The following is a 72,089-nucleotide window of genomic DNA, read 5'->3' as shown; positions in this document are numbered from 1 at the left end:
GAATAAAAGAAAACTGCATGTTCTACACTCCATGATGATCAAATCTGGGGGAAATGTGGACCTGTGGAATTTAACCTCACATTATGGATGTTTAAAAAGAACAGACCAGATGACATGGAAAAGTGAACTTCTCTAAACAGCCACATATCTCACCTCTGAGAACATTTAGATGGATCTGTGAAATTCCTGGTTGAAAATACATGCTTTTTGTAGTTGATCGCCGTCCTACTGTGAGCGCCTTGCATATGCCTTTCATTCAGTGTAAAAAATTTACATGCATCGCTTTCAGTTGGTTCTAACACTGACGACACTCCAAAATATTTCCTTATAGCAATGAAAAATGACCAGGCTACTTAGCATGTTGAATGGTTTGAAGTCAATGTTTGAAATCATTTGTGTTGTGATCTGAGTTATGTGTATGTGAAAAGAGCAATATGTGATTGATTGTTTCGAACACCTCATTGATATTGTAACAAGGTGAAAAGTGCTGGTATTTATCATTCAGTGAATGAGCCAAGGCACATTCAAGTTTGACCAGTATATCAGGACTTACTGTATATGGTAATTAGTTGTGCTACCTTTGAACTGCTGCATTCAGTAAATATTTGCATAATGCGGTGCGTACATATTATAATTAGGTGCCTCATGCAACTGTTATTAGTGTCCAAACAGCGAGGGCGTGAAGGACCTTCTTGTTTTGGCCGCCTTTTTATTTTTCAACACTTTGGTAATTTTAAGGTGCTTGGCATTCTTGAAAATTCACAAAGCCTGGCACAAACCTCAGGAATGGTCATTAGGTGTCGGCAAATGTTTGGGTCTAAGCATTGTACCTCTTTGACTTGTTTTTTAATTTGTGGGAATCCAGTTTCACCAGTCTCCTTAAGACAGAAATCACAATGATATCACTACCAATTACAATTATATCGATTAACTCCACCCTAATAGGAGTCCTTCACTTGTAGATTTGACACTTACATAGACATGGTGTCGGCTTTCAGGGTAAAATCTTACAATTAAAACAAACTGCTGTCAGTCAGAGAGACAAGATGAAGATAGTATTGTTACTACACTTACATAATGCATATTTTATACATCCACTTTCTGCACATTCCTGTACATATTTCATGTTGATTAACTTATTATTTCTTATTCATGTCATTTTTATTTTTAATATAGTATTTAATGCATAGTCTAAAGAGACCAGCTTTTAATTTCAGTGAAAGTTATATACATGACAAACGAAGGTCACATATACATTTCAGTACAGTACATATACATTATATTCTTCACATCCCAGGACATTGGGGTCATAATGCAGCCATGATACAGAACCTCTGGACCAGATAGGTTTAAGTGTCTTGCTCGAGGCCTCACAACAAGTATTATATTGTACAACTGTCACTGACATTTTGTGCACATGGCAAATAAACCTGGACCCAATGTTGGCAGCTTGTTGGTCCTGGGATGTGACCCCTGATCTTCAGCTCAGTAACCCAGAGCCTTAACCACTGAGCAGTTTTAATACAGTGATTTAACCTAAACTGTCAAATTACTGAGACGGAAATCTGCTCAGAAGCAGGTAGAGGTTACAGATTCCACTTCAACATGTATGGAACAGTGAACTGAAATTCACAGTTATGTTATATATGTTTACGAACACTTTAGCTGTTAACTTCAGCTTAGTTTAACTTGGTTACAGCTTTACCTCTGAATGTTCCAAAGCAACGACACCGGAGAATCCTTCCTTTAATTAATTTAATACATTTTATGAATTTCTTTTAAAACATTATCACTGGGGTACTGAATGAATATATATATTATAATATAAAAGGATGCTAACATTTCGTACCCTGACTTACAGCTAAACTAACTGCTGTTCACATTTAGAGGAGGAACAGTAAGAGGAAAAATCAGTATGAGATTCTTTGCAAACTTACTCTAATGTAAAAAAAAAAAAAAAAAAATTGCAGTATTCTTCTGTAAAACACTTTTATAAACAATATTATGAGTTGTCTTATATTTAATTCATAGAAGATCCTAAAATTAATTTATTACATGGTTGGTGAAAAATACAGTATCAGTAATCGTGTATATTGCAGTTGTCACGATTTAGAGGCGGAGACGGATGCAAGTGCAGATTAGATTTTAATTGAAAATACAAACAAACGCAAAACAGTAACTGTAGAACTTGTGGCAAAAATGAAGGCAAAGAATAAACCTTTAAACAAAGACCATAATTGTGACGGCAGAGAAAGACAAACAAAAGACAAAGAGTGCAGTGCAGACTGTGGCTAATATACACACAAGTGCTCATTAACATGACCGGTGATTCAGATGCAGGTGGTCATGTGACCGTGATGCACATGATCATCTGCCGTATTAGGAAGGTGCCACACTTTAACATTCTGTTAAACCCTTTTTTATTTGTGTTTGCTGTTGGTTTGGAGATGCTCTAACCCGTCGTCTATCACAATTTATCACCATCACAATTTATCCCTCGTCAAGGTCGCTCAGATCCTTACACTTGCCCATTTTTCCTGCTTCCAACACATCAACTTTGAGAACTGACTGTTCAGCTTGACCTATTCCCGTCACCTGTCAGTGGTTTTAATGTTATGGCTGATTGGTGTATTTACACTGTGTGTGTGTGTGTGTGTGTGTGTGTGTGTGTGTATACTCAGCAAAAAAAAAGAAACATCCTCTCACATTCAACTGCTTTTATTTCTTATTTATTGCTTTAATTTCTTTCATTTCTTAACATGTGAAAATATTTGTATTAACATAAAAAGCTTCAACAACTGAGACATAATCTGAAGAAGTTTCAGACGTTTGAGGAACAGAAATGGAAAAATGAATCCCTGCTCAAAGTGGAGGTTGATATCAGAAGGAACAGTCAGTATCTGGTGTTCTCCAGCTGCTTTAAATACTACAGTGCATCTCATCCTCATGGACTGTGTTGGGAAATTATATTAGATTAAAATATAAAATAGAGACATTAAGAAAAGGAAAAAGACTCTCCTTTTAGAGCTAAAAAAACTAAGGGATGAAGGGGGCTTCAGCAAGGTGAGCCTGCAGGGAGACATAAAAGTTGTGCATATGTACAATAGACACGCCCACACACACTCGCGCACACACACAGAAGAGTTTAGAAAACTTTATGTAGTTTAATTAAGTAAAACACATAAAATAATTCTTTTTTAACAATCATGGGTTTTACATAAGATCTGGGGAGTTTGCGTGCCATATGACATTCTGTAATATGTTTGGACAGTCGCATCTGAATATCTATTCTTTATGTAGGGCACCGAAATAGAAGTTTGAGTGGATGTGTTAATTCCTCTCTTTGGGGGGGAACGGTGATGTGTGTCTGTGTAGAGGCCTTCGTTCTCTCTTTCCAGAAAGGCAGCACGGTTAAACGTGTTTGAGTGCCAGAATCCACTTTACGCCGTTTGAGAAGGGCCCAGTGAAGTGGGTCTGGGAAGGGAACTGTCAGTCTTCCTCTTAAAGGATGATCCAGGGTTCTGTTTAGAAGAACCAGGGTTGATGGGTTTAGATCCTACATCTAGAAATTAGGGATATAAAATACTTAAATACGCATAAAATATACATAGGGCTGGACAGAGAGCAACAAGGAGGATAGATAAGGAACAGTTTGTACTTACCCATGGTTCAGCGAGAGAGAGAGAGAGGTGCAGGGGGAAAAGAGGGGCGGGGGTCTTTAGGCTGGTAGGAGATAAGGAGAGGCCTCCCAAAAAGTAGTAAATAATAAAGAAGAACAGATATTGGTTAACGACGTCCGAGAGCAGATGCAGGCAAAAGGTATACTAGGAAAAACTTGAGGGCCAACACAGAGAAAAGGTGCGAGCTGAGACAAGGGACACTCCCTAAAGGTACATGGATGCTTTAATTGTATATAAGACAACTGTAAATGATTGTACTTTGATACTTGCCAGCCAAGGGTCAAGCACGTATCCTTGGTCTAGTATTTCTGGTTTGTTTGGTAACTTGCTGAATAAACCTGCCGCATCTGTATCCAGCCTCTGAGAGTTTTGTTAGTTATTTCTCTAAAGTATAAGTCAGATTGGGTAATAAAGTATATAAGTATTAAAAGTAATTGAGCTAGTAGGGCCAGTGCAGGCCGAAGAAGACGAAAATTTCCTGCAACTGCTCCAGATTGGTCAGTTCTTGCTGTGAGATGTTCCTCTACTCTTCCACCAAGGCATCTGCAAGTTCTCCATCACGTCTGGGGGACACATGCTTACATTAATTACATTAATTTTCCACTGCGAGGACGATCAGCTGTCCTTCCTGTCTCCCTGTAGCACCGTCTCAGGCGTCTTACATTAGTTTATTGCTCTGGACACGTCTGCAGTCCTCATGTCTCCCTGCAGCAGGTCTATGGCATGTTCACGCAGATGAGCAGGAACACTAGACATCTTTCTTCTGGTGTTTTTCACAGTCAGTAGAAACGTCTCTTTAGTGTCCTAACTTATTGTAGCTGTGACCGTAATCACCTCCCGCCTGTAAACTGTTCGTGTCTTAAGGACTGTTCCACAGGTGCATGAGCAAGAATTGTTTATGGTTCATTGAACAAGCATGAAAAACATTTGTTTAAACCCTTTATTGGAAAGATCTGTAAAGATTATTTGGCTTTTAGAACATTATCTTTAAAATACAGTCTCCTGAAAAAAAATAACAATTCTACATTGTTCTAAATTTATTCTTAGAATAAAATTGGCATTTCTTAAACGTGAGTAGGCAGGTCATGAGGAATGTTTGTAGCTGCTGGTGTGTAATCTAGTCTGTAATCTTGCTAAATAAAGAACCTTGATTTTTTTTTTTTTTTTTGGCAAGTGCTCAAGAGAACTGTATAAACTTTATCTAAAGCAGTCCCTGTAGGGTTTTCTGGGAGAGAGAGATAGTTTGTATATATTGTAACCTTAGTTTTGACAGGTATAGGTCAAAGGTCAAAAAGATACACATTCTAACTCTCTATATCTAGATCAAAGGTCATGATCATAAAAATATATATAGTTATGTTAAATCTGGATCACATCCATTCGTGACAGAAACGTTACCATACATGGTGCGGCCATGTGTTTTCCACCCCACACACGTTGCACACATGTTCTTTCTAACACTCTGAGGTAGGTCATAAAAATATATATAGTTATGTTAAATCTGGATCACATCCATTCGTTACCATACCTGGTACGGCCATGTGTTTTCCACAAACACACACGTTGCACACATGTTCTTTCTAACACTCTGTGGTAGGTCATAAAAATATATATAGTTATGTTAAATCTGGTTCACATCCATTCGTGACAGAAACGTTACCATACATGGTACGGCCGTGTGTTTTCCACCCCACACACGTTGCACACATGTTCTTTCTAACTCTCTGTGGTAGGTCATAAAAATATATATAGTTATGTTAAATCTGGATCACATCCATTCGTGACAGAAACGTTACCATACATGGTACGGCCGTGTGTTTTCCACCCACACACGATGCACACACATGTTCTTTCTAACACTCTGTGGTAGGTCATAAAAATATATATATAGTTATGTTAAATCTGGATCACATCCATTCGTGACACAAACGTTACCATACCTGGTACGGCCATATGTATTCCAGACACCCCACACAAGTTGCACACACGTTCTTTCTTTTCACATAGAATATGAAACTCTCTGAGGTAGGTCATAAAAATATTTATAGTTATGTTAAATCGGGTTCCCATCTATTCCTGACACAAACGTTACTAGTTATTTTAAATCGGGTTCCCATCTATTCCTGACACAAACGTTACTAGTTATTTTAAATCGGGTTCCCATCCATTCCTGACACAAATGTTACTATACATGGTACGGCCATGTGTATTACACATCCAAACAAAAATATGACACACACAAACGCACTTTATTTTCACATTATTTAAAAGGAATTTAAGTGTTATGTACTAAATTACCATAATTATGAACACAAGTTGTTAAGTTGACAATCATTTTTAAAATTACGTTTCTCCATTTAGATTGTCTGCAGTAGAATGCAGTCTTTTAAACCAGGAAAAATGACTGCCTTTAAGTTTTATAACAATAGTAAGTAAAATCCAGCGTGATTTACATTACAAATCTCATACGTAACATCTCTGCAGGCTTTATAGACGTTAAAGCACTGAATGAAATGAGCAATATAGACAAAAAATAAACACTCTGTGTCTACTACTTTTATCTCTCTCATAGAACTAGCCACAGTCCAAAGGCTGTGGAGCTAGAAGGCTACGTGTGCGAATGACAAAAGATTTTAAAAAATAAAATAAAAAATGTATCAATACATGAAATTGGATTACACAATGTAGTTGAGGTTTACATGAATAAGCAGAAATGTAATCATGCTTATCTTTCCTATAGCACAAATGAAAAGCCCTCTCTAGATGAACAGATTTGTCAAATGAAACTTTTTCCTTCTTATCCACTGCTACGGTAAACTAAAGTGTAGATATTCAAATTACACTGCTAAATATGACTAGCATTAGCTACGTGTACTAGTGCAAAATAGTCCATCAAATGTATTAGCAGGTGTTGCCTATACACGAGTCCACTATTGGTCATATCACAATTGAGAACATGCCCCCAAATTCATTGCTTTAGTAGAATTTAATTGTAAGTGAAATGATACTCACATTGTAATGTCCTTAGTATTTGTTCAGTCTACAGGTCCTCTAACACTCTGTTAAATGAATACATGTAAATGTACTACGACGTAAATTTTGTTTTAAATCAATTAACGCAGAAATTACACACAATATTAAGTTGATGTAATTATCAACATTATTATGTCAACACAACTCATCAAAATAATGTGTACAACTTTAAATATTTATTTATTTCAATAAATTAGAATTTTTATCTTGCAACCACACATTAAATTTAGATTGTGGGGGTTTGTTTTGTATAGCTCCGCTGTTAGAAAATACATGATGGTTGAATGTGAACATAAATGAGCAGAATGTAAGCTTGTGAAATAAATTAAACTTTATTGATTGCACTTTTGAGAAAATGGCATGACTTTGAATAAAAATTTACTGAAATAAATACTCTAAAACATTGATATACCCGAAGAAATGTAAAAAAGAAAAAAAAAAACTTTTTACATACCTTCTAAATAGGTCCCTTTAGGAGGTAAACGTTTTAAAGACGGTGTTTTATAAGAAACGCGCGTATTACATGCCTTCTAAACCTAACCCTTTAGGATGTAAAATGTTTAAAGTGCTGCTTAAAAGAATCGAGAGTTTTGTTTAAACTAGAAGACACATTTTCCGGGCAATGTCTTGTAGGCCTATACACGGTGTCCTACACATCTGAAGTGTGTGTGTATGTGGGTGTGGGGGTGTGCGTGCGTGTGTGTGGGTGTGTTAGAGAGAGAGAGAGAGAGAGAGAGTCGAGTGTTTCCTGGGGGTTTGCTGACCAGAATGCTTACAGTGTGTTTATGTTAATGAATTAAGGGACGAGTCGTGTGTTTCAGGGTTTAACGATCCCTACCAATGTGTACATTTGTGGTTTAAGTGAATCTTTGTTTCTGAAATTACTTCTGTGGTAATGATCAGTTTGTGTAACTAATCTATCAGAAAATACTAGACCTGGTGACTGAATGTGGTAGATGTATTAGAATTTTGGACATGTTATGCATGTGTAGCTCCCTATGTGTATGATCTATGTGTAATCCTTCTGTCAAGAAATGAGCAGACTGAGGTCTGTGAAATAATTGAACTATTTATTGGCTACGTTGTTGAGAAAAACATTGTGATGTGTGAAACATTTCTACAGTCCTTCGAGGCTGTATGATGTCGTTGTTCTCTTTTACTGAAAGAAAGGTCAAAACCATCGGTGTTATTCGTTGTGGAGCCTGAAGTGACAATATGTCTGAAGAAAATGAAAATATGTATTACATATCCTACCTTCTAACCAGGTTAATTTAAGGGTGAAAAAACCTTTTTAAAGACGGTGTTTTAAAAGAGTCGTGCATTTTGTTTAAACTATAAACAAGATTTCAGAAAATGGTTCGCCAACGAGGATACTTACACAGAACTATCGCTAAATACATAAGCTTTTGTCTATGCTTTGACATCCCATGTCCCAGCAGTACATTTATGACCTCTGATGACCATGTGGGTGTGCGGGGGTGGGTGTGTGAGAGAGAGAGAGAGACACAGGTGTTCTTTTGGGGGTTTTGCTGACCAGAATTCTTACAAATGTGTTTGTTAACGAATTAAAGGGAGTCGTGTGTCTCAGTGTTAAAATAATGGTTAAGACGTCGTAGTTAAAAAACAGAAGAAACTCTGCAACTATCTGTTACAATGTCTGCTCCGAGAAATCCTAATATCCTTAGAAGATTGCTGTGTATTCAATAACAAGAGGACCTGTTGAAATGAGAGAGGACCTGACTTTTGCTCCAAAATTTTTTAAAAAAAAAAACCAAGAGGTTAGTTTGACAATTTATTAATGAAGGTAATAGTAAAGACGTTGTTGTTTAACCCTGAGCAGGGCGTCAACAGCTCCAAAGGTAGTGTCTTAAGTCCGAGGGTTTAGTTAGGAGGTAGAAAAACATTTAAAGATGATGTTTTAAAAGAAACAAGTGTTTCATCCTTAATGGTAAAAAAGAAAAATGGTTGTACTCCAATATAAAATAAAACGGTGGAGACACACCGAGTACATTTCTGTTCCACAGTCTATAAGGATCCCCAAACTTCATGTAGTGTGGAAAAATATATACACCCTCCGTGACTACGTTACTGAAGGTTTAAACATTTTTATTTTGTGATGGCAGCGAGACAAAACGGTTGTGCATTTGGTATCTGGTGATTTTAGAATTAGGCCCCAAATGTCAAATATGTTTTGTGTATGGCTTCGTCAGGCAAAGATCACGATGGTATGGAAAGAGTATACAAGAGTAATTGGGGTGATCTAATGCTTAGGACTTGAACAGTACTTCAGCTCGGGAACGTCCCACCATGGCGTTCAGAGAGGCATTATCTAAGGTACACGTATATATAATTTAGATCAGATCACCAGTCTGTCTTTACCCAGTCCTGATCTGGGGGTTCGGGGGGGGGGGGGATTACAGTTCAGGCATATTTCCAACAGAACAGAATATTAGACATTTAGTGTAAACTAGTGAACAAATAAAATAAAATCTCTGAAATATTTCAGTGAAAATAGTGGTCCATATTTAATGCATTATATTAGAAATGACAGTACAGTCTTTGTTGATCAGTTACCAACTCATACTTTATAATAATTTGTTTAGGAGCATCTGAATCTGGCAAATAACTTTTATTGCATTTAGGCATGCAATAAAAGTTAATAAAAAATGAGGAAGAAATGACTTGTGCACTACTGCTGCGGATATTAAGTCAAACCATTTTGTTCAAACTCAGCATGACCCATAGAGAAGCAGAAACTTATGGCACCTTATGAATACCATGTGAAGGATTAAGTTGACTCGTCCCTTACAGTTACAAAGACATGTCCTTGTGCAGGATCACCTTCACACCAGCATCGATCCCCTCTTCTCCCATTTCAACGTATAAGAAAAGGCAAAAAGTAATATAAGATATATAAGAATATATTTATAAAATATAACACATTATGAGGAAGAAACATAAAATATTATTTAACAAGGTCTGCCGTTCAGCCCTCTTAACTGTAAGAGCATTATCAGTATTGTACAGCAGTTGGGGAACAGTAGTTAGCTTTCAGATGTCAGATATAAAACAACTTTTTGAGTCACAGTGCCAAACTACTGGTATTATATTCGGATCCTTCTTTTTCAGCATGAAGGACTGGCATTTATTTAATAGACAGATGGTACAGCCAAATACTTGGTCAGAGGATTTAGGAATTTCTTTGAGAAAGGTTCATTGTTTTTGTTCTTTTATCATGGCTTCAGTTTGTATACTTACTTTGGTTAGTGACTTAAACTGTTTTATTAGGTACTGACAGATTTCATTAACAGGGAACGATGATAGGTGAAGATTAAGTTGGTATGCGTGTACAAAATAAAACTGTCTATATGTATATTTGTCTGCTATGTATCTGTTTAAACACTGCTGTAATGGCGATATAAAGAGAGAGAGATACCCATTAACTAATTCATAGAACCCCTTTCCACCTTTTCAAGTTCGTTATACATTTTTCTTTTCAAGCATCGTGTTCAGACATTGCAAATCATCAGTCTGAAGGTTAAGGGTTACTTAGATTTTTGCTTCTTCAGCATCAAAAAAAAGTCTAAACATTAATCTTATTATTAAACTCAGAGACAATATAACTGTCTGGCTGTGATCATAATAAAAGGCAACGTGAAAGGTGACTTAATTCCCAATGAGATTTCTCTATGTTCTCTTTGACCTTTCTACAGTATATGCCATTAAGTCCTAGTTTCCAGCCATCATTACAGCACGGGAGAGGAAATCTCGTTCATCAGATGTGTGATGTACGTCTAGACAATCTGATAACAAACTACACACACAACATTTATGTTGAGAAAATTCAGCTTGATCTTTGTTCCCAAATAACATTGGATCAGATCCATAGTTTACAGCATCTGTCCCACACGTATTTAATCTGTATTACGAGTACTGAACAAGTTAGAGGAGGAGAAAATGTAGATTTACTGTTCATTGGAACTTTATTGTTTATTTAGATCTGTCTTGATTCATTTTCATATTCAAATTTAAAAAAAATACATTTTATTATTACATCATAAAAAGTCTAATATCTATTAAATATCATATCTATTTAACATATCTATTTAAATACTTATTAAGATTACTGTGCTAGTAAGTGTTCCTTACCAGCTCCTGACTATGGCTATCACAGATAGTTGTGTGTTCATGTAATTTTGTGTAGATCTATGTTGTAGAATTGCGTTTGTTGTCTATGAATGTGATTAATCTCTTATAGGATGCAATAGGGTGTGTTAATTAACCACTAATAAAGTGTTTTAGTTTACTGATTTTCATTCACTCAGCTCAAACAGGTCATTCCTTCTGATATCTGTATTACTACTTTCCACAACGTGTCTTTATTTCCACCACCTTTGAAACAAAGTGATGCACATGTATTGCCTAACCCTATCCTTACTGAGTGTACCTATTCCTTGTGGACAGACTGAACTGCAGGAAAGAATTGTTAACGAGATGAGGTTATGGTCTGAATTACCAAGTTGGGGTAGTGTAGTAACTCTGAGAGCTACAGTACATTAATGAGTTTATCTATATTTACTCAAACCCTATACAGGAATAGTAAATTGGTGTATGATTTTATGAAAAGAAAAGTAGGTTCTGTGTGCATAAGAAACAGAGAAAGACCATTTTCTGAAAAGAGTCGCATGGTGAAAATCCATGTTCCTACATTCATACGTTATGTTATGTTACGTTATGTATTTTTTTAAAATTTGAATATGAAAATGAATCAAGACAGATCTAAATAAACAATAAAGTTCCAATGAACAGTAAATCTACATTTTCTCCTCCTCTAACTTGTTCAGTACTCGTAATACAGATTAAATACGTGTGGGACAGATGCTGTAAACTATGGATCTGATCCAATGTTATTTGGGAACAAAGATCAAGCTGAATTTTCTCAACATAAATGTTGTGTGTGTAGTTTGTTATCAGATTGTCTAGACGTACATCACACGTCTGATGAACGAGATTTCCTCTCCCGTGCTGTAATGATGGCTGGAAACTAGGACTAAATGGCATATACTGTAGAAAGGTCATATAGAACATAGAGAAATCTCATTGGGAATTAAGTCACCTTTCACGTTGCCTTTTATTATGATCACAGCCAGACAGTTATATTGTCTCTGAGTTTAATAATAAGATTAATGTTTAGACTTTTTTTTGATGCTGAAGAAGCAAAAATCTAAGTAACCCTTAACCTTCAGACTGATGATTTGCAATGTCTGAACACGATGCTTGAAAAGAAAAATGTATAACGAACTTGAAAAGGTGGAAAGGGGTTCTATGAATTAGTTAATGGGTATCTCTCTCTCTTTATATCGCCATTACAGCAGTGTTTAAACAGATACATAGCAGACAAATATACATATAGACAGTTTTATCTTGTACACGCATACCAACTTAATCTTCACCTATCATCGTTCCCTGTTAATGAAATGTCATCACCTAATAAAACAGTTTAAGTCACTAACCAAAGTAAGTATACAAACTGAAGCTATGATAAAAGAACAAAAACAATGAACCTTTCTCAAAGAAATTCCTAAATCCTCTGACCAAGTATATGGCTGTACCATCTGTCTATTAAATAAATGCCAGTCCTTCATGCTGAAAAAGAAGGATCCGAATATAATACCAGTAGTTTGGCACTGTGACTCAAAAAGATGTTTTATATCTGACATCTGAAAGCTAAGTACTGTTCCCCAACTGCTGTACAATACTGATGATGCTCTTACAGTTAAGAGGGCTGAACGGCAGACCTTGTTAAATAATATTTTATATTTCTTCCTCATAATGTGTTATATTTTATAAATATATTCTTATACATCTTATATTACTTTTTGCCTTTTCTTATACGTTGAAATGGGATAAGAGGGGATCGATGCTGGTGTGAAGGTGATCCTGCACAAGGTCATGTCTTTGTAACTGTAAGGGACGAGTCAACTTAATCCTTCACATGGTATTCATAAGGTGCCATAAGTTTCTGCTTCTCTATGGGTCATGCTGAAGTTTGAACAAAATGGTTTGACTTAATATCCGCAGCAGTAGTGCACAAGTCATTTCTTCCTAATTTTTTATTAACTTTTATTGTATGCCTAAATGCAATAAAAGTTATTTGCCAGATTCAGATGCTCCTAAACAAATTATTATAAAGTATGAGTTGGTAACTGATCAACAAAGACTGTACTATCGTTTCTAATATAATGCATTAAATATGGACCACTATTTTCACTGAAATATTTCAGAGATTTTATTATTTTTTTTCACTAGTTTACACTAAATGTGTAATATTCTGTTCTGTTGGAAATATGCCTGAACTGTAATCCCCCCCCCCCCCCCGAACCCCCAGATCAGGACTGGGTAAAGACAGACTGGTGATCTGATCTATATTATATATACGTGTACCATAGATAACGTCTCTCTGAACGCCATGGTGGGACGTTCCCGAGTTGAAGTACTGTACAAGTCCTAAGCATTAGATCACCCCAATTACTCTTGTATACTCTTTCCATACCATCGTGATCTTTGCCTGATGAAGCCATACACACAACATATTTGACATTTGGGGCCTAATTCTAAAATCACCAGACACCAAATGCAAAACCGTTTTGTCTTGCTGACATCACAAAATAAAAATGTTTAAACCTTAAGTAACATAGTCACGGAGGGTGTATATATTTTTCCACACTACATGAAGTTTGGGGATCCTTATAGACTGTGGAACAGAAATGTACTCAGTGTGTCTCCACCGTTTTATTTCATATTGGAGTACAAACACTTTTCTTTTTTACCATTAAGGATGAAACACTTGTTTCTTTTAAAACACCATCTTTAAATGTTTTTCTACCTCCTAACTAAACCCTCGGACTTAAGACACTATCTTTGGAGTTGTTGACGCCCTGCTCAGGGTTAAACAACAACGTCTTTACATTACCTTCATTAATAATTTGTCAATCTAACCTCTTGGTTTTTTTGTTTGTTTTTTTTTGAGCAAAAGTCAGGTCCTCTCTCATTTCAACAGGTCCTCTTGTTGGTGAATACACAGCAATCTTCTAAGGGTATTAGGATTTCTCGGAGCAGACATTGTAACAGATAGTTGCAGAGTTTCTTCTGTTTTTAACTACGACGTCTTAACCATTATTTTAACACTGAGACACACGATTCCCTTTAATTCGTTAACAAACACATTTGTAAGAATTCTGGTCAGCAAAACCCCCAAAAGAACAGCTGTGTGTCTCTCTCTCTCTCTCACACACCCACCCCCGCACACCCACATGGTCATCAGAGGTCATAAATGTACTGCTGGGACATGGGATGTCAAAGCATAGACAAAAGCTTATGTATTTAGCGATAGTTCTGTGTAAGTATCCTCGTTGGCGTACCATTTTCTGAAATCTTGTTTATAGTTTAAACAAAATGCACGACTCTTTTAAAACACCGTCTTTAAAAAAGGTTTTTTTCACCCTTAAATTAACCTGGTTAGAAGGTAGGATATGTAATACATATTTTCATTTTCTTCAGACATATTGTCACTTCAGTCTCCACAACGAATAACACAGATGGTTTTGACCTTTCTTTCAGTAAAAGAGAACAACGACATTGTACAGCCTTGAAGGACTGTAGAAATGTTTTACACATCACAATGTTTTTCTCAACAACGTAGCCAATAAATAGTTCAATTATTTCACAAACCTCAGTCTGCTCATTTCTTGACAGAAGGATTACACATAGATCATACACATAGGGAGCTACACATGCATAACATGTCCAAAATTCTAATACATCTACCACATTCAGTCACCAGGTCTAGTATTTTCTGATAGATTAGTTACACAAACTGATAATTACCACAGAAGTAATTTCAGAAACAAATATTCACTTAAACCACAAATGTACACATTGGTAGGGATCGTTAAACCCTGAAACACACGACTCGTCCCTTAATTCATTAACATAAACACACTGTAAGCATTCTGGTCAGCAAACCCCCAGGAAACACATGACTCTCTCTCTCTCTCTCTCTCTCTCTCTCTCTCTCTCTAACACACCCACACACACGCACGCACACCCACACACCCACATACACACACACTTCAGACACTGTCACCAGAGCTCATAAATGTAAAACAAAACTTTCAATTCTTTTAAGCAGCACTTTAAACATTTTACATCCTAAAGGGTTAGGTTTAGAAGGCATGTAATACGCGCGTTTCTTATAAAACACCGTCTTTAAAACGTTTACCTCCTAAAGGGACCTATTTAGAAGGTATGTAAAAACTTTTTTTTTTCTTTTTTTTTTACATTTCTTCGGGTATATCAATGTTTTAGAGTATTTATTTCAGTACATTTTTATTCAAAGTCATGCCATTTTCTCAAAAGTGCAGTCAATAAAGTTTAATTTATTTAACAAGCTTACATTCTGCTCATTTATTTTCACATTCAACCATCATGTATTTTCTAACAGCGGAGCTATACAAAACAAACCCCCACAATCTAAATTTAATGTGTGGTTGCAAGATAAAAATTCTAATTTATTGAATTAAATAAATATTTAAAGTTGTACACATTATTTTGATGAGTTGTGTTGACATAATAATGTTGATAATTACATCAACTTAATATTGTGTGTAATTTCTGCGTTAATTGATTTAAAACAAAATTTACGTCGTAGTACATTTACATGTATTCATTTAACAGAGTGTTAGAGGACCTGTAGACTGAACAAATACTAAGGACATTACAATTTGAATATCATTTCACTTACAATTAAATTCTACAAAAGCAATGAATTTGGGAATATTCTCAATTGTGATATGACCAATAGTGGACTCGTGTATAGGCAACACCTGCTAATACATTTGATGGACTATTTTGCACTAGTACACGTAGCTAATGCTAGTCATATTTAGCAGTGTAATTTGAATATCTACACTTTAGTTTACCGTAGCAGTGGATAAGAAGGAAAAAGTTTCATTTGACAAATCTGTTCATCTAGAGAGGGCTTTTCATTTGTGCTATAGGAAAGATAAGCATGATTACATTTCTGCTTATTCATGTAAACCTCAACTACATTGTGTAATCCAATTTCATGTATTGATACATTTATTTTATTTTTTAAAATCTTTTGTCATTCGCACACGTAGCCTTCTAGCTCCACAGCCTTTGGACTGTGGATAGTTCTATGAGAGAGATAAAAGTAGTAGACACAGAGTGTTTATTTTTTGTCTATATTGCTCATTTCATTCAGTGCTTTAACGTCTATAAAGCCTGCAGAGATGTTACGTATGAGATTTGTAATGTAAATCACGCTGGATTTTACTTACTATTGTTATAAAACTTAAAGGCAGTCATTTTTCCTGGTTTAAAAGACTGCATTCTACTGCAGACAATCTAAATGGAGAAACGTAATTTTAAAAATGATTGTCAACTTAACAACTTGTGTTCATAATTATGGTAATTTAGTACATAACACTTAAATTCCTTTTAAATAATGTGAAAATAAAGTGCGTTTGTGTGTGTCATATTTTTGTTTGGATGTGTAATACACATGGCCGTACCATGTATAGTAACATTTGTGTCAGGAATGGATGGGAACCCGATTTAAAATAACTAGTAACGTTTGTGTCAGGAATAGATGGGAACCCGATTTAACATAACTATAAATATTTTTATGACCTACCTCAGAGAGTTTCATATTCTATGTGAAAAGAAAGAACGTGTGTGCAACTTGTGTGGGGTGTCTGGAATACATATGGCCGTACCAGGTATGGTAACGTTTGTGTCACGAATGGATGTGATCCAGATTTAACATAACTATATATATTTTTATGACCTACCACAGAGTGTTAGAAAGAACATGTGTGCAACGTGTGTGGGGTGGAAAACACATGGCCGTACCAGGTATGGTAACGAATGGATGCGATCCAGATTTAACATAACTATATATATTTTTATGACCTACCACAGAGAGTTAGAAAGAACATGTGTGCAACGTGTGTGGGGTGGAAAACACACGGCCGCACCATGTATGGTAACGTTTCTGTCACGAATGGATGTGATCCAGATTTAACATAACTATAAATATTTTTATGATCATGACCTTTGATCTAGATATAGAGAGTTAGAATGTGTATCTTTTTGACCTTTGACCTATACCTGTCAAAACTAAGGTTACAATATATACAAACTATCTCTCTCTTCTGGGTTCTCTAACTTTGTTTATTATTCTGTTTGTTGTATTTTTGGACCTAAAATAACCCCAAGGTTTTTGGATGTCCACGGCAGGACAACAAAGTTCAGCATGTAATTTTCCACTGTCTCAAATTTTTCAAACTTTTTTTAAAAATGTAGATTAATTGACTTACTGACTTCATTTATTTATTGACTTTATACAGTCACACTGCCAAGAACAAACTGTAAAGAACACCACATACAGTATGTATCTGAATTAGTCACTTTTATTTTATTGTTAAACCTAGTGTTACATCCTTAGATGTTGGCTCGGGGTAAACAGGAGTCTAACATTTAAAAGGTGCGTGTGTGCAGCGATCACCATGCAGGGAGGCAGTAACCAAAAAAGGAAAACAAACCAAAATCCACTCAAACTTTTATTTCCTAATGTGACACTGCAAAAAAAAAAAAGTGAAAATGGTGAAAAGAAACCAATATTTACATTAAACAATGTCTGAAGTGCAAGTTATCATGCTGTGTGCAGAAGATTATTTGAATCTGAATCGACTCACCTGCAGGAAATTAATCCAATATGCCACGTGTGATTAAGACATTGGACTGCTGATCAGAAGGTCGTGAGTTCAAATCCCATGAGCAAGACCCTTAGTCGCTCTGGGTAAGGGCGTCTGCCAAGTGCGGTAAATGTGAATAGTAGATGTGGGATGATTTTTGGTCCGTTCTCAATAAAGGTACCGAGCTCCTGTACTCAAATCTTGCTGCATGCCACATTACACAAACAGAAATAGAACATGTTTATACAGAAGAGATTTATGACTGTAACAACTTTTTCTAATTGCAGTGTCATTTATTATAATGTTTGTTAAATAGAAATGAAAACAAATTCATCCTCAACAGTGAAATGAAGGGTCAAAAGCTTAGGTAAATGGTCTGCACTTATATAGCGCTTTACACTGTGTCTCATTCACCCATTCACACACCAATAGTAGCAGAGCTGCCATGCAAGGCGTTTGGGGTTCAGTGTCTTGCCCAATGGCACTTCAGCATGTGGAGTCACGTGGGCCGGGAATCGAACCGCCAACCCTACGATTAGTGGACAAGCCGCTCTACCACCTGATCCACTGCCGCCGGTGCAAGGTCCAGGCATTGGAAGTACACTCAACATGGTCACAGAGTACACAGTACACACAATACAGTATAAAATACAGGAATACGGCAGACTATATAATTAGAATGCACGTAAATAACACACAGAATAAGGCTGCAGTCACACTAGGCTTTAGCGCTCCATTGACTTCCATTCAAACGCATCCGAAAACAGCAGACCGGAAACGCAAGCTCATGCGTAGAATTTTTGTACTACGTTGTGTGATGAAAGTTCAAATTTGGTGAACTCTGACCTGCGGGGTATTGGACGTGTCAACATTTTTTTTTCAGTAAATATATTTCCAATGAGGTTATTCACATGAAATTTTCACCAGACATCAGTATTAACTCAAGAAATCCGCAAGTATAAAGAATTCACAACATTAAAGTCCATAAATGAAATTATGTGTAATAAAGTGGAATGACCATTTTGGTGAGAGTGCAACATAACTTACTAGAGGTTCTGACAAAATGTTAATTTCTGCAGTCTATTTAAAATTTTTAGATAATTTTAAAAATGTTTGAACGAATGATTCAATGACTCACTCAGAAAGACACTTGTTTCATTACTGGGTGAATCAGCGTTTTTGAACGAAACTCTTGAATGAATGATTCAATGACAAAACCAGTTTTAAGTCACTTGTTGCCACCTAGTGGTGTAACAATGTAATCGATACAATGTTTATTTGAAGCGTCAAGTTACTTTCAAATGGGGATTTACTCTATTTTCACCGGAGACATCAGTGTTTATGAACTATAATCTGAACTATAAACTTTTATCCCAGTACTTCAGTGATAATCTGAATTATTGTAGGACAGAAATAATGATACTGTGTGGTTGAAATTCGCCCATGTCTATTAAACCTTTGACAAAATCATAATGGAACATTCATATTTGCGTTGGTGCTGCTGCTGAAATAACCTCTCTCTCTCTCTCTCTCTCTCTCTCTCTCTCTCTCTCTCTGTCAACACAGATTTGAATGTTCCAGTGTGATTTTTGTCAAAAGTTTAATACACACAGGCAAATCGTCAGTTAGGAATAAGATCGTGATCTATTAACGATTAATCGTGCAGCTCTATATGAGACTCAACATGCATAACACGTTATAAAACTGGCCTCTTACTGTAAATTTACATAATTATAAAAAATAACAAATCATTTGTTAGTCAAATGCTAATTTCTTTTTGTGAAAACTTAAATATGTGTAAATTTTATTTTAACTGATTAATTAACTGATGGATTTTTGGGCATTTATTTTGGTATGTCCAATGCAAAGGATCACTTAATTGATATTCAGAGATTTTATTGAGGTAGTGTAGCTTTTTATTATTGTGATATTTACAAAGCCACTGAATTATTTTTTAGAGTGTATGGGGGCTTTCCACTGTGGATAGTACCTGGTACTTTTTTTAGTACCACCTCGGTTGAGGTTCCAAGCCACTAAATGTGAGCCCCGCACTGAGGGAGTGGGGAATTCTCCTTAACGAGTGGTTCTGTATTGTGCCTGAATAAATGTGTCATTTAATACATACTTTGCATATGGTAATATTCTATTAATTGAAAATGATGTATCCTTTATCATTTAAACCTTCCAACAAAGGTTTCTGAAAGGAAATTCTCTCATCATGTACTTTCTTCTTTTATGAACTGCTATCAGATACCTATGATGAATGTATTCATTTGATTACCTTGTATTCATTTGATCAACTGCTATGCTTGATTATATTATGTATTTCCGTGTCATGACACAGGACTTATTTTGTATTATGACTATATGCTGTGTGTTTTGTTTAAATCTGTCTGACACCTGGACCAGTAGAAACCGTCCACGCACTGCTTCTTATCAATGTGTATAAATACTCTTGTTTTGCATGAAATAAACGGGAAGTCTCTGTGAACATTCATATGTGTCAGAGTGTGTGTGTGTGTGTGTGTGTGTGTGTGTGTTAACTCTGCGGTAAACCACACTTTCTAAGCACAGAACTAAAAGTCAATAGAAGTTAATGGTAAAACAGGCTGGAAGGCATGACTGATGATCTGACAGGCGTAATCTGAAATTCCTGAGATACATGGAAATCTAACAGTTTCGGTCTTAGATTTTTACATCTCGCTTGTTACCGATTTCCAAACAGGTGTTTATCGAAGTCGCTCCTGACGCTGCTGAATCTAACTGAGTCATATTGAGCACTACGTAGGTTCTAGAATGCCGTTATTTTACATCCTTAATAGAGTCCATGTTCCGTGAACAGGAAAGGCATTTGGAATTCAGCCTGACCGTGTATTTGTACAGGGCTTCGATAATACAACATTATTCCTGCATAGAGGGGGGGATGAGTTGAGGCCGCACTAAACCGCAGCGGAAAAGCAAGCTCTGAAAAGTAAAGCAAGCCGAGTTGAGTCGAGCTGTACTGTGCATTCGAAAAGTGGCTATACAGACCAGTTCTGAAACGTGCTAAACAGGTTCTAAAACAGGTGAGAACCTGGTCTGAGGGAGCCATCTCAACACTTCAGGACTGTTTTGAGCACACAGACTAGAATATGTTCAGAGAGGCTGCTACATACCACAACAACACAGACTTGGAAGAATACACAGCATCAGTAACTGGCTACATCAGCAAGTGCACAGATGATGTAACATCCTTCAAGATCCTTCAGGTCTGATGGCAAGGTCCATTACACACTACAAAGCTACACCACCTGTCTGTGATGATGCCTTGCACCCAGATGCCCTGAATGATTTCTACACATGGTTCGAAGCACAGAAGAACATGCTAGCTGGGAAGACCACCCCAACTCCCACTGATCAAGCACCATGGTCCAATGTATATTCCAATGTATACAAACTATATTGAAGAATGACAATTAAAACCCACACCCCCAGTCTGCCAGTGAAACGTCTCGTAGCCCCCGCACCTCAGTGACAGGGTCTAACAGACGCTATCTGCACCACGAAGTGAAGTGACACGTATTTAGAACGTATACTTCCCCCGTGGGTGAATTTGAATCCTGTGTAGAATCCACAGCACAGGCGTAGTTTGTGGGTGTCTTTGTGACACGTTCCTACTTTGTCACCTGACTGACGCAGGCCAATCAGATTGGTGTGATTTCACACGTTTTCAGACACCGTTTCTGCCAAGTGGTGTTCCCAAATGATCAAACATGATGCAATGTAGAGTTCCCTTGAAAAGGGAACATCTTTACAGATTTTGATCTCCAACGAGCAAGGCGGAGTGGACAGCGGTGAGGAAAAACTCCTCTGAGCCACATTGCACAATTGCAGTATACATGTTTAGAAGAGTACAAAGTAAACAGTAATGAGTGTTACAGATTGTGAATAAGAGCTCTGGGATGAGCACAGGACAGTCTTTAGGATTGCAGCGATCATTTCTGCACCGAGTCTATTTTTGCTGTGCTGCACATGATGAATTAAAGTGATGGTGCATAGTTTGTGGTCAAAATGAACATGGATTGACGGTTTTTCACAGTCATCTTATTACTTTAAGCCCAGGGTAAAGCAAAGAATACCAAAACACTTAGCAGGAGTCATAAAAAATAACAAATGTTGTCAAAACTTTATCTAAAGTATATATTTTTAATGTGAAGTACACTACACCGCATGTTATATTGTGTGTGGGTGAGGGGAGGGGGGGGGGGGGACACTCGCATCTCAGCAGAAAGCGGCAGTCACATGACAGGCTGGTTGTCGGAGAAAGTTGTGTATGACCCGCAGGATTTCTTGTATAAAGATTTAAATGAAAATGAAAAGACATGGGAGGCAGTTTCCTCGCGAAGTTTTCATTTAAAATGTTTGTGATACTACCTTCTCACGTAAGAGAAGTAGCATGTTTAAAAGTTTTGCCACTTGCTTGAGCAACGTAATATATAAATCTATATAGAAGTAATGAATGGAATATTACATTGTTTATATTTATTGTTTTTAAACATCTATGACAGATTGTATTACTGTACTGTGTTGCTCTAAACTTCATTCAAAGTCCTGTCACCCTCCACCTTCATGTCCTTTTCTGAATGTGTTCTGCCGTGAATTAACACTGCAAACGCGTCTTATGTGAAAATGGTGCATGCTGCTTCCGCACCGCATACGTACTGCAAATGGAGTATGTGTGACCAGGGCGTTACAGGCTCTGTAGTATCTTTATTCCATTGCACGGTGCGGCAGAAGCCATAAATTGTCGTCATGTTTCAATGTATTGTTTGCTCTAACTGCCATCACCATGGTCTTTAGACATGCTAGGTATACACATTAATCATTTTATAGTTTGGTTGGAGAATTTATATCACTCCATATAACACTTAGTTCCTGTTCTTATCTTAGCTGGGAGTGGATCCAGATCTGAACTATATGAATATTGTTCTCTACAGGCCTGGGTGGCTGTGGCTCAGGTTGTAGAGCGGGTTGTCCACTAATCATAGGGTTGGCGGTTCAATTCCTGAACTAAGCTATTGTGCATGCAGCTCTCTGTTCACTCCCAGAAGGGTGCACCCTCTTGCAGTATGTGAAGACATCCTATTGTCTGCTGTTAATACTGACACATGTCAAAATGGCTCAGTGAAGCTCCTGACATACCTGGCGCAATGTGGGTTCAAGGCTTCGCTCTCAAAGCTCCAGTTCTGCGTCATCACAGCGCGTTATCAGGGTTTTCTTATCAGCAAAGATGAACGTCAACTCTCTGCGGATCATCTGAGAATCATTCCTGATGTTTCACCTCCATCAGTGAAACGAGGAATGCTCAGTTTCCTTGGACTAATAAACTATTGTCAGTACGTCCCTGACTGTTCACATCATGACAAGGTGCTTAGGCAATGTTGTCTCACAGATAAACCTGACATCATCACATGGACTATGGAGATGATGCATTCATTTTGTTATCTCAAGCAGTCTCCGAGTTCAGCTCCAGCTGTAGGTCTGCTGGACTATCAGTCTCCCTTTTCACCTGTATGTGTTGGAGGACAGGTGAACAGCCACGGGGGTCCTGGCCCAGGAGCATGGCAGGTTTTTTTCCAGTAGCTTATCTTTCCAAGACCTTTGACCCTGTGGTTCAGGGATGCCTGCATGCTTGCACTCAGTAGCGGCCTCTGCTCTGCTCATCTCTGATGATAAAAAGTTGGTTCTCTCACATCTGCTTACCCTACATGTGCAACACCAGGTAATCTCTATTCTTAATAACATCCAAACACAACACATGACCACACAGTGTTGTTCTGGATATGAGACTATGCCCCTCACTACCTAACTATTTAACCAATTACGTATGACGTGACTAAATGGGCCTCCAAACAGGGCTCATCGTTGCCATACGTTGATCATAACACTGTTTTTTTCCTTGTTCACGCATGCGTGATCACCTCATGATGTTGAAATTACGTATTTGCCTCAGACGGTATTATTCGTTGCCTCAATGGACACGACATGTCCAGTTCAGTATTACCATTTCTTGTGCACAATTTTCATGGTTCTTCACAAGTCACAAAAAGAGGGGTGTTTAATATTATTCTTACTGTATTACTGTTAAATTGGTTATATCTGCACCAAGCAGTTCTCTGTGAAATCAGAATGACACCACATCCAAAATCACAACTGTCTTCTTTTGAGATCTTAATGGGCAGTCCATTTCCAACCCCTTAGACTAAAGGTAACCCTGGCATTTGTTTGACAGGAGATCTGGACATGATTGTCGGTGATTATACTCAAGCTCTGATTGAAAAACTTAGGTGTGCATGGTAATGTTTCTGCCTTTCTCCCTTTATCTGCAGAAAAGCCTACTCTCCCTTTCCTCACAGGTGACCCGTTACTGGTAAAAAGTCTGAACCCTCAACGAAGGTGACAGCAGTCACACTAACCACTAACTAACTAACTTGCAAATTCACAGCCAGTGGTTTCAGTGGATCCAAACCAGTCAACTGAAGCAATCCTGATTTCAAATCCTCAACAGATGAGAAAGGGGAACATTCACAATCAAGCTGCCCATAGGGGACCTCTGCTCATCTCACCTTAACATATACACATATAGGTTTCTGTGTAGTAGCATATTCACATTCTTTTCTGTATGAATATCTCACTTGTTACAATACTGCTAGAAATACCTTTTTGTTAGCTTTCAGACACTGTGTCATACTAACAGTGTGGTCATATAATGAAACCATCCCTTTTGCTATTGCTAATAAGTGCTCTTGAATTCATAGGCGATTCAAGAATAAACACAGAGCCCTCTGCAACTCTATAATGGTAACCTTGCTTGCTCTCTTTCATTATAAATAGTTAACAACTTTTCAGATGTACACAACGGACCTGGTTGGATCTGTCCCTCTGTCATCAACATGGGCCTCATTTCCATTAAATAACTCCATTATTATTTTCACTCAGTGTATATTCTTGTGTGTATCCCTCTTAATGCGTGGGGCCCTTGCCTCTTTTACTAATTATGCATATATTTCTATTCCTTTGCGATGGAAGGACTAATTCTGTGGAGTCTTTAAGCTGCCTTTCACCGGAGAGCGTGCACAGGTCCCGTTGGTACCCAAGAGGGCATAGATAAAAACTAATATATAAATATTACTTCAGCTCATGAGTTTGAGTTCTCTCTCTCGAGTACACTGTAACCTTTTTCTTGTCTCCTTGACAACCCATATTACAGGAATGAGTCATTCTGTCCTAGTTTCTCTTATCTTGAAAAACATGCTACCGATGTACCAATGGCCCACCCTTTTACCTTGAACAGTAATCGCACTGTTGCTGAGGCACCTGATTGTCTGTCTATGTAACAGACAAGCTTGTGTAACATCATGTCTATTTATAGGCCTGGACATAAGTACAGAGAACACTTACTGGACACAGTAGGTGCAATTTCTCATCTTCCGATATGAGGAATGGAGGGCAGAAAGCCTGCAACACTACAGGCTGGCCAGCAGATGTTGGCCCTTTAGAAATATAATCCGGCCTAGTATACAGGAAGGCCTTGGCTAATCCAGGGGTAAAGTCAAGGCAGGAAGGGGTAACAGAGAGAGCTTGTAGATCTCCTACTCGTTTGAGAGATGTCAGGGCCAGCAGAAGAGCTATCTTTAGAGTCAGAAGTTTCTCAGATGCTGACTCTAAGGGCTCAAATGGGGCACCTGACAGACCTTCCAGGATGACAGAAAGGTCCCAGGAAGGTATGCGTGGTCTGCAGATGGGCCTCAGCCGCCTGACACCATGCATAAACCTTGAAGTTAGAGGATGTTGCCCCACAGAGGCTCCATCAATAGGGGCATGGCTGGCCGAAATGGCAGCCACGTAGACCCTGATTGTAGAAGGAGCCCACCCCGCTGAGAAATGTCCTTGTAAGAACTCCAGGACTGTAGCTATTGTGCATTTCATTGGGTCTAGCTGACGTTCCTCACACCATAAGACAAAAGGTTGCCACTTGAGTGCATACAATTTCCCCGTGTATGGTGCTCTAGTGTTCAACATGGTCTCTACAACCTCACTTGACCCATGTCAGCCAGAAAACAGAGCCAAGAGATGGTGCAGACGTCGATTTTCCTCTCCGACAACTCGAATATCAATATGCTGAAAGGTTATTATAGAATGTTTGCCCAGTGGCACCAAAAAACTACTGCCTACCCCAGCATTAACTACTAATGTACACAACACTGTCTTTAGATGAAAAAAATCTAAACAGTGATCATCTGCAAATGTAAATTAGACTTGCATTAAATATTGGAAGTGTCTTTTTAATGACATTCTCTCAGCCGTCAGTTTTATTTACATTTTCCAAGCTGAAAGTATCTCTCTGGGACCCAAAACAAGGTCAAAGCCAGTTGGAAAAAGAATTAACGAGGCAACATAGTGTTAATAGAAGGGACTGGCGTTTTACATAGATTGACCTTTAAACAATAGACTTTTATATGTCTGATATGAATAATACCTACCACCAGTGTTGGGCAATTGCTTGGCACTGCCACTCCTTCTCTCCAAGGGACTTAAAGTAAGTGATGCTCCTTTTGCCTACACTGCAATGCTAAAACAAAAACAATTTATAATAATTATATTACAATACCATACAATCTGCCTTCTGGACAAACATGCTCCAAGTCCTGTTTTGCACTTTTGTTTCATTAGTTGGGGTTTTATGTAGCAAAAAATGTGCAAATGCAGATTTTAGTGGGCTGAATTGGTACACTTGTTCTGGTGTCAGAAATCAAGTTTTTTGCTTATTCACACCAGCTTTTTTGACATGTGGTTTCCAATGTATTCCTTTTTCATGAAGTTTTACCTCTACAGAACAAATATTGACTATATATATATATATATATATATATATATGTCAACGATCTGCAAAGCTGTCATTGCTGTACATGGAATTCTTTATGAGAACACTTGGAAGTAGTTTAAGAAGTTCTGAGCATTAATTTTTTTTTTTTTTAATAGTGATCTTTCACATTATTAATGTCCAGACGATACATTGTGATCGGTTCAATGCCATTTAACACCCAGGTCAGAAACAACCATATATAAAAGTACTTATATAAATATATAAAAGTACTATTTCAATATAAAAGTGAAAATTTATTTTCATAAGCCCCTAGCTGTTTGATGCTATATCTCGCGATATTTACAAACAAAATGAATTGTTTTTATGAGAGCGGTAACTGTAATGGGGATATAATGTGTAACTGTATATAAATGTAACATGTTACTGTGTTTAAATGAGTGAATGTGTGTTACTGCAGAACATTCAGCCTCTTACCAGTTAACACTTCGTCTGTGCTTCTGTTTTCCTTTCTTAGCATTTTTAATATGGTGATTTAACTTCTGACTTAATGTTTGTGGACAATCAGTTGTTTTGTTGTTTTCAAAATATAAATGTTTAAAAAAAAAATGTAATTCTTTGCACAATGTATCACATAGCCCACACAGATACCTTTAATACCTTTTCATAGCCTTCAATTTGCACAGTGTTTGAAGGACAACAACGGGCAGAATGTGAAATATTTTTTATTATTTATTTATTTATTTATTTTACAAAATACAGAAAATAAAAACTGGCCTTTTAATCCAACTAATCAAATAATTGAAGAAATAATCGACAGATTAATCAAAAATAATCGTTAGTTGCAGCCCTACAACATTGAAATGATGGTCTGAGGACAACAACATGTGCTTGTTGCCTGCACTGCAGCATTGCCCATAAACTTACAGAATTCATCACCACCCTACGCTCCACTAACATCAATAACGGAGGAAAGTTTATGCTTTTTAGGTTTGTGCAGCTAGACATGCTATAAAAGATATCAGCATGTATATATTACTTTCAGATTGTTTCAGTTTGAGGCAGAAAGTTAGCAATGCTTATCAGTTTTGGCTGGCAGCAACTTGGCTATTAACTCGGATACGCAAACAAATGTTACTTCCATCGTGGAAAAAAATGCTCATCTAAAAAGCAATTATGCAATTTGTGTGTGTGTTTTGTAGATTCTTTTTCAATGATGATCCATCTTTCACAGCAATGCAAACAGACAGCTTTTTGATGCCTTTCAACCAGCACAATAGATTGGATGTGCTCTTCGGTCATCCAGCTTTCAGGTTTACCTGCCTCCCCTGCACTACCCCCCCCCCCCCACTAACCCCCCCCCCCCCGCTCCCGTCTCCTCTCATCTCCTTCCCTCTTCTCCTCCTGTCCTATGGCATCATTGCGAAGGGTGCAAAGGGTCTGGGGCGTGCTCCATAAGCAGTAAAGTAGCAGAACACCTGAAAAGCCCTGACACTGGAAGGAAGGTTATTTCAGGGGCGCAGGTGGAGATTGCATAACAAACATGAATAAAGTTAATGAAAAATCAGGCTGCAGCGTGAAACACATCAACGCACTATTCCTCCCTGGCACAATCTGCAAAAGTCTCGTTTATTTTGGGTAAATATTTAATTTTATTTAATCTAATTTAATTCAAATCTATTTTATTTTATTTATTCTACTCTTTTATTTTGTTTTATTTATTAATTATTCCCAGCATCCGGACGACGAAATTCCAGGTTCGTGTCATTTACCTGGCCGTGTGGATGGTCTTCCTGCTTGTGTTCGTCCGAGTCGATTTCAGATTTAGTTTGGACGATTTCATCGATGTCACTGAGCGGGTGTGCGGGTGCACGAGCTGCATAATGGACCCACAGGAAGATCCGTGGTTCATGGAGCGCTACGACAGCCGGGTGCCAAAACTTATGAACAGGACCAACAGTAATATCAGCGCACTCACATATAACTGGTGGATGGTAAGTACGATAAAACATGTTATTTCCTAAAGTCTTTATTGGTACATTGTATTTCAACTCCACATCTTTATTTGATTATATTTAATATTAATACAAACACCACAAACAAATAACAACGAAATTAAATATAATTATTATATTAATAATGATCCAATCTATTCTGTTTTACTTTCACATTTTATCTTATTTGATATTTTTTTAAATGATCTTTATTGTTTTCATGATTGATTTACTTTCAACTATAAGCCTTCTATATGATCAACAGTCATTATAACACTGCAGTGTTTACTCTTTTTGCTTTTAAATTTTTTAGTGTTTACTCTTGTCGTTTATTTCTCTAAATTACTATGGCCTGAAGTTTATGTATGAAAAGTGGTATATAAGTAAAGAGTATTCCTCTTATTCTTATTATTTATTACTTTATGTAGTTATAATACAGCACCATTCATGCATTTGGAATGCGGCTTAATGTGATTTACATGGTGAAGTAAACAGTGGAAACAAAAAATACATAAAGTGAAAAATATCTTTAAAAATAAAGTACTATAGTAATACTGAACTAAATAAAAGCAGTGTTATTAAGGAAAAAATATCAGTAACAATAACAAACATTCAAATAATCTAAAATATATATAAAAAAAATTCAAAATGTGTGAAAATAGAATACAATAACATTAAGTACATAAAATAGTAATGTAGCACGCTAGTAAAAGTAAGGTAAAAAATAAAAACAGCTGAACAGATTATACATTAACCAAAAAAGATAAGTGATCCATCTGTGATCCATACAAACAAAATAAATCAATGCGATGTGTTTTTTTACTTTTCTTTCTTTCTTTCGATCAGGAAGAAGGAACTTTGTAAGAATTTGAGCAGGGAGATGTGGTTGAATATTTGTGAATGTGTGATAAGTTGTGAACTCTAATCAGATTTCAGTGTTTTTACACTGTAAAGACATTTATATGTCACATAAACCTGATAACTTGCTAGAATTATAAAAGGTCCAGCATGAGCATACACGCTGATTTAAACGTTAGACGAAGGGCAGAGATTTTAACAGTTGCATGAATAATTAACCATGGAGAGCTCCTTCAGTCCTTCCAAGGAATTCCTACACCCTGTGTTCTGTGAGAATATCTCACTGGTAATAACTTCATGAAACACCTTTAAATGTAGTGAAATAAAAAAAGGTAGTTTGTTGTTAATAGTAGCTAGCTAATTAGCCAACAACATATTTGGATTCTTTTAGTGTGCAGGAACGTATCAAATGTATTTACCTTTCCGAATAAACATTGTAAAATGTTACACACCCCAGAAACTTCATAGAAACAGTAGTAATTTTAATTAAGGAGACCTGACTCACTCGCCTCAGCATGGACTCTATATAATTATACATCGTTTGAAATGATTACTGAACAAAAATTCTTGACTAAAGGATTAAAACAGAAAAAAAATAACCTAATATACTCATGAAAAGGTAGGAGTCTGGATAAAACAAGCAAGCATTCACATAAACTATAGCAGGAAGTGGGGAAAAAAAGCCTTTCTACAGTGAATGAAAGAACAAGTGCTGGAAAGACAAGTGCTATTACCTGAAGTCATTTGGGTTCGAGATCAAAAGTAGTAGTCGTGTCATAGCTTGGGCTTGCATTGCTGCTTCTGGAACATTCTCACTAATCTTTACTGATGATGAATTCATGATGGTAGCAGCAGAATGAATTCAGAAGTTTGCAGGAACATTCTGTCTGACAATTTACAAAGAAATGCATCCAATCCAATGGGAAGAACTTCATCATGCAGGAAGATAATGATCCAAAACAAACTGCCACTTCAACAAAGGACTTCATCAGGGGGGGAAAGTGGAAGGTTTTAGACTGGCCAAGTCAATCAGCAGACCTTCACCCAACTGATCAGCATTTCACCTCCTGAAGAGGAGACTGAATGGAGAAATGGGTTGGTGTGATGAAGTGGAGTTACTTTTACTACCACAAAGATATTTTCATTAAACATCACATCCAAAAAGTGGGCAAAACCAGCAATTTTCAAATAATTACATTTATTTATTTATTTGTTTATTTATTTTTTGTTTAGTTATTTATTTATTGTTAAAATCTTTATCCATTTGTAGTTTTCACTAAACCAGCTTCACTACTTAAAGTGAAAAGAAGCTTTTCAATGCAGCTGGTAATGTGACACCCAAAGTTGCAAAGCAGGATAATGTAAAATGTGGCACAAATTCACAAAGACACTATAGTATACTATCCTTTTTCTTTAGATCCTCAAAGAGAAAAAGAAAATGTAATATGAACTATTTCTAGCTATTTCTGCTACCACTGTTCAACTCAACATTGCGTGAGTGTACCCCTATTGATGGAGCCTCTGTGACAGGCCATACCCTCAGTATGACTGAGTGAATACACTGTACTCATTCCCACAGCGTGATGCTCACGCACAATCCCTTCTCAGGGAACAGGATTACAGCAGGGAAAATAAGTATTGAACGCATCAACATTTTTTTCAGTAAATGTATTTCCACTGAGGTTATTGACATGAAATTGTCAGCAGACATCAGTATTAACTCGAGAAATCCAGAAATATAAATAATTCACAACATTAAAATTTCTAAATAAAGTTATGTGTAATAAAGTGGACTGACACATGGGGGGGAAAAATGGTTCTTCAAGGAAAGGAACGAGCTGAAATCCGTAAGTAATTATACCTCCTATCTGTGTAAATTAATATCAGCTGGGTTAGTAAATTGATGTTCTTTAAAAAGGCTTTTTGTACCAAGGTGTCACGCAAGAAACATCTCATGATGTGTAAAAGCAAAGAGCTCAAAAACATATTGATGGAATCGGATACAGACTTATTTCAGACAAATCCTCCAGTAAGCACCACTGGGTCCGTTATCCGCAAGCGGAAGCAACATCACTCCGTCATCAACCGGCCACGCACAGGAGCTCCTCACAAGATTTCTGACCAGGGAGTCAGAAGAATAGTCAGAAGAGTAGCCCAAGAGCCAAGGACCACTCAGAAAGAGCTCCAGAAACACTTGGAGGCAGCAGGTACCATCGTCACAGAGAAAACAATAGGCAATGCACTCCACTGCTCACACACAAGACTCCATTACTAAAGAAAAGGGATGTTGAAGCTCGTTTAAGGTTTGCTACAACTCATTTGGACAAGCCTATGAAATACTGGGAGAGTGTAATCTGGTCAGACGAGAACAAAACTGAACTTTTTGGCTGAGATACTACACACCATGTTTGGAGAAGAACTGGCACTGCACTTCTCCCTTTAAACACTACACCAACAGTGAAGTTTGGAGGTGAAGCATCATGGTGTGGGGCTGTTTTTCATTACATGGTACTGGCAGACTTCATATAACTGAAGGAACGATGAATGGAGCCCTTTACCGGGAGATTCTTGAGAAGAATCTGCTGGCATCCACCAGGATCCACCAAGCCCCTAGTAGAATGAGCCCTTATGCCCAGAGTCGTAGCGAGACCACGAGCCTCATAAGTGATATTGTTTCCGCTATCCAAGTAGAGATGCACTGCTTCAAGACAGCATCACCAGTAGTATTAACATGCACTTTCTGTCAAACTGTCAGAATGATTGATTTATGACCCTCTGTTTTCCCCTGACTGACAGTCCTGTAGGCGCACCTAATTTATGACTACTGGTAACCCTATAGATTTCAATGTGTGTGGGTGGGTGTGTGTGCTACTGGCCATTGTCTGTGTGTGTGACATGCGTTTTCTGGGTTTTGTTGATCAGAATGAGTTTGGTGTGAACTGTGCTTTTTACAGTTTTAATCCACACACAATGTATGCATTTTGTGGTATAAGTGAATGTGTTTCTGAAATTACTTTAGTGGTAAGTATTGTTCCATTTTAAGCATAAGCATGGTTTAGGCGATTATGGATAATGTAAATAAGGAAGTGTGTCAAATGGTTAGTTATGATACGTGTATGTATTAATGCGGTCGATCCATTTTGTGTGACTATGCTGTTAGAAAATACTAGACATGATGATTGAATGAGGTAGATGTATTAGAATTGTGGACATAAATGAACAGAATGTTGTTTATGAAATAATTGAAACATTTGTTGATCACATTGTTGAGAAAACACTGTGTGTAAAATTTCTACAGTCCCTTCATGCTGTATGATACTGTTGTTCTCTTTTACTGAAATAAAACCCAAAACACCGTCTGCGTTTATCTTTGTGGAGACTGAGGTGACAATATGTCCGAAGAAATGAAAAAAAATATTTATTACAAACCGTCTAAACAGGGTTCTTTAGGAGGTAAAAACATTTTAAAATACGATCATCTAAAAGAATCATGCGTTTTGTTTAAACTATAAACAAAATTTTCGGAAAATGGTTCGCCGGCGAGGATACTTACACACTACACAGAACTACCGCTAAATACATAAGATTTTGTCTGTGGTTTACCATCCCATATCCCCCTGGCTGACAGCTGAGTCATGCACATTTATGACCTCTGATAACACTGTTTGATTTGAATGTGTGATCTTTCTTGACAGTTGTCTGTCTGTTTGAGAAAGAGACGTTTTCTGGGGGTTTTGCTGACCAGAATGCTTACAAATGAGTTTATGTTAATGAATTAAGAGGAGAACCGTGTGTGCCAGTGCTTAAATAATAGTTAAGAAGTTGTGGATACAGAAGAAACTCTGCAACTATCTGTTACAATGTCTGCTCAGAGAACTCCTAATACTCCTAGAATACTGCACAATAATGTACATTTGGTATCTGGTGATTTTAGAATTAGGCCCCAACTGTCAAATATGTTTTGTGAGTGTCTTTGTCAGGCAAAGGGCACAATGGCATGGAAAGAGTATACAGGAGTAAGTGGGGTGATTTAATGCTTAGGAGTTCTACAATACTTCGACTTGGGAATATTCCAACATGACCCTCAGACAGGTATTATCTATGGTGTGTATATTATCTATATATCTATAATATATTTTATATATATATATATATATATATATATATATATATATATATATATATATATATATATATATATATATATATATATATATATATATAAATATAAAATGAGAGAGAGAGAGAGCGAGAGAGAGGGATCAGATCACCAGTCTGTCTTTACCCACTCCTGATCTGGAGTGAAAATTATTACTTTTAATTTCCTCCTATGGGTTTATGACAGTGAGCAGTCATATACATTCTATACCTTTTGGCTTATAAGCAGTCGAGTTATTTTTAAAGGTTCCAAAATAATTGAACAGTTAAGGCATATTTCCAACAGAACAGAATATTAGACATTTAATGTAAACTAGTGTAAAAAAAATTCTCTGAAATATTTCAGTGAAGTTATTTTTCCATATTAAATGCATTACATAGGAAAAGATAGTACAGTCTTTGTTGATAAGTTACAAACTCATACTTTATAATAATTTGTATAGAAGCATCTGAATGTTAGAATCTGGTAAATACAGTATATTTAGACGTAATAAAAGTTAATAAACAAATGAGGAAGAAATGACTTGTACACTACTGCTGCGGATATTAAGTCAAACCCTTTTGTTCAAACCTTGTCATGGAAAATCAATCTTTCCAGCCTAACAAAAATAACTTCAGAGATAGAGGGTTAGTAGATGTCAAAAAGTAATTAAAACTTTATTGAAACAACAAAGTGAGACAGTCTGCAGAAAGTCTGAATTATACACACACAAACATGTCTTTATATACTTTTCTGAAGCAGTAAAATTATCCCTGGGCAGGGCATTCACTTTTTCTTTCTAGAAACAAACCAATCTCCATCGCCTTAATGAATTATTCATATCTCTATGATACCTTACATTTGTGGTTCATATGTTGTCAGTTGAATTTTCTTAAAGCTTTTGTCAGGAGAGGGTTTTTACTTTGTCCCATAATTCACCCTTATACCTTAAAGACTTTTTAGCTCTTAGTCACAGCCTGGTATTCATCCTGGAAGTCTTATCTGGTATTGTAACATTGGTTTGCAATCTTAAAGGACTTTGCTTGGAAACACAGTTCTGGTGAATGTCTTATTGCTAATTTATTGCCAGAGTAAAGCTGCTTTAGACAAACACAATATTCTTCTCACTCAATCTACACAGGACATACAGAGATCCAGAGAAACACCTGCTGTGCAGTAAAACATACAAGTCTTCTAGTTCAGTAAACACTTAGAATATAACTTGATTAAAATGTGTGTTATGGTTTTAGATTATGCTTTAAAATAATAATTCTAAATGTTAGTTAAACATATTGATTGTACTTTATCAATATATTCTATAACTTCAGCATGATCTATAGAGTAGCAGAAACTTATGGCACCTTGTGAATACCATGTGAAGGATAAAGTTGACTAGTCATTTACAGTTGTATAGACCGGTCCTTGTGCAGGCTCACCTTCACACCAGCACTACCCCATTGGCCCGTCTTCTCCCATGGAATCCTATGAGAAAAGGCAAAAAGGAATATAAGATATATAAGACTATATTTGATAAAATATAAAACATTATAAGGAAAAAACATATTATTTACCAAGGTCTGCCATTCAGCCCTGTTATGTGTAAGAGCATTATCAGTATTGTACGGCAGTTGGGACAGTAGTTAGCTTTCACATGTCCGATGAAAAACAACTTTTTGAGTCATAGTACCAAACTACTGCAGAATATTTTCATGCTTATTTTTCAGCCCGAAGGACTGGCATTTATTTAATAAACAGATGGCACAGCCATGTACTTGGTCAGAGGATTTAGGAGTTTCTTTGAGAAAGGTTCATTGTTTTTGTTCTTTTATCATAGCTTCAGTTTGTATACTTACTTTGGTTAGAGACTTAAACTGTGTTATTAGGTGGTGACAGATTTGGTTAACAGGGATTGATGATGGGTGAAGATTAAGTTGGTATGCGTGTACAAAATAAAACTGTCTATATGTATATTTGTCTGCTATGTATCTGTTTAAACACTACTGTACTTTAATAGTGATATAAAAAGAGAGAGAGAGAGAGACACTGAATGTATCCATACTGAAAGAGACATCCTGCTGCTTATGACTAATTATACACATTAGCTTAGTCATGGAACCCCTTTCTACCTTTTCAAGTTCGTTATACGTGTTACTTTTCAAGCATCATGTTCAGACATTGCAAATCATTAGTCTGAAGGTTAAGGGCTCCTTAGATTTTTGCTTCTTCAGCATCAACAAAGTCTAAACAAAGACTAAACTCAGAAACAATATAACTGTCTGGTTGTGATCAGAATAGACTATTACCATTATGTTTTATATTATAATAGCATTCTAATAAACACTATTGACTATTCAAGTAAAGAGAACATTTGCTTTAGTAATAGAGATTATTTGTTTATGTGAACTTACAAATTTTATTCACTATGATCTACTCTTTCACATCTGTGCAGAGGCTCCAACCGTCCCGATCACTGAATCTCAGTGACGTCGTGGAACCTCTGTTCTCACTGTTTCGTGATGAGGAACACTACAGTGACTCTGGTCCTAACCGCTGTAGAACCTGCGCTGTGGTCGGCAACTCGGCCAACTTGATTAGATCCCATTATGGTGCTATGATAGATGCTCACGACTTTGTTTTCAGGTAATATCATTATCTATCTATCTATCTATCTATCTATTGCTGTGAAAAAGGATTTCTTCTGTTTTTGTATATATCTCATACTAAATAGTTTTAGATTTTCAAATGAAATACAACATAAAACAAAGGCAACCCGAGTAAACACAGAATAGTTTTTTTTTATTATTGAAGCAAAGAAAAAAGTTATCCAACACCTATCACCCATGTGAAAACTAAGTATCTTAGATTTTGTTTTAATTTCTGAAACAATGTACTATGAGACACACAAAAACAGAATCAGAAGCACAGTACTGTACATTCAGTGGGGGAAATAAATATTGAACGAGTCAACATTTTCTTTCAGTAATTATATTTCCAATGAGGTTATTCACATGGAATTTTCACCAGACATCAGTATTAACTCAAGAAATCTGGAAATATAAAGAACTCACAACATTAAAGTCCATAAATAAAGTTTTTTGTAATAAAGTGGAATGACACTGGGAAAAAGCATTGAACATGCTAAGTAAAAGCAGTTCTCCAAGGTAAGGCAAGGAACCAGCTGAAATCTGTAAGTAATTATACCCCCTATCTGTGTAAATTAATATCAGCTGGGTTAGTAAATTGATGGTCTATAAAAAGGCTTTTGTTACCAAGGTGTCTCACAAGAAGCATCTCATGATGGGTAAATGCAAAGAGCTCTCCCAAGACCTTCAGAACCTTATTGTTGCAAAACATATTGATGGAATTGGATACAGACGTATTTCAAAACTTCTCAATCCTCCAGTAAACACCTAGCCGACAAAGCACAGGAGCTCCTCACAAGATCTCTGACCAGGGAGTCAGAAGAATAGTCAGAAGAGTAGCCCAAGAGCCAAGGACCACTCGAAAAGAGCTCCAGAAACACTTGGAGGCAGCAGGTGTCATCATCACAGAGAAAACAATAGGCAATGCACTCCACTGCTCACGCTCACCCACAAGACTCCATTACTAAAGAAAAGGCATGTCGAAGCTCGTTTAAAGTTTACTACAACTCATTTGGACAAGCCTATGAAATACTGGGAGAGTGCAGTCTGGTCAGACGAGAGACAAATTGAACTTTTTGTCTGTCATACTACACACCATGTTTGGAGAAGAAATGTCACTGCACATCACCCTAAAAACACTACACCAACAGTGAAGTTTGGAGGTGAGGCATCATGGTGTGGGGCTGTTTTTCATCACATGGTACTGGCAGACTTCATATAACTGAAGGAACGATGAATGGAGCCCTTTACCGGGAGATTCTTGGAAAGAATCTGCTGGCATCCACCAGGATGATGAAGATGAGACATGGGTGGACTTCCAGCAGGACAACGATCCAAAACATACAGCAAAGGAAACTCTCAATTGGTTTCAGAGAAAATAAATCAAGGTGTTAGAATGGCCCAGTCAATCACCTGACTCGAATCCAACTGAACAAGATTTAAACACAATATGTTTAGAAGAACGGACCAAAATCACACCTGAATACTGCGGCCCATTAATTTCTTCATACAGGAAGCGTCTTGAAGCTGTCATTACAAACAACTGCTTCCCCACTAAGTATTAAATACATTTCAGTTAACGTGTTCAAGACTTTTTTCCCCCGTGTCATTCCTCTTTATTACACATAACTTTATTTATGGACTTTAATGTTGTGAGTTCTTTATATTTCCGGATTTCTTGAGTTAATACTGAAGTCTGGTGTAAATTTCATGTGAATAACCTCACTGGAAATATATTTACTGAAAAAAATGTGTAAAAAACAAAAAAAATCATTTTCCAGGTTAATACTGATAAGTTAAATACTTATTTCCCTCACTGTATGTTCAGAGAGGCTGCTACATACCGCAACACCACAGACTTGGAGGAATACACAGCATTATTGACTGGCTACATCAGGAAGTGCATAGATCATAGATGATGTGACTTCCTACAAGACCATGATCTCACATGCAAACCGCTGTGCATTTTCCTCTTGATTAATAAAACCGATTGTAGCTGCACCACGTGCCTCTTCTCATTCATATGATGTAAGAAGTGGCAGAGTGAGCAGAGAACCATACACCCAAAAATGGCATCATTCAATCCGTCAGACAACTTTACATTCAACAAGCCAGAGGAACAGCCGTCATGGCGGCAGCGTTCTGTGAGATAAAGGACGGCAACCAAGCTCCTGGAAGTGGACGGGATTGTCTAAGTGATTTACATGATGGGAAATGAGGCAGAAAACATTTTTTTTTTAATCATTTGTTTTCAATGAGAGAGAGAGAGAGAGAGAGAGAGAGAGAGAGAGAGAGAGAGAATGATTACAATACTGTTTTGAAGACAATTAGATGACTACATTGTACCACAGACCAACATCATACACAAGAGGGCACAGTTTCACCAGCAAATTCAAAGGCAGAGACAATTATTCATGCCTTGTATAAGTTATCAGAAAACAGAGACTTTGGCACCAACAGAAATGAGAACATCAGAGACAGACTTGTTGTTGGTATTAGAGATAAGGACCTTTTAAAAAAAAAATTGCATCTGATTAAATTCCTCACACTGGATGTTGCGGTACAAATGATACAGTAAGACAAGCAGAGGAGGTTCCTCACCAGGCCAGTCAGCAGGGGACCCCCATGTGCAGCGTTCAGGAAGTAGAGTATCCCAGACAACAGACGCAAAGAAGCTGCTATAGGCCCGAGTACAACAGAGATCGCCATCCCGGAAAATCAAAGAATAACAGTGAAGATAAGTGCAACCGATGTGGTAAAACAAAACAAAGACAGAGAGGGATGCCCTGCTTTAGGTGCAGAATGTAGGAAATCTCTGAAAAAAAAGCCACTGGAAATATGTAAAACTAAATTAGTTCATGCAGTCATGCAGGAAAAAAGAGAGTCCGACTCATTTTACCTCAGATCCGTACATCAGACCGTGAAAAGCAGCACAGAAATATGGACTGTCAATCTGAGAAACAAGAACTGAGCAAGCCAAGCCCAGGGGGACAGGTAAATTGCATGGGGCAGTTTCAAACTTGCATAACATACAAGGCAAAACAATACGACCTCACCATATACATCGTAAATGGCCTGACAGTAAATAATCTTCTCAGCACATGGGCCGGTCAATCCTAAGCTCAGTTTACTGGCTGTATGGTGTATCACTTGTTTCCTCTTAACTCAAAAGCATGCTGGTAGATGGACTGGTTACTCTAAATTGCCCCTAAGCATGAATGTTGGTGTCAGTGTATGTGAATGCGTGGTGCCCTGCTAAGGACTGACCCCCTCTTATTTCAAGTATCCTCTGAACAGCCTAAGGGTCCACTGCAACCCTGACCAAAGTCCTTACTAAAGATGAATGAGTGATTATTAGGACTCATAGTTGGCATTATAAACAGGATGTAGCTGGGATGTAGTTGGCATCATCAACAGGATCCATCTTCAGGAACCACCTGACTCTGGTCAGGATTGCAGTGGACCCAGAGTCTGTCCCATGTAACTTATGTGAATTCACCTTCAATTCTTTTCGTGGGCCTATCCATGTTTCTGTACATTGGCATGAAACCTTGTCTAACCTTCATATCACAGGATGAATCATGGTCCAACCCAAGGCTATGAGAGGGATGTTGGGTTAAAGACCACACACAGGGCAATTTATCCAGAGAGCGCTGTAGACTTGGACAACTCCACCCATCTAGTCCTGCTGCCTTTTAAAGTTTTGGATCTGCAGTGGCTCATTAGTGTTTTCACCACCAAAAACATTACACGGTGAGAGTACATGGACATCATCTCAAGCTAGAAGTATAGAAATGGCGTTTTTTTTCTTTTCTTGTAAATCACATTCAGATTGTCTTTGATATTTCATGTTGTATTTTCCTTGTTGTTTTTAGTACATATCGTGCAGTGAAACCTACAATAAACGCGAACAAAGATAAGGTAACACAATCTTCAACATTAACTCTACTTTCTCTATAATACAGTATCCATAAAGGTTTGACCAAACTCTGCTCTGAATTCACTTAGATACTTGGGGGTTACTTGGTAACTCTTTCTCCACCAATCCTGAGTTCAATGGGGTGTGTAGCTGATGATACACGGTGCATCTCATTAAATAATGATTAAAACACTCCATCCTGTGCTGTTACGGGAAAATAATGAATGATGTGGTGGTGTGTTTGAGCAGAGTTACTGTTACTCTGAAGGTCATTATTTTCCTATAATAGCATGCCACAAAGTGTTTTATTCCACTTATACCACAATAATATTTTATTTGACATTTATAACATTTATCCATTTATAGTTGCATTCAAAACAGGTTAGATCACTTACATCTGCTATGTCCTGAAGACTTTCCTGTGTTGGGAAATGTAAAGTTAGAGCTTCACCTCTGTTACAAAGCGCTGACATTGAAGACTCCTTCCATAAAATGTTGCATACATGTCTCCTCAGAGTAAACTTCAGCATATCAATGGCTACACACATGTTTTTAATCTGTTTATGTGACGCATCCTCCATACAAGTTCCTGTGAATGAAAAGTTACTATAGATGATAACGTATTAATGAAGGCAGTAATCTCAAAGAGATGCTTAGATTTAGGTACTGAAAAGCCCCACCTCCTTTACTGGGAGTGATAGGTTCCTTCTGGGACTGATCTGCTGTAGCGATAGTGCTACACTGTGTGTCAGTTACACCCCATCTGTACTAGATCATGTGACCTTTCAAAAAAGTTTACTTTGATCGGATCTATCCAGATTAAAGGGTTCATCCACATTGTTTTTAAAGGTGATGATCATTAATCCTGAGTTTATAAGATACGTCTACGAAAGATGGTTGATGAAAAACGGGAAATATCCATCCACTGGCTTCATCATACTCATGTTGGCCGTGCACATCTGTGACCAGGTGAAAACACTATATTTAATATTATAAGTAAAATGATCATCTTGTGGTAAACTTCTGCACAATGCAACTGTAAGGGAAATGTAGCAGTATTGTAGTATTATGATAAACACATGAAAGACAACACATTAAAGGGTTGTATTGGGCCATGGTTATAATAAATTAAGAAACTATGTTGTGTTCCCAGGATTGGTTCAATAATCTCAGCCACTGTTGCATCTGGTGCATGATAAATATTGCAGTAAATAAATTCTCAGTAGCAGTAACAAGGATTTTACATAGAACATAATAACCAACTATTTACAGTATACCACATACTTTTCCAGTTAAGTCATAAAGGGTTTTTAAGGGGATACAGGATAATTATGTGTTCGTAGTGTACACAAAACAAAGCTGTCTAGTAGGAAAGCACAGTGGTAAAGTTCTACACAAAATCTTTAAGGGTTCCTCTAGAGGGACAACTGATGAACCTTTTAAAGGTTCTAATATTTTACCCCATTTTCTCGCAATATGGGCATTTGCCAATTCCTGTCCACTAGCTAGATCTCCCTGTACTATAGTATGGCAGTATGCAATTTGGGACATACCCATATATTTATGACAGCTTGCCAAATTCCATTCATTCATGTTCAGTAAAGACTTTATCCTGGTCAGGGTCGTGGCAGATTCAGAGTCTGTCCCAGGAACACTAGGTGCAAGGTGGGAATACACCCTGGATGTGATGCCACTCCCAAAATTCCAACCTAACTAAAAAGTTTCCCTATAGCTAACCCACTTCTTATGCAAAGTGACAAATTAATTCCTTCATTTGTTTACCAAAGAAAAAATATTAAGTGGCACTCCTACTGCAGTTGTGGAAATGACAGGACTTGTTCATTCTGCAAGTGAAGGAAAACTAGCAGGCAGAAGTTAGCATTATATAGTACACATGTTACACTTTACCATATGAAGTAGTCCAATTTCAAATGTCCCCTTTAAAACAAAATGATCTGTAGACATGTTTGTAGTCTCACTCTTCACCTCTCTCTCTATGACAGGTGAATGTATTTGGATTTGGGGCCAGTGCAAATGGACGATGGTACCATTACTTTGACCACTGGCATCGTCAGTCCATTCATGCAGGTGTACACAGAGGGGGAGTTGAATATGATGTCATCCTGAAACTTGAGCAGCAACAGAGGATCAAAATGTATAAAGGATGGTGATAGAGTCAGGTAAAATTATAAATTTCTCCTTTGCTATTTGATCAAAATACACTTTTTTGCACTGAGGACCTAGTGTTGTATGTTGATAATTAAGTAAAAGTAAAGACTCATGTATTAGTTAAAGAAAACTACTAGAGTAGTTGTATATTTTTGTACACAAGTACAAGAAGAAAGAACATTTGTGCCCCCAGAAAGATAGAAAAGAAATGTTTTTACCTGTTGTTTTACCAAAAACGCTTCATTACAAACTAAACAAAACTCCAGTGTGCTAGGTCCTTGTTCTAAACAATAATACACTTCTCATTATTTCTGTCAAACCAAAGGCTATTTTGAACAATGCCATTTTGTTTTGTGCTTTAGCAAAAATGGCAGAGATATTAGTCATTTAGGCCTGGACAAAATGACGTTAAAATCCAATTTTATTATATATAAAGCCCGAGATGATGTAGATTGTACTCAAGCTATCCATACAGCTAGCTGAACACTAGCTGAACTAATTCAGTAAACAGCGTACTAGCTGCTACTTGATTTAGTCAAAATTCACTGTTTGTGAGTTTCTGATGTTATTTAAGGACACTTAATCCATCTTCCATCGTCACTAACACAAGGCAGCTAACAAGTTGGCTAAGTCTGAACCTTGAGTCAGATCTTTGAGTTGACTCTTTGAATAGAATCTATGAATCAGACCTTTAAGTCAGATCGGATTCGGCTCTTTGAGTCAGATATTTGAGTTGAGCCTTTGAGTCTTTCAGTTGGTTCTTTGTGTCTTATCTTTGAGGCTTTTGTCCTGAATGTCTGAGGACATTTCTTATTAGCAATAAGACAAAAACAGAAATAATCAAGTACAGCAGAAATATTCAGTAAACTGACTTAAGTATAGTCACAAGGATGGACTGACCCGTCCAAGGTTTAAACATTTATCCTGCATGTACAGTACTACTGATCTCTTTCCATTTTATAGCATTGCAACTGTAACATTTACTTTCCCAATATTAAAACCTGAACTCTACAGTACCTTTGTCTTTTTCTCCATAATGATCACTATGATTATTATTGATTGAAACAGAGCCCCAGTGTCACATCCCATGCCTGGGGATCCTCCAGGTGCGTGTTGGAAAAGCCACTAATTCTCTTGTTTTTGTTTTTACCCCCCACAGATGATGCCTTTTTGAAAGACACTTTTTAAGCGTGAGTCATATCGGCTCAGTCTTTCATGGTATTGCTGAGTAACAGAGCTTCATTTAAACTCAGTGGCTCTCGACAGCACACGCTTCTGTACAGATAACGGTTTCCTTTCTCTAATACACTTAATCCAATTCATTATTTCATTATCAAGCCCTTCATTATCTGGATCTGGTGGGATTGGACACTAAATACGATATATACAGTACATTGGGAATGTAAATCAGCAACATGTTTACTTTTTCTAGATTTATATCGTGCAAAAAGATAAGCTGCGTATGTGTACAGTACACGGATGCACATTGTACAGTAGGTATACAGTTGCAGACTGTTACGCACTATTTGTCTAATTTATTAAGTATTTAAACCATGTATTTCTGTAAAATATTATTATTGACTACACAATGTGTAAAGTGCAGCATTATGTTTCATCCTGTGATTGATCAATAATAATTAAATCTCACATTTCTTGGAAAAACTTGGCAAAATGTTCCTGTGTCCATTGTTGCCAGGCGTGTGCACGTCTTCCTGCAGCAGCTATTTATTGTTTAAAGTATTAGAGCTGAAGTCAGCTTTCTCTATTGTATCTATTGTGGAGTACATAAAAGGATTTATTTGCACCTGTGGCCTTATTGACGGAGTTGATCTCAGCACCTTCTCCAGTATTGGACAGTTCCAGAATTATTGGCACCCTTGATTTTAATAAAATAAACAGTTGGAGAAGCAGGAACTTGCCTAGAACTAAAAGCATCTGGCAAACTAACTGCACCCTTCTGACTGATTCAGATGTGCTCCACTTACAAAAGAGTCAGAAAACAATGGATTTGAGACATGGTGGCAACTGGACGACTTTATACATCTCAATGCTATCTAGTGAAGAACAGGTTGAAGTGAAAGGTGCTGGATTGTTTATATTGCCGTTCCTTGTAATAGATCACTCACCCAAATGAACCCATGACTTTTTGTCTCAATTTAATGAACTTCTTCAGGCTTCTCCTCTCTAATCTATCTAATCTATCTTGTCCTGATGAAATTGTCTTACAAAAATCTACCCAAGAGTCACCAAAGCATTTTAGTACTATTGAATATTGAAAATCCGTAACGAAAACCTTGTGCCTAATTGTACTACTTTTGATATAAAGATACTTTTGATACATAATAAAAAATGTTAATTAAAACTATGAAAAAAAATAAAAATGAACAATCAGTATCAGTTACTCCAGTGCTTTACTGGACCTACAGTCTTCCCTCTGGTAATCATAAAAATCCAACTTTCATAAAAATTTATTTTAAAATGTCTATACACTGTATGTGTCATGGCCCCCAGGTGCAATCCACCTTTGGCCACTAGAGGGCACCTTGACTGTCCTTGTACAACTTCTTCCCCTGTTGTCTCCCTCCATTTCCTGTCTCAACCATCCTCATGTGTTTGTCATGTTCCCTGATTGATTAGTGCCCTATTTAAATTGCTTGTTTTTCTTCTTTGTCACTGGAGCGTTAATTCAAGTCAGGTCATAATCTAGAATTCCGCTCGGAGGATAGAAAAAGTCTCTGTAAAAATTAAACCAAGATAAAGCATGTCAGTTTTTTTTTTCAAGCTCTAATGTGGAAAGGTTTTTTTTTACACAATTTATTTACACATGATTCATTTATTTACACACTTTTCACAAGCACAGGACACAGCATGAAATACACTTTCACACACTTTATAGGATCACATATTACACTGTTTGTAACTTTTTAAGATCTTTCAAATTAAAAATAGACATTAGCATGTGACTTCATTTGTTTTATTTATTTCATCCACATCAGTGTGTGTGTGTGTGTGTGTGTGTGTGTGTGTGTATATAATATAAAATTTATTTATTTATTTGATATGGAGCACAACATCACCACTAGTGAATGTAAGATAAACACAGTGCCTGTGAGGTTATTTCAGGACATGACGTGCACACTACACTACATTACACATTGCCTCAAACAGTACAGGTTCTTTAGGGTGAAATAAACTCAAACACGTTTCATACATCTATTGTTAATAAGACGGCACTCATAGTGTCAGGAAATACCTCATACCATTCTGCATATGTACAACTTTCACAGATTAACTTAAAAAATCAATTTATTGCTTCACCATTTATTCAACATTTGGAAACCTCATACCTTTCTTTTAAGGTGTTCCAACTATTGATGGGCTTGTTTAGATTTCTTATGAATATACTGGCTAAAACACAAACTGGAAACCAAATCAAACGATTATTTATATTTAAATAATAAATGGTGTAGTATTGATCAAAGTAATCTATTGTACAGAAAGTGAAAAGAAAAGAAAAATGAACTACGTCACTGTACATCAGTTGTTCATGAATAAAATTTATTACATTCACATGTGTTTTTTCTTTGAGTTTCCATACTTTTGTAATTATATTAACAGGGAACAATGTACACATTTAATGTACACATTTAAATTCAATTCTCAAATTTTTTCAGTGAACCTTGAAAAAGAATTAAATTAAGAAATACGTTTATCGTTTTCTATTCTGGAAAAAAAAGCATAAAGCTGAAATGAGTCGTCAGTGATTCCAGACTTTACTTCCTGTATTAACCTACGTAGGTTTGTAACAAAAAGCCCAGATCTGGTCTTCATCATCTGATCAAACAGCTTTGAGTTGCCCTCAAACACTAGAGCTGTAGTTTCCCTGAAAGAGTTAGGTTCCTGTTGTGGCCAGAACCCACTTTATTTGGACCATCCTGCCCCTCTGGATCACAACCTTTAAGTATGAGTCATTATTTATGTATATATTTTCTACCGAGTTTCACCCGATTTTTAACTTTATAATCCTCCAAACACACACACTAGAAGATTCGGTCAGAGCGCGAGACCACACACCTGTCCATAGTAACGATTTCACAGGCACGAGGTCTCACAGAAACTTGCGTTTCATCAAACATGACTTCAGTAGACAATATCACTCGCAAGTCATTTTATTTATTAGCCTACGGAAACCCTAAGTGGCCATGCATTATTCATTTTTTTCTGTTGTTTTCTCGTGATCTTGACATAACCAAAACCTTTTTTCTCACTGTGTAATTTTATTGTGAGAAAATCTGGTGCTTTGTGAGTGGGTCTGGTGTTACATGCACGTTGGCATCTTCTCCATCATAAATGTAATAATGTCCCGCTGTAGAGATGGACTTTATCTCCACATTAAGAGAGGGAGGGATGTCCCCTTCTCAAGTGTCAGATATGGAAGTCATCAGTCCTACAGGGATGATGTATTCTTGTAGACCACCCCAGAAGTTAGCATCACCCTGATTCCCTCGACAAAAAGCCAATAGGATTTTTCCATTGGCTTTTGGATTATTGCAGAAAATAAACTCTGTGACCAACAAAAGTTTATGATTCTTAAATGTTTTGTTCATTAAGATAAGATTCATAAGATTTTAAAGCCTACACTTGCCAGAAGTAAAAAGCTAATGTTAGGCTATAAATGAACTACACCACGGTCTCATGACTTCAACGTCACTACCGCTACACTTCTGACAACTCTTTCAGTCTTTATTTAAAATACAATACAATTGGAAAATACTATAAATTGTTAAATGTACCAGTTGGAACGTTTGAGTTGTAAGAGTGCGAGTATATACACTACTAGGCTGTAGTAGAAGAGTTTTCCTGTTCGGCGTGATGACGTTTAATGCCAGCGACATCCTCTGTAGTCCCATTTAGACACTTGTTAGCAACCATCCTTTTCAAGACACGTAAAAGTTTTTTTTATTTAAAAAAAAAAATCCTGAGTGGGGTATTACTGATGTATTTTATGGCGTATAATTAATCAGTTTGGCTTTCAATAGACTAAGGTGTGTCTCTGATTGTTTGGAATGAAAACCTGCAGCCAAACCGGTCCTTTGAGGATAAGATTTGAAACCCCCTGATTTAACGAGTCGTTTGTGACACTCATGCTGCAATTTAAATAATGAACACGTTAATAATTTTTTTTCTTTTTTTTTTTTGACCTCGGATGCATGCAAGTCTATTGTATGAGAGTTTTAAAACAAAATTAACCACGTTTCAAAACCATAATAGATGCGCTTTAATGCTAAAAATTGTGAAGTCATCCTACAGCCTGTCGCCGCTCTGTCATGGGCTGAGGTACGAAAATATCCTTATTTTATCCACACAATATGTTTTATATTGTCTTTAAAGTATTTAAGGATGTTTACTGGACGTGTTGCTGTGTATTTCTGATTGTGAATTGTAGAGTTTAGGAGTTTAGCGTCGTTTATTCAAGCAGATGAGCAGCTGTTTTAGTGTACACAGGACCCGAGTATAGGGAGATAAACCTGGATCACTTCTACATTAATGAACACACAAGGAGAAATAGATGTAATGAAAAACAGAGTTCATGTTAAACATGTTGACCAGGTGTTTCTCTCCTGAAAGTGAAGATGGACATCATGTGCATTCTTAAACTGTTATTAACCCTTTGCTGTCGAGCTCAAAACCTGAATTCAGCTCCATATTTTACCTCCATATTGGTTAATGATTACAGTTCTGTGTCACATGCTGCTGCTCAGTAAGTTTAAACAGGATTAGTTTAGTAAATTTAACCACAAACGGGTTTAATTTGATCATTTTGTCCACCTGGCAGTGGATGAAGTGCTCTGGTCTACAGCTTTAGCTTGTAGAAGTTGTTTGTGTTTATTGTCACATACTCATACAGTACAGTGAAATATTAGTTTGTTTTTGTTTACAGTTTGTTTAGGATTGAGATGAACTCCTGTGGAACAGTAACCGCTTGGTTCTGCTGGGGTTTGACCTCACACGTGTTGTGTTGTCTCAAGCTAATGAATGTTCTTAATCTTTATATTTGCTATATATGGTCATTTCCTTTCAAACATTCTACTTCCTGCTTCTGAAGAAAACGTCGCAGTTCAAATTTTCACAAATCTTCAACTCGGAAGGTCGTGAGTTCAAATCCCAGCCCTGCCAAGCTGCCACTGCTGTGCCTTAACCCTTAAATGCTCAGTTGTCAAATGGGCATCTGCCAAATGCTAATAATAATATTTATATAAATTAAATATATATATAATTAAATAAATAAATGATGGATCCATCACTTGGTAGTATAAATGGAAATACAGGAAGTGGATACAGAAATTTGGCAGGCAGATATTCACAGCTGGAGTGGAGCTCTGACATGTTTACTTTGCTGTCTCTTTTTGTTATGAAGAGAATGACCAGCAGAGGGCGCTACTGACTTCTTAAATATCGTTCACACAGAGAACTCTTTGAGCATGTAAAGGCAAGATGGCAGCCATTTTAGAAGAGATTCTCACCTCCATGTAATGGTTTCAACACGGTGATGTTAAAAGTATTGAGTTAACCGATCACTGTCTCGCTGTTCTGTGGGCAATTTGTATACACCTGTATAAGGTAGTATAGGTAACGGTTGTAAATAAATTTGGCCAACACAGGTTTTTTTTTTTTGTTTTGTTTTGTTTTTTTTTGTTTTTTTTTTTAAACATAACAGTGCCCACTAGCTGCTTGTTTTGGGGTTTGATATCCTACAGGCCTACAGTATTAAGTAGGAGAGGTTTTCTTTAGTTTATTTTCTTCTTATTATTATCATTATTATGTTTTACCTTAATTTTCCCATCTCAAACCCCCTCTCTGCAGTACTTAATTTCACTGTATCTGGTTATGTGGTATCTACAGCTGGACCCTTGCTTCTTCTAACTCACGGCTGGTGTCTTATTTTTCTTTCTCCAATTGAATATGTGAGTATCTGTTTCTATGTTAAGTGTCTTCAGGTAATAGGCAAAATTTGGACCTACATGAGCTACCAGATAGTGAGATGCACTAAGAGATCTGTCGAGAGAAAAAGAGAAGTGATCAGCCGTGTTTATCTCTCAGTCGATGTTAAGTGAGTTAGTCTCAGTAGATCACACACTGATCATTACACACATCAGAAATCAAAGCTGGACATGAGGAAAAATTGGAAAGGCACTAAGCTTAGTGTATAACAAAAGCAGTTCATATGGGGCAATTTAATAATCTGTGTTTTAACTACTAGTTGAGAACCATTGTCTGATTCTCCTCTTCATGATGCACCATAGGAGACAGATCTGGACTGCTGGCAGGCCCGTCAAGCACACACACTCTGTGTCTATGAAGCCACGCTGTTGTAGCACATGCAGAATGAGGCCTGTCATTGTTCTGCTGAAATAACCATAGACTTCCTGGTAAAAAACATTGCCTTTTATACCTGTATGAAGTTGGCCACCCCCCCCCCCCCCCAACACACACACACACACACACACACATGCTCCAAATTCACCCCAAATAGTCTTGTTTGTTTGTGCTCCATTTCTGCTGGTTTGTGCCACTAAAAGTTTAGTTTGTGCTGCTTCGGTTTTTAAAATATTAGACATTGACTTATAGGTGCAAATCTCCTCAGTGTGAGGACTCTTTTAGAGTCAAATCTCCGAAGACTTTGTCAAAACAAATCATATTTGTTCAGTAAACAATTATCTTTACTTCTTTCACTGGTCTCTCATGATTGAACTTTTCATTTATTTACAAGTAGAATCATCTGCTACACTTCACTGCCACCACTAGGTGTCAGTGACACTTCGGTTCACGATGCTCTTGTGGAAATTTGTGTTAAGTTAGTATAGGAAAAGTCGACACAGTTACTAAATCAAAATTCTGGTCAGTGTAAGTACAATGTTTTAACACTGTCAGTTACAATATTAGTTAACTTCAAGTATAATGGTACAACATTCAAGAGAGCTAAGATTTCGATGTTTATTGAACAGAAAACTCATTGCTAATACTAATATGGCTAATGGAGCTATGAAATACCAATTACATCTGCACATGGTACCCATGTTAGTTTTTTGAGTACGTTGTGCATCTAGGGGTCAACATTACCATATTGGTCCTAATATAAGATATAATATCCTTATATATTATTACTATATTATATTATCCTTGTATTGTGGAAAATACAGTAATACGAGAAAAGGAGTTTATACTGTATATGACATTTTTTGAGTCAGGATTATTTCAGTGGGTAATTGTGTTTTGCTTCTGCCAGATGCCCAAGAAACCAGCAGTGGACAGGGATTCCATTTTCAGAGTACTCTGTTCATCAAAAGAGGCCATAGTTCAAAATGGCAACATAGCTACTCCTAATCAGAGCATCTGGCAGGAGGTCTCCATGTGTCTGGGAGATGTATAACCACCTGAGTAGTGGAGTGACAGGAGTGTCAGGAAAAAAACAAAATATGCCAACATGCTGTGTTATACACAAGAGTGAATGCACTGTTTAAATTTAATTTCACAAGTTCAAGTATTTTTGTTGTAGGCCACACACCCTTGTTTTCCTACTCCTGCTTGGAGAAGCCTTTCTGGAAGTTGAGCTTGATGCTGTTTGCACTCAAGTCTTGGTTTGAAGACAGATAGTGGCTTGTCAGTATTAAGTGTTTTTAAGTTTAAGTTTTTAAAGGTCCAGTATTTGTCTTAATGGATGTTTGATAGTACACACAGTAATTCAGTTTCACACGTTTATTTATATATATATATATATATATATATATATATATATATATATATATATATATATATATATACATACATACAGTATCTCACAAAAGTGAGTACACCCCTCACATTTTTGTAAATATTTGATTATATCTTTTCAAATGTTATATTATCAAAAAATATAATCAATTATTTACAAAAATGTGAGGGGTGTACTCACTTTTGTGAGATACTGTATGTATGTGTGTGTGTGTGTGTGTGTGTGTATATATATATATATATATATAATATATATATATATTTTTTTATTTTATGGAAAACAGAGGTGATAAAGGTGGTGGATTTAAATAAACAGGTGCCACTTAAAGGTCTCTTCTTTCACTGTCAAGATTTGAGGAATCACAAGCCCAATTTGTCTGATTGGCAATACATACTGATATACATGCTGATATCAAAACTCTGTATATTGGCAGCTACTGACATGACTATTAAGTAACCGGGATGACTCTGTGCAAGCTTCTGTTCCAGACTTCTGTAAGATATCACAGGGATGATGGTGACAAGACCAGGTGTCCTCTGTTCAACTGCAGCATGTGTGTCATGTCAGTACACCTACTTAGTACCTTATCATTATGTCCTTATATAAAATACAGCTGGCATATCTGATATCCACAGGTCTTTATTGAGAGCTGTTAAGTGCAGTTTCATTTTATCAAGGACTCCTTTCTCATCTGGGTCACGCCTGATAAATATGCCCAGAAGACTGCCCTGAACCTGTCCTCCAAACATTTTTGTTAACATTAAGTATGACTTTCGCTTCTAGAGCTGCACACTCCTCTGGGAAAAGACATGTCTCATGACTGACCTAAATGCTGTACTTCTGTTTCTGGGGATCATGAGTATGCATGAAAAATAGTGGATAGACTTGGGATTTATTTAATAATAATAATAATAATAATAATAGACTTGGGATTTATTTTCTTATATAATGAAACATAATTTTATTATAGAAATGGACTGATACAATAAGCTTTTCCACTCACCACACACTCATTACTGATTCATGAAAAGCCCAAGGGGAAAATCATTGGCTTGTATAAATAGAGAACCATGTGACTTACAGGAACACAAAGTACAGCTCATTACAGCCTTCACAGGAAAGCAAAACCAAGGCATTATCATACTTTCAGTTCCTCTTGCTCTGGCAAACAAGTTGCTGGGTTAAGCTTCAGTTAAGGACTGGCTTTTTTTCATGAATTGAGTCTTTTTTTTTTAGCCTCTACATCAGTCTAACAATATTTTCAAATATTACACAGTCACTTAAGTCACTTTCACAGTTAAGTTCTTAACATTATCTCTGAATATATTATTTAAGAATACATTTTTTTGATCACTGAGATGAAGATAGAGATATGATTTTAGATGTGCATTGTCATATACACTTACCTTTATTTTAAGAAGATTAAGTGATCAAAGCTGTTTTCTTTTGGGGATCTAGTGTCTAGTGTATCTAGTGTCCCAGCAGGTTTGTGTTTAAGGTCACAACATTATTTCACACCAGGCTGGCACATAAACTAGGTTTGTGTTTTTCATCATGTATCACATGTCCATATTATTCAGTATCAGGCATGTCTGAACAAGATGAAAAAAAATAAAACCATATAGTACATGGGGATTTTCATGGAGTTATGAAACCCTGCAGAACACATTGTAGGCATGTGGGGCTAACCAACGTTTATGCAGAAATGTGGTCATAAAATCCCCTCCTCACTTGATCTTTAAGCGGGTGAAGTGAGTGGGGGTAGTAGCTCAGTAAGGTTTATTTAAGGTTCTGTGCACTGCCAGAAAGAAACTTGAGTAAGGCCCCTGTACCCAAGAACAGTTAGGCTCATTGGGCTGTACCTACTTACCTAACCGTGCTGCCTTTCTGGAAAGAGAGAACGGAGGCCTCTACACAGACACGCATTGCTATTCCTCCCCCAAGAAGAAGATCTAACGCATCCACTCAAACTTCTATTTCGGTGCTCTACATAAAGAAAAGATATTCGGATGCGGCTTTCCAAACATACTACAGAATGTCATATCGCATGTAAACTCCCCAGATTCCTGCTGCTTCTAAAGACACTCAGGCCACCCAAATCCCCTGGGCATGTAAATAGGAAAACTATGCTCCCCCAAAATCTTATGTAAAACCCATGACTGTTAAATAATTATTTTATGTGTTTTACTTAATTAAACTACATAAAGTTTTCTAAACTCTTCCCTGTGTTCGTGCGAGTGTGTGTGGGCGTGTCTATTGTACATATGCATGACTCTTCTTATCTATTCCTGCAGGCTGACCTTGCTGCAGCCCCTTCGTACTTACGTTTTTTCCAGCTCTAAAAACAGGACGTTTTTTTTTCCCTTTTCTTAATGTCTCTATTTTATATTTAAATCTAATATAATTTCCCAACACTGCCACATAAATACATGTAAATGTAAGCCTTAAGTTATAGTATCCTTCATCTGTAGAAGAGCACATGCCAAATGCCATATGCACAAACCTCTTAATTTTCATAATTCAGCTCTTACTCACAACTCTATTCAGAGATACCTGAAATAAATACCAGACATACTTCAAACTTGATTGTCTTAGGAAACTTTCATATATACAACATTTAATCCTGGTGTGTTCTCCCGTTCTGTGCTTTTAGGTGAACAAAGATGGACTTTTTGTAGATGAACACAAAGTTGTGTCTTTATGCTCTAGCTGTAAATGTGTACATTTATCATAATTCACACAGACTTAATGTACTTAATCAATTTTGCAGTTTTGATCTGAAACTTCATCATAATCTGACCTGTTTGGTATACAATTTAGAGAATGATGTGTGTTTGTTTTTCATCCGAGTAGTAGTGTATACTGCTGTGATAATAATACATGATTGTGTATTACTGTTTTGTGTACTGATGAGGAGACTTATTATCCTTATTAATGCAGGTTTAACAGGTTTTAATAAGGAACATACCATATTAACAATCCATAAGACTGTTTAAAATTTCGAATCAGTAGGACACAATCAGGATGTATACATGCTTAGAAATAAAGGTACTAAACAGTGCATTTTCTTGTTGCATGCACGGTATCATCAAGCGTACACTTTTTGTACATTTGGTGTCTTTCACCTGGAAATGTGAATGTGGTGTACTTTTAAAAATAATTTAAGGTGCATAATTGGACCACTGATGTGCCTTTTGAAACTTTTATTTAAAGCGTCATGAAATACTAAACTACATTTTCTGAGATTTTAACAGAGGTGTTTGTATCGCACATCATAAAAGACAATCTTAGCATCCGTTAATATTAATTGTAGGAGAAATCTGGTTCATTTTGTGCTTTTTACGCCATTTTCATCTTCCTGGTTTGGAATGTCACGTCGGTGTCTCATAATTATTCATGAGCCTGCGTGTCCTTATCCTATGAGAAGATGCTGTCTCTTAATTATTCATGACAGCACTTGGTGCTTTCCTACAGATGTAGTATTTGAGAGAGGCGTTCAAATGGGTTGCGAGTGTTTGTTTCAGTGGTGTAAGAGTTCGAGTGTGTTTTCTCGGGAGAGTGATGAGAATTGGAGAAAGGTGGACTTCGGACTTGCTCATGAAAGCAGTTTGTGTCTACACAATGATGCCGTAGTCCCAAGGACTTTTCCATCCCTTCAAATGAGGCATGTTTTTTTTTTTAACCATAACCGTTTTACTTGCCTTTTGAGCTAATTAAACCACTTAAAGCTCCACGGGCCATTCAAATAGACAGGGCAGAGGACCTGCACCGCTATCTATTGTGTCTCCATTTAGCCCTGGGTACTCAGGAGGAGAGAGGTCTTCTGGCTCATCTGCAAACTTCTATGTCACTATCCATCTTCATTGTGAACCCACTCCCCCTCCCTTCTTCGCACAGCCATCCACGCCCATTTCAGCTGCATTTTTCAAAAAGATTGAGAGGTAGACTTGAGCTGAAAGAGGGAGGTTTCATAACCATTTAAAAGCTAATTAAAGTTACATCTACCCAGTAAAAGAGACATAGTAATGGTACACTTATGGTAGCACTTCCAGCAAACAAATAAAAGTAGAGTTTGCTACCTGTATTTTTGAGAGTGTGTCAAAGCACAACCATAGCTCACCATGCTATGTTTGCATTTATTTGTTTGTTTGTTTTAGGTGGAGAAATTGAATAATACTACATAGATATTATTGCTTCAGGGAAAACCGAATGTAATGTTGGTTTGTTAAACTCGAGAGGTGCAGCCTTGCAAAAAAGTGTTTACAGGAAGTGTTTTGCAGCTCTGCACACGGCCCGGATCGGTTAAGGCGTGGCGCAACGTGTATGCTGAGATCTGCACACGGCCCGGATAGGGTTGGGTGTCTGCACACGGCTCCAAACTTTCATATGTTTACGTGTAACTCGTCTCGGAGACTGGCGTTGTGAATCTGCGGAATGTAAACGCGGTATTTCCCTTCTCCGAGGTAAGAGTCTACAGGATTTACATTCACATTTATTCATTTAGCAGACGCTTCTATCCAAAGCAACTTACAAATGAGAAATATCAATAAATGGTAATATAGTACACCTAAAATAAATAAAGAAATCAGATTAATATGACTTTGTTAAGATAATCTGGATAAAAACCCATTATATATTATAGTAAAGTATGTAATGTATTCAATTTGTACTATATATTCCACACGAAAGTGCATATTCATGTCACTGGGTTTATTTCTCCTTCTTGAGACTATGCTGTATTAAAGTCTATTTTAGTGTTATATTACTAAACAGCGCCGTTCAACGGCAGCACAACGTCACTGCAACATTTGAAGTGGAAAATTCCACTGACTCAGGGTTTGTTTATTCATAGACAACCAATGTTGTTTCTTTTCAAAAGTCTATAGTTTATTTCTACTGTCTACTGACAAGTAAGTCTAATACAATTAAAATACTGTTAAGTACAGCGTTTAATTAATTTTAAGTAATATATATAGTAGAATACAGCTAAGAAATAATGTATTTCCTCATCATCATTCAACACTCAGCATGAGGAAGTAAGAGGCGTTATTGAAATGTGACCTTTATGGGAAACAAAGGCAGCAGTAGAGGGGTGGTGACTGGTGGAAACTTCTAAACACATTTTCTTTCTATTTAGTCATATCAAAATTTTACACACCAAGTGTTCTACCTTCATCAGAGTAAGATCTTTTTCTGAAAATTATATTTAAGTTGAAGAATTTAAAAACTTAATATTTTTATTGCGACACTTTTGTGTTACACCACACTGTTGTTTAATTATTCAGGCGTTTTAATTACCAGATGATCATACAGTTACTCTGATTGTCCATATTACCATAGTATGAGAGAAGATCGATAGACCTGTTACTTGTTGTTGTTGTTGTTATTGTTATTATTATTATTATTATTATTATTATTATTATTATTTGATTGCTTTAGATCATTGCTGCTGGTGTTAATGATGTTCAGTTTCAGTGACTTGGCTGTGACTGAGTGTGTGGTGGCATGTAGGTTTAGGCCCAGCAGCTTGGATGGAATCAGTATGAAAGCCTCTTGAAACCTGATTGTGTTTTGTGTTTTATAGCATTTTTGCTTGCTTGGTTGTCGTGTGAGTAAATGTGACTGGTTGTACTGAGTTTGTTCTTTTTTCTCTGGTAATGACATTGATTTGATGTGATTTGATGTGCGTATTAGTGGTACAACCTTGATGTTATCCTCCCACAATTATAATCAAAATGGCAGCTAAAGTGGTTACAATAGCAGCCATTGAATAGCCCAGGGGTTCCCAAACTTTTCCAGGGCAAGGCCCCCCAAAAGGCATTAACATTTGACCGAGGCCCCCTTTTGCAAGATATCATTAAAACACATGAAAAATACAGACTTCTGAATATATACCCCTTTTTTTTTTATTAATAATTACATCTTACATCTTTACATTACATTACATTAGGAATTGATTGTGTGTGTGTGGTTGTCTGAGAGTGAGAAAGAGAAAACACACTAGTGGGAGGGATGGGCTTGGTGGCTTTGAGGCCCCCCGGGCGCCCCCTGGCGGCCCCCACTTTGAAAACCACTGGAATAGCCTATAGCCCTAGTGTCATGGTGAGGTTATTTGAAAGTGGTTAAATTGCGGGAGGATGGCACTGAAGGCCTAGCTGTAAAATGCATGGCCCGCTGCTGGTATTGACATTTAAATGTTGTTGATATTTTGACTTGGAAATGGTGGTGTAAATTGGTCTAATTTCATGCAGCTTTGTGTCCATATGGCTAACATTAACTTTTGTGTAGTGTAAGCTGGGACACTGGGGGGAAAACCTGTTTGGGTGTATGTGTGTGTCTCAAAATGGGCTGTTTGTCCTGCCTGCACTTTCTACAGAATAGTCTTAAAAATAGCAATGTAATTTATAACTGAAGTTAGGAAACACTTAGTTTAAATAGATGTTCATATTTATCTTCTATGAACACATCCTCACGTGCAAAACACATGAAGTACAGGTCATTGCTGGAAAACTGTACATTTTAATTATTTTAACATACACAAGACAACAAGGTTTCAGTACTATATAATATCTTTGTAACACAACTATCATTTTAGTTAAAGGTTCCTATAAGAAAGACATGAACTCCACCTACTGGAACTGAGTGGTAACTGGTGATTAAATAATGTACACAGAAGCTTAGTTTCTTGAGTTGCTTGAAAAGAAACCATTAGGGCTAGGCATTTAGAGTCATTTTACACTGATAAAACTTGTGGTTTACACTGATACTATGGCTTTACCTAGATTGTTTTTTAGGCAAGGATTTATGTTGTTTATTTGGAATTATTATATAATTATTTAAATGAGAATTTATTGATAAGTTCCATCATACACTGTTACCTGTAGATATTTGTATATATTTCTCTGTTAAATCTTGCCTCTGCTTGTTGTAGGAAACCAGCACACACTCCCCCAGAGACTATCCGGGCATCATGACCACCTTTTTACCAATTTGCATATTGTGGATCACCACCTGTGTGGGTAAGTATATTGCTTGTTTAAATAAAATAAATGAATTATAAGTTTCTTAACATAAGAGCATTACATAAAAGGTGCTGAAATTAATTTAAAGTTTAACTTAATTTTTTAATTTTCCCATCTCAGGCCTCCTCTCTGCAAAACATGTATTTGGCAAAGAGAGTTCCACAGTTGTCCTGCCATGTACACTGAGAGTTGTAGGTGGAACTCCATATATTAGGTGGAGCACTGATAAGGGTGATGTGTTTGAGCGAAAGGGCAAGGAGTCATTTCAGGGTGATGGATATGGGGGCCGTGTGACTGTTCCTGAGACCCAGCTGCTTAAGGGGGACTGTTCCTTGGAGTTGAAGAATCTTACACTTGCTGATAAGGGTGTGTACCAGAGCTACCAGGCAGTGAGACGCACAAAAAGATCTACACGTGTCGATGACAAATGGGATCTAATCAGCAGTGTCACAGTCGATGGTAAGTGGATTATTCTCAAAAGAATACAGAGTAACACTAGAAAACAGGATTATGTGGAAATTTACTAAACTTGCTGTACAACAAAAATTATTTATGTATGCCTGTTTAATGGCATGCAAATGAATGGTGTTTTACAAACCTAGCTGTGTTCTGCACTACACAGTTAATTAAAGTACATCTTTGGTATTAGATTAAAAAAGGAGAACATAAATCAGTGGGCCATCTTTGAATTTCTGTTTCAACACATTCAACCATTTCATAACAATATTTTTAAATCAGAATGTGTTTAAATTCTAAATGGTATGCACTTATAGCCTTTTAACCTTAGCGGTTCTACAAAGCACTTTAAACTTTTACACACACCTATACACACACACACACACACACACACACACACACACACAAGGCACTAGCTTGCCATCAGGAGCAACTTGGGGTTCAGTGCCTTGCCCAAGGACACTTCAGCATGTGGACTCGGGAATCAAACCACCAAGCCTACTATTATTGGAAAACCTGCTCTACCACCTGAGCCACAGCCTCCCTATGGGGTTTACCCATGAAAGCAAGAATGAACTGATTTTCTTGGTATTGATGAGGCTTAAAACACTTCAAACTGAAGTTTCAAACCACTGGTAACAAATACAAGTTTTAATGAGTAAATATATAGAATTCAAAAGGAACAGTAAACGTGCAAAGCAACAAGGATGAAACTAGAAATATGAAATAAGAAATGTGAAGCAAGAAGGTCATTACCACCTTAAGCACTTAAGGGACTTTAAACAGCCCTCTAAGGTGTTAAAGAGCTTCTGCTCCTGCACCATCGAGAGTATCCTGACAGGAAGCATGAGAGCCTGGTTTGGGAACAGCACCAAGCAGGATAGGTGGCTCTCGAGGAGGGAGTGATCAGCTGAGTGTACCGTCCACACTGAGCTCCATGACCTGCAGTCTATCTACAGCAAGTGGTGCTGGACCAAGGCCAGGAAGATAATGAAGGACCTCAGCCATCTGAACAATGGACTCTTCTCCTTGTTGCAGTCATGGACGCACTTCTGCTCCCTGAAGGCCAACACTTACTGTACATAATGAGGACGAGCTTCTTCCCACAGGCCATTCAGGCCCTCAACCAGGACAACACGCAGGACTATTTATACATGCACATAGATACAGACCTTAGATTTCTTTGCACAACACCCAACATTCCTGTCAACACACATGGCATATCTTGTATTTATACATTTTTATTACATTGTTAGCTTCTTCACTACACAGCCTCAGCTCAAATGCACAGCACTGTATTGTACATACAACTGCACACATCTGCACTTTTATTCCACATACAGTTCATACTTTTTCTGACCTCTTTCTTTTATATCATTTGTTTATATTTTTATGTAAGCAAATTCTGCTTTTATATAAATAAATACATTTTGCTTTTACAATTCTGTTTTATCACTGGACAATCGTAAACAGCATTTCACTTCACGTTGTACTGTGTTTGGTTGTATGTGTGACCAATTTTTGTTCTATGCATTGGGAACCATGAGGTGTGCTGACAGGTGTGATTCGTGACAGGAAGGGGGTCCTGGATTACTGGCCATAATGCTAACATATGGCAGGGGAGTGGATGCCAGCATTTCCCAGAAGGAGCAACAATGACTGATTTAGCGGGGTCCGGTGGAGGCAGAGGGGCAACAACGAGTCAAGTGAAGACCTCATTTGGACCTCACTTCATATGAACAGTTATGCTATGATGACTAGGACTACAATTGCTATTATATCCTTATTGCAATCACCACAAACAGATTTGCACTCAAGTCTCAATCAGTGAACAGTGGAGAAGTTCAACAAAACAGACTTTATGTGAAACCTGTAATGAATTCTCCTGGTTACACATCTGCACTATTTGACTATGTAGTATTAGCACATTTATAGAAGGAATTTATTTATAATCGCACTATCTGGTGTCACCCAGATGAGGACTGGTTCTTTTTTGAGTCTGGTTCTTCTCAAGTTTTCTTCCTCATATCGTCTCAGGGAGTTTTTCCTCACCACCATCGCCTCTGGCTGCTCATTATGGATAAATTCATACATTTAAATATCCTGAATTTATATATTTCTGTAAAGCTGCTTTGGGACAATGTCCATTGTTAAAAGCGCTAAACAGATAAAATTGAATTGAATTGAAGGCAACGCTCTATGTAGAGTCAGCAGGTTGTGGAGGTTCTGGAGTGACAGAGACATCAGAGTCATGTGGAGGAGCAATGGTGTCCTTGCCGGAGTTGGATGGCGAGTTACTGCGAGTGATCATCTTCCCTTTGAGGAAGCCTGACCAAACTTACCCTCTGCACAGGCTGACTGCCACCCCTATGCTCTAGGGATCGTGGAAGCATGTAGTGTGACCAGTTGTGAAAGCCCTGTGATTGCAGTGGTAAGTTGGTACAGACATTTTTGTTGTTCATGGATTCAGTTTTGTTGCTGCAACAGATGTTGTCCCACTACCTCATCCTCCAAACTGAATGTTGATACATGCTCACTTGGATGATGTTTGGCGAATCCATTATTACAGAATGTTCTTCTGTCGAGACCCAGGAATAAATGTAAAATAAATCAATAAAAAAATACAGAATTTCAAAAAGATGGTTAAACATTCAAAATAACTAGGATTACAAGAAACAAAAACACGCAAAGACTTGGAACACAATCTGGAAATATGTATATACTGTGCAGTATACACAGCACGATTAACTTCACACGACAATAAACAGGAAGTCAGAGTGACATCTTTAAGCATATTCCAGGCAATATAGTTGAAGATGCACCACACTCTCCAGATTCTAAACTTTCACACTGGTGACCTAGATAAATATGGAGAGCAGAGAAGAGATTAACAAGAGCCTTGTGGTGGAAGGACTGAATCCTGTTGAACTGTGAGGAGATATTCCAGCATTGAACACCCCCAAGTTGGTAAAGAACCTCAGAGAAGTGCACATAACCTCATACAAATACCACCTTCTTCAAAACAAATAAACGCCAATCATTTTATTTTCTTCACCAAGCAATGTTTGGAAAAGGAACTAGTGTGTGGGAAAATGCAGAGCCAAACACACAGATGAACCATGTTTGCTGCCAACTATTCTAGATGAAGAAATGTCTCCAGTGGAAAGAAATTCTAGACAGCATTTATTGTATGATTATGAACATTTTGTTCTTTTTGGTCATTTTTCCCTGGAAGTGACACACTATGCAATTAAAATGGGAATATCTACAAATACATTTTTGTAGTTGTTTTTTTTTCTTCATATACCCTGTCCAGAGACATGCAGAGGTGTATTTCCTTTGAAAAATGGTTTGAATGGTAGTCACCGGTTGTCAATATATTCAGCTGCCATTATTCAAAATTCATTATGAAATGTACAATTTATCATATGGTTAAAAGGTTAAGATAAAAGATAAATCTAATAAGGGTGTGTGTTTTTCCCCCTTGCAGTAACACCTGTGCCATCTAAAGAAACAAATCAAAAGTCAGTTCCCACAGGTGAGTCAATATCAAACTTGTATATTTAATTATCTGCAAAACACTTAATTTCTTGTAAAACCAATAATTCAGTTTATTTTAAAATGGACTGTTTATTGTATCCTATTTTTGCCCGAACCCAATGCTCTTGCAGGAAGTTTGACCAATCCCACCAAGGTTTACATGATATATAGATTATGTCATGGATATTTGGCCTATATACACCAAATACAGTCCATAAATATTTGGACATTGAAAAAACTATATTATGTAGCTGTTTACCACAGTGAATTGAAGATCAAATTAAAATAATGAATATCGCAGTTCTCCTCTGCAGTTTTAATGGCAGGAGATATTTGGAAAATGAATTCTGGAACCCCAAACAAATACTGGTCCTAACAAAACAAGCACTCAATCACAAATTATTTTGTACCACATGAGAAACAAATGTAATTGAGATAATAAGTAAATTACACATATTAAACAGGTAGGTTACATAATAAACAGTCAGTTATAGCTGTTGTGTTAATATGTAATAGATATATTAATATTACAGGATTCGCTGCACATGGGCCACTAGCATGGACCATGTTGGCTAAAACGCAGAGTAATGTTAATAAAAGTGTGTGTGTTTTGTGTCAATTAAATTAGATATAACGATTAAATTGTGTGTCTTTCCAGGGGATGCGAGAACGAACTGGCCTCACCCACAGGTCATGGTCTTGTCCCTCTTCTCTTGTTTTGTCTTCCAGCTTTTCTATGAGGAAATGTGAGTGAGATCTAGAGTTGTGCACAGGATGGTGTGTTTTAAACAAACATCAACCGAAAAAAGCTAAGTTTACAATTTCATAGAAAAGCTGCTGAAGACCATTTATACCACAGATATTTGACAATGCTAGCAATTTTATTTGCTAAAAGTTTATATACTTTGTGTGGTGAAGGGGCTTAACTCAACTCAGGATTTTCTCTGTGAGCTTAATGCTTTTAGTAGGGCCATCGTTGGTGAACAGATCTTAGGGGAGGGGTCCGAGAAAGACGCATCCTAATGACCCCCATGAAATATACAAAAAAGATGAAAAGTACCTTGCCTTGGTTAGGTTTACCAGGACCTAGTCCTGGAATCAGTCTCGAGGGTCATGACTGCAGGTGAGCATCTGGTGACTGGACGACCCACTTCACTCGGTCAGGTCCAGCCTGAAATGGTGATGTGGAAACATCTTGTATTTTCACCACATGCAAGAGAAAGGGAAGGGGACGGATTGAATGCCAAACTATAAACCAGGAATTATTAGTGTGTATGATAAAATATAGAAATTGTCAAATCATGTAATGCTTTTGACATTTTCATTGGATTCTGCTGGATTGCTGGATCCCAGTCCTGTTTGCACAACTCTAGTGCTTTGCACTCTGTAGGGAACTGAGAGTAGGATGCTATTTCAGACACAGAAAAACTTACCAAGTCCCAAAGAGCATTCCACACTTTACCTATTTGCACACCAATGGGTCTAACACAATCTTTGAAGCGCAAAGGATGGAAATGTGTGTGTGTGTGTGTGTGTGTGTGTGTGTATATATGTATAAATGTTGTGTACACAACAAATTGTGAGATTTCCTGTTACAGATTTAATAACATTTTAAACCCCTGTATTGTTCAGATTATGATTGGGCCAGGTCTGAAATTTTATTTCAATACCCCTTTTTGTGAAAAAAGACCAAGTAAAGCAAAAATAATAGATTGCTTTGAGATTATCAGAAAAGTAGATGGTATCATTTCTGCCCACTTTCTTTAGAATATGAACATCACAAATCAAATTGATTGATCAGCACTCCAGGAAAGCAAAATCTGCAAACTCTCACAAGCGTGAAACTCTTCTCTGGCCATGTTCTGGAAACAAAATGTATGTGTGTATGCTATATGAACTACTATGCTAATTGTAATAAAAATGTTTTCTACATTGTTGTTGCAGTATTAAACAGTAAAAGACTCTTATGTGTTGTTGTGACTGTTATTGCATATAAGAAATTATGGGGAATACATCTGGAATGAGATGTTCATCCAAGGCCAAGTTATCCCAATGGGCATCATGGGCTGCAGCCCAGGACCCCGAACACTAGGGGGCCCCCTTTAAAAATTAGACTGGAGAACATCAATGCATGAACATAGGCTTAACTGTTTGCCAGTGATGTCAAGTGAGTATGACATTGATATGTCAACTCGATATTAAGAATTTAATCGAGCAATTCTCTTTGAAGAAGAGCAGGAAGAAGCCCTTTTAGTGCTGAGTGAGACTTAATACATTTTATTTGCTGGTCTGTTTCTGATCTGTAAAATTATTACTCGATACAACTGTTTCATTTATGTGGATTATTTTTAGCCTATATGGGTTGATATGCTTTCTGTATTTGTCTTTATTTTTATTTGATCAACAAATTTAATGCAAGTGTCCAATATAACGGGCCCCAATGGATTAATGCGGCATTGGCGGTGTCCACAAACTTTTGGGTTATAGTGTATTTCCATTAGGGCTGCACGATTATGGCCAAAATGATAATCCATATTATTTTGATCAATATTGAGAACTCGATTATTTATCATGATTATTGATTGATTTTAGGGACAAGATTTTTATTGCACTTTCACATTTAAATAAACAGACCGCTGCTTTCACCTCCATGTTGTGCTACATTCCTGATAATGTGCAAATCTTTACATCAAATTCGACTGATCCTTAAAGTGCATCATCTCGTGGAAGCAAAATATAGGATAAATAAAAATCCCATCAACCAAATGAAAATACGCATCAAATATAACAATATGCTACCAAATAAACAATTCAGGTGTATGCTGAAAAGTCAATAACAGTGTTTACAAGAGCAGAGACGCAGACAAATCACCCAATAGAATGGCGCATGTCATTTTTTTTATCAGAACCCGGAAGTTATCATCACACCGGTTCCCTCGACAAAATCCCAATAAGATTTTCCCATAGGATTTTGAATTATCGTAAAAAATAAGCTCTGTGATCAACAAAAGTTTACAATACTAACATGTTCTGTCCCTCAAGATAATTTTCACAAATAAACACAACTTTTATAAAGTTTGAAGCCTAAATACAATCACCAGAAATAAACAGCTAACTGTACGCTATAAACAAACTACACCACGGTCGCTCCACCTCAACATCACCATCACCAAGCTTCTGACAACTTCTCCAAACTTTATTTAGCAAGGTTTTCCATAATACGGATTTACAATTTGTGGGGAATTGTACACAGCACACCTGAACCAGTCCCCGACAACGTCTGTAGTCCCATTTAGCAACCACCTTTTTCACACGTAAAAGCTTTAAAAAAAAAAATCACGATTGGGGTATTACTGGTGTATTTTAAGTCATATAATAAAACGTGAAAATATTTTGAGCTTGTGTTTACCGCAGACTTTATTTCAGGCTTTTAACCGAAATCCCATTCAAAAAACCCATCGACTTCAGGATAATGGAACCGGAAGGGCTGAAATGCTAACTCGTTTCTGGGTCATACAAAATGACTTCATCCCTGCACCACTCTATAAATTTAGATAGTTATACATGTCCATTAAAAGCAACTCCACAGTAAAAACATGACCTAGTGAGTATTAGCTAGCTAGTTCCGAGATGTAGATTTTATGCATGCAAGTCTTGTTAAAGCAATATAAATTAGGCATGTTGTGTAACTAGCAGGCCAAGCCTGTTAAAATCTTAGTTAGCACATCAACTTTCTGATTTTGACACGCAACAGCACAATGTGACATTTTAGAAAAGCAATTTTGGCTTGCTGTTACAAACCACCACTCTCCCACTATGTTTTTTCTACCAGGAGATGCAAGAGAGTAAGACAAAGTGTCTCACTTAGAGGTCTGGATTGGTTGATCACAATAAGCATTACTAATGAAGAAATTTTGTATTTGCATATCGCATCCTGGGTATTGTAGTTTCACTACATTGATGGGGGAGAAATTCTGTTAAAATGCTGACAGTAAGCAATGTAAAACTGCAACTGAATATTACACATAATGACAAAAAATATATTAAATTCTAATTTTATGCCAGAAAGCATCCTCTGACTTCATCCAGCTGATGAAAATTAGAAAATAGTGTAGATACTTACCTGTGTACACAGCAGTTGCTATCTATAAAATGTATGATGATTGTGATGTAACTTGTGTCAAAGGCTGTTGTCTTAAAGAGGTGGTTATGAGAGTTATGACAGAGTGGACAGAAATTTCACAAACACATAATTTTTTTTAGATAGATAGATAAGTACAACATAAATGTTAGAAAGATCTGAACTGTGAAATTCTTTGTTTACAACTATAAAAACAAAGGGAGAATATTTTAATTTTATGTAATTTAATCACTTATTACACTTATGGAATATTCCAGACAGCACCTGGAACTTGTCAAGATCCACTACACAAGAAAATGGTACAAACTTTTTAATATTATACTGAGATTTTCATAAATGTTGAACCATTCTGAATATCACTGAATAAATTTTTTTGCAATTTTTTCATAAACATTGAGTGTACTGAGTACTGACCCAAATCCAACCTTAATTTGACTCTCTGGAAGTAAAAAAAAAAAAAAAAAAAAAAAAAAAAACTTTATAAAAGGGATGCAAGATATCTGAGGTGAGTAATTTATTGTTTTTTTTTATATTGATTTTAGTAATTAAAACATGGTTCCTTGCCCTGTGCTGGAATCCAACCCAGGCCTCCGTGTATGGGAGATCTGTGCAAAATGAGTAAGCCAGTAAACAGTTCTTAACAGATAGGGCCCAAGTGCAAAGCAAATAGGGATGAACAGAAGAAATCACAAATTAAAGATCCCCCAAAGTGGGAGTCGAACCTGCAATCTCCGGGTTAGAAAGCCAAAACAGAAAAACTCATGAAAACGAACACCAAAGGTGGAATTAAGAGTACAGTGTGCAGAGTGATTATTCTCACCTGTGTGTAATTACTGGAAGTGATTTGTTTGTGTCTCTGTGTGCTTCTAGAAAGCACCGGACTAGTGATGTGTCATTCATGAATGATTCGTTCATTTTGAACGAATCTTTACTATGACTCTGTAATCTTGTCTAAGATCGTGATTCGTTTTGAGAGAGGGAGAGATAGAGAGATTGATTAATTGATTGATTGATTTTAATTCTATTCTGGTGAAATTAACGAAATGACTCGAAAAAAAGATTCGCTCATTTTGTTGAACGAGACTCAAAGATCCGTGTCAGTGAACTGATCCAAACTTCCCATCACATCCCCGGACCAGGTAAGCGAGAGCGCCACCAGCACAGAGCCGGATGTGTCAAAATGACACAAACCTGCCTCCAGCTTCATTATCTGCCCAAACTTGGGAAAACGTTATACACAGGCTTCTGGAAACATTAAAACTTTGACTAATTATAAACTTTCGCAATGCCAGGGAGAAAACTGCTGACCGCTTGCTACAGGAAGCGAACCAGAAAACAAAATCGTCTAGTGTGTTCCTATCATTAAGTAGCCAATAGTCCAATTGTGGCTTATTACTTCTGATTACTCTAGAGTGGTCCTGTGCCGCCCTCTGGTGGCCGAACACTCATTACAATAATAATTATATTGAATGGGGACCAGTCCGATGGAAAACACACAAAATCAGACCCAGATTGATGATGGTTGAATCACTAAGATAAGTAATAATGTGCTTAATATTTGAAGGATGTTTGACTTAGATGCAATTAGGTAAATCTGTTGATAGTTTGTAGACCTCATTTGTGACAAGAGAGAAACACTGTCCTAGAAACCCAGCAGCCCTTTGGAGAAACCTAATTTCTGCTGCCTGTATCAGTATTGTCTTTCGGTCACTACCCACAGCTCATGACCACAGGTGAAGACAGGGATGTAGATTTGCTGATAAACAGAGAGTTTTGTCTGCACACCAGATACAGCGACTGTAACGCTGCTGCCACTGACTATCTGTTTGTCAATCTCATGCTATTTTTCCATCACTTGTGAATAACATCCCAAGATACTGAAAATTCTCCCCTCACCTGAAGGGAACATCTCATGGCCTTGCACATATAGGTGCTTATTTTCATTCCAAACACCTCACACTCAGCAGCAAAATGTATAAAGTGCATGTTAGAGGACCAGTTCAGAAGGTGCCAAGAGAACAATATCATCTACGAACAACGGGTAAATGTGGACATAAATTATTTATTAAGCAATGACTACCCATTATTAGATCACTGGCTCACACACCTGTCAAATAAAATCTCTTGCATTTCAGTGGTATATAAGTGCCTCCCACATGACATCATAGCTCAGTTATCAGTTAACTGCAGAAATTTCTGGTTCTGTATAGTTTGCTAGACTTTCTTAATGCAATACTACACTAGACAACAATTTGTTTATGAAAGTGTTGCTACCACAGAAATGTTCGCTGATCATCACAGCGCTCTTCAAACTGAACACAAATACAATTTCATAGTGTCATGGAGGAGTTTAGATAAACACACATTTTACTTTTACCCCATGGGTAAGTTTGTATTGTTATCCAGCTGCATGTAGTTTGGTGCTCTATAGTTCCCAAGAAAATTTTCAGAAACATTGTTGAATGCCTTCCTTGCAGTTCTGTCAGGCCCCACTAGTAGTGCTTCAAATTGCCTGTCATTGATGACCTGTTTGATTTCTGGTCCAAAAAACCCTTCCTTTATCTTGTCATCAGGTACATTGAAAAACATCTGTCTTGGATTGGAATTCTTCATTTTCCTTGTTCATTGCTTTCACAAAAAAAAAAAAAAAAAAAAAAATCAGCCCAAATTTCATATGAAAAAGAGGCAAACATATTTTTGTTTGGTTGATAAGTGCTTTATGCACCATATTTTTCTGTCCTAGAACTATATGCTTACTGTCTGACCATCACAATTTTATGTAATGAGACTCTTTAGCACAGCTTCCTATTCACAAATGAAGCCTAGTATTTGGTGTATCCGAGCTGCATTCCTAGCATGTGTCATGTGATGTACATTTCTTCATTTGCATTGTACACAACATTAAAATTAAGGAATGAAAACACTAAAATCAGTGTGTGACAAGAAAATACACCCAAAACTTTTCAGGTAGCAAGAAATTTGTTGTCCATTGTAATAAACCACATGTCATGGTTGCTCGTTGAACTACTTATTTTGTGCACTGCAGTGTCTCATATATATATATATATATATATATATATATATATATATATATATATATATATATATATATATATACACACACACTTCATAGATAATGCTATTCATGATGCTATAGATGCCAGCTGAGAAGATATCAAGAGTGTGCAAAGTATTATTTCTTTGACATTTATCTTAGTCACTGCCATGTGTGTTATTTTATAATGTCTTCATTATTACTCTAAAATGGTAGAAAATACTAAAAATAAATAAAGAAGAAGACCACCTACAGTATAAGCAGGGGTTACCAAACTTTGGACTGGTTTATAGTCTATATCTATAGTCTATATCTACTGTCTGAACTTTCAATTCAATTATATTTATGTATATACAGCTTTTGACAATGGACATTGTCACAAAGCAGCTGTACAGAAGTTTAGGTACACATTTAGATTTATATCCTGGAATGAGTCAAGCCAGAGGCGACATGAGGAAGAAACCTTGAGAGGAACCAAACACATGAACGGAACCCATGCTCAATTATGAGTCATTACTCATCCACAACCCTTTGCTATAAAGTCAAACAGTACTGAGGATCTTCAGTAAAAGTACCATCTTCAGTACAGTCTTTTTCAGGTCGGTCAAGAATTCTCTATCACCACCAGTACCTGGGCCCTTATTCTTTCGTTCACTTCCCTCAGCTCATTTGCATAGGTGATAGGGATAGGGATTTTGAATGACTGATAAACAGAGAGCTTCACACTGAGTTCCTGTTTCACCACCACAGACCAAAACTATGACTGTAACACTGCTGCTGCCTATCTGTTTCATTTTCTGTTTTCATCACTTGTGAATAAGGTCAAAGCAGACATGGTGGATCATAATAGACCAGAAAGTCATTCAGGTACTGTGAGGTGAGACCATTCAGTGGACTGGAAAACTGGAAGGAGAGCATGGAGGGATCAGGTAAGAGCAAGTCTGTTTAGAGTCAAATAATGAGTTTAGGAGGAGGCTCCTTGTTTCTGAGGAGTGGGGATATGAGTAGAATGAAGTTGAAAGAGAGAGAGAGGAGGTGCCAAATGTCCCAGGATAGGGCATCAGATGATCATCTGTGAATGGCCTCATCCACCGTCATCGGCTGGTGTTTCCTCAGGCAATCATGCGATGAAGTCCTCCAGCACCACCTGATCTATTTAATCTGGCAAGCACTTTAGGAAGGTGTACTGGAAGTGTTGTACAAACACAAACGGATTGCTGCAGAATCTGCTTTTTTATGTCTTGGTATTCTAGTTGACTTTACATTTACATTTATTCACTTAGCGGACACTTTTATCCAAAGCGACTTACAAATGAGAAAAATACAAGCAAAGCGATATATTAAGCAGAGAACAATACAAGAAGTGCTACCATACGAGATCTATTAATTGAGTTCCAGGTGAAGCAAAGTGCACAGAGTAGAGGTGTAAGTGCAAATTTTATTTATTTATTTATTTATTTATTTATTTATTTATTTATTTATTAATTATGAGTTGGTTAGGTGTTCATGGAAGAGGTGGGTCATTAGCTGTTTTTTGAAGATGGTGAGAGATTCTGTGGTCCGGATTGAGGTTGTAAATTCATTCCACCACTGAGGAACAGTTAGTGTGAAGGTTCTGGAAAGGGACCTTGCGCCACGCTGAGTTGGAACTGCTAAACGTCGGTCGCTAATCGATTGCGTGAGGGAACGTAGGCCTTCAGGAGAGAGTTGAGGTAGGAGGGTGCTGTTCCTGACAAGATCTTGTAGGTGAGCATCAAGGCCTTGAATTTGATGCGGGCAGCTACAGGAAGCCAGTGGAGGGAGATGAAGAGGGGTGTGACATGGGTTCTCTTGGGATTTTACACAAGAAGTTGTTGGGCCACCACCTGGGCCTTGCCTGACAGCAGGGGAAGCAGACATGTAGCCCACTGGGACTTGAACCATGTTCATGCTGCTGCAACATGCTCACAGAGCTCCACAGAGGCCTCTGGGTCATGATTGTGATGTGATCATGGGCAGGACCCCAGAGCACCTGTCAATCCGCAGCCTGCACTGTCACCAGGGTGGTAACAACATTCCTGTTTTTCACTGGCAGGTTGAGAGGAGCTTCATGCAGCACTTGGTGTAGGTTGCAGGGTTTGTACACATTTTTACCAATACATTTCCATGACTTTTCCATGACTTTGAGGTAAATATTTATGACCCAGCGTTCCATGAAACGTCTGTGTATACATGTGAAATAAGAATAAAAATCCATGTTCAAATTTACCACAGCATATCTTAAATAAAATTAATGAGCAAGCTATGCAGTTTAATACAAAATAAGCATATATTAAAATAATGCTGACACAGTAACACAATAACATTTCAATAATATCAAAGACTGAGAACGCCTTAGAAATTTATTAACATAAATCAATGGAAGAAAACAATGTTAAACTAAAAAAAAAGTGTCCAGTAACGTTGTCATTAACTTTAACTGACATAAATTTAACCTCATTGAATAACCATTTTTAACAAGTTAACATCAGTATTTGACTTCCACATTCCCCAAAAACAATCGACAGAGTTTATTTTTTTAATTTCTGCAAGCTTCTCATCAATCTGTTTTTCGATCTTCTGCAGAGATGCTTTCTCTTCATTTGCAGTTTGGTGGAAACTGTTAGATTTGGTGATTAAGGTCAGATTCCTTGACGATTAAGCCTTTTCAGCATATTCATCCGCTGATTTTTCAAGAGCACAAATGTCTGCCTCCATTCTAGCCCTCTTCTTTTTCCAATCATCTAGCTCACCTGTGAGGGCCTTCCTCTTCAATTCAACAGCTAGCAGTTCTTTCTTTCTCTTCTCTTCATCCAAGTAGCCATGGTACTTCTGCCTGGCTCCTGCAACTGAAAGGAGCAGCTTTTTTGTGATTTCTACCTTGGTTATGCCCCCTACAGATCTGACATGGTCAACTCTGAGCCTCTGAGCCACCAGACACCTCTCCCTCTGATTCTTAATGATTAATTCTTTGTTGATGGAAAAGCCTCTCTCCACACTGGCCTGT

General features: G+C 37.2%; 2 protein-coding genes across 2 annotated transcripts; both read left to right on the top strand.

Annotated features, from left to right (window-relative positions):
- The first annotated feature begins 27,787 nt into the window (after window positions 1-27,787).
- On the top strand, window positions 27,788-44,207 carry LOC128618471 (CMP-N-acetylneuraminate-beta-galactosamide-alpha-2,3-sialyltransferase 1-like). Its single transcript, XM_053642084.1, has 8 exons — window positions 27,788-27,995; window positions 28,093-28,351; window positions 35,797-35,987; window positions 39,563-39,742; window positions 39,865-39,910; window positions 40,758-40,877; window positions 41,912-42,088; window positions 43,237-44,207. The coding sequence occupies exons 1-7, from the start codon at window positions 27,901-27,903 to the stop codon at window positions 42,077-42,079; spliced, it is 1,059 nt and encodes a 352-aa protein (XP_053498059.1). The 5' UTR covers window positions 27,788-27,900; the 3' UTR covers window positions 42,080-42,088; window positions 43,237-44,207.
- Window positions 44,208-55,187: 10,980 nt separating this feature from the next.
- LOC128618088 (uncharacterized) lies at window positions 55,188-63,831 on the top strand. The gene is made up of 5 exons (XM_053641491.1): window positions 55,188-55,313; window positions 57,782-57,869; window positions 57,993-58,331; window positions 61,819-61,866; window positions 62,527-63,831. The coding sequence occupies exons 2-5, from the start codon at window positions 57,821-57,823 to the stop codon at window positions 62,616-62,618; spliced, it is 528 nt and encodes a 175-aa protein (XP_053497466.1). The 5' UTR covers window positions 55,188-55,313; window positions 57,782-57,820; the 3' UTR covers window positions 62,619-63,831.
- Window positions 63,832-72,089: the final 8,258 nt, after the last annotated feature.

Source organism: Ictalurus furcatus, chromosome 14 (assembly GCF_023375685.1).
Source record: "Ictalurus furcatus strain D&B chromosome 14, Billie_1.0, whole genome shotgun sequence".
Taxonomy (NCBI): domain Eukaryota; kingdom Metazoa; phylum Chordata; class Actinopteri; order Siluriformes; family Ictaluridae; genus Ictalurus; species Ictalurus furcatus.
Note: the sequence above shows the minus strand (reverse complement) of the source record. Positions and strands in the feature narration are given on the sequence as shown.

Coding starts and splice junctions, on each gene's coding strand:
- LOC128618471 (XM_053642084.1), top strand. CDS start 27,901: ATGAATAAAGTTAATGAAAAATCAGGCTGCAGCGTGAAACACATCAAC. Junction 39,743..39,864: donor ACCACCAAAAACATTACACG/GTGAGAGTACAT, acceptor TGTTGTTTTTAG/TACATATCGTGCAGTGAAAC. Junction 39,911..40,757: donor TAAACGCGAACAAAGATAAG/GTAACACAATCT, acceptor TTGTTTTTAAAG/GTGATGATCATTAATCCTGA.
- LOC128618088 (XM_053641491.1), top strand. CDS start 57,821: ATGACCACCTTTTTACCAATTTGCATATTGTGGATCACCACCTGTGTG. Junction 57,870..57,992: donor GTGGATCACCACCTGTGTGG/GTAAGTATATTG, acceptor TTCCCATCTCAG/GCCTCCTCTCTGCAAAACAT. Junction 58,332..61,818: donor CAGCAGTGTCACAGTCGATG/GTAAGTGGATTA, acceptor TCCCCCTTGCAG/TAACACCTGTGCCATCTAAA.